This window comes from Trifolium pratense, linkage group LG2, assembly GCF_020283565.1.
Source record: "Trifolium pratense cultivar HEN17-A07 linkage group LG2, ARS_RC_1.1, whole genome shotgun sequence".
NCBI classification, from domain to species: domain Eukaryota; kingdom Viridiplantae; phylum Streptophyta; class Magnoliopsida; order Fabales; family Fabaceae; genus Trifolium; species Trifolium pratense.
In genome coordinates, this window is record NC_060060.1 from 56,540,683 (window position 1) to 56,611,933 (window position 71,251).

The 71,251-nt window shown below is 34.9% G+C and overlaps 7 protein-coding genes and 1 long non-coding RNA gene across 11 annotated transcripts in view; 3 read left to right on the top strand and 5 right to left on the bottom strand.

The window, feature by feature from the left end:
• The first annotated feature begins 16,075 nt into the window (after positions 1-16,075).
• LOC123903719 lies at positions 16,076-18,886 on the top strand. The gene is made up of 3 exons (XR_006808166.1): positions 16,076-17,158; positions 17,551-17,659; positions 18,385-18,886. It is a non-coding gene; the product is annotated as an uncharacterized LOC123903719 (long non-coding RNA).
• Positions 18,887-20,596: 1,710 nt separating this feature from the next.
• On the top strand, positions 20,597-27,460 carry LOC123908936. Of its 2 annotated transcripts, none has more exons than XM_045959680.1 (5): positions 20,597-20,947; positions 22,106-23,063; positions 23,578-23,744; positions 24,362-24,622; positions 27,079-27,460. In XM_045959680.1, the coding sequence occupies exons 1-4, from the start codon at positions 20,781-20,783 to the stop codon at positions 24,567-24,569; spliced, it is 1,500 nt and encodes a 499-aa protein (XP_045815636.1). In that variant the 5' UTR covers positions 20,597-20,780; the 3' UTR covers positions 24,570-24,622; positions 27,079-27,460. The 2 variants fall into 2 exon arrangements, with proteins under 2 accessions (XP_045815636.1, XP_045815635.1); XM_045959679.1 differs by lacking the exon at positions 27,079-27,460 and adding an exon at positions 25,305-25,852 and having other exon boundaries at positions 20,598-20,947.
• Positions 26,706-31,881, bottom strand: LOC123908937 (alcohol dehydrogenase-like 6). Of its 2 annotated transcripts, none has more exons than XM_045959682.1 (10): positions 31,670-31,881; positions 31,425-31,561; positions 30,944-30,981; positions 29,336-29,658; positions 28,726-28,808; positions 28,525-28,600; positions 28,360-28,421; positions 28,038-28,133; positions 27,482-27,643; positions 26,706-26,975 (listed from the first exon to the last, which is right to left on the bottom strand). In XM_045959682.1, exons 1-10 carry the CDS (start codon positions 31,704-31,706, stop codon positions 26,859-26,861), a joined length of 1,131 nt encoding a protein of 376 aa, XP_045815638.1. In that variant the 5' UTR covers positions 31,707-31,881; the 3' UTR covers positions 26,706-26,858. The 2 variants fall into 2 exon arrangements, with proteins under 2 accessions (XP_045815638.1, XP_045815639.1); XM_045959683.1 differs by having other exon boundaries at positions 31,425-31,555; positions 31,670-31,832.
• Positions 31,882-32,929: 1,048 nt separating this feature from the next.
• LOC123911230 (protein N-lysine methyltransferase METTL21A-like) lies at positions 32,930-36,263 on the bottom strand. The gene is made up of 5 exons (XM_045962602.1): positions 36,000-36,263; positions 35,143-35,285; positions 33,812-33,996; positions 33,285-33,398; positions 32,930-33,203 (listed from the first exon to the last, which is right to left on the bottom strand). The coding sequence occupies exons 1-5, from the start codon at positions 36,234-36,236 to the stop codon at positions 33,076-33,078; spliced, it is 807 nt and encodes a 268-aa protein (XP_045818558.1). The 5' UTR covers positions 36,237-36,263; the 3' UTR covers positions 32,930-33,075.
• Positions 36,264-40,799: 4,536 nt separating this feature from the next.
• Positions 40,800-45,769, top strand: LOC123906910 (centromere protein C-like). Its single transcript, XM_045956928.1, has 11 exons — positions 40,800-41,092; positions 42,055-42,266; positions 42,379-42,467; positions 42,554-42,650; positions 42,755-42,960; positions 43,110-44,389; positions 44,478-44,556; positions 44,697-44,785; positions 44,922-45,030; positions 45,117-45,224; positions 45,362-45,769. Exons 1-11 carry the CDS (start codon positions 40,964-40,966, stop codon positions 45,484-45,486), a joined length of 2,523 nt encoding a protein of 840 aa, XP_045812884.1. The 5' UTR covers positions 40,800-40,963; the 3' UTR covers positions 45,487-45,769.
• Positions 45,770-46,309: 540 nt separating this feature from the next.
• On the bottom strand, positions 46,310-50,168 carry LOC123906909 (receptor-like protein kinase HSL1). The gene is made up of 2 exons (XM_045956927.1): positions 47,316-50,168; positions 46,310-47,080 (listed from the first exon to the last, which is right to left on the bottom strand). Exons 1-2 carry the CDS (start codon positions 49,960-49,962, stop codon positions 46,671-46,673), a joined length of 3,057 nt encoding a protein of 1,018 aa, XP_045812883.1. The 5' UTR covers positions 49,963-50,168; the 3' UTR covers positions 46,310-46,670.
• A 3,717-nt stretch (positions 50,169-53,885) lies between these two features.
• LOC123905093 lies at positions 53,886-55,648 on the bottom strand. Its single transcript, XM_045954732.1, has 3 exons — positions 55,081-55,648; positions 54,849-54,934; positions 53,886-54,785 (listed from the first exon to the last, which is right to left on the bottom strand). The coding sequence occupies exons 1-3, from the start codon at positions 55,646-55,648 to the stop codon at positions 53,886-53,888; spliced, it is 1,554 nt and encodes a 517-aa protein (XP_045810688.1).
• A 14,505-nt stretch (positions 55,649-70,153) lies between these two features.
• LOC123910111 overlaps positions 70,154-71,251 on the bottom strand; it is a 3,770-nt gene continuing 2,672 nt past the window's right edge. For both annotated transcript variants that reach the window (XM_045961157.1, XM_045961158.1), the window contains exons 5-6: positions 70,808-70,890; positions 70,154-70,701 (exon numbers count right to left, since the gene is read on the bottom strand). In XM_045961157.1, coding sequence (XP_045817113.1) covers positions 70,425-70,701; positions 70,808-70,890 — 360 coding nt within the window. In that variant the 3' untranslated portion in view covers positions 70,154-70,424. The remainder of the gene's footprint in view (positions 70,702-70,807; positions 70,891-71,251) is intronic.

Sequence of the window (71,251 nt, forward strand, 5' to 3'; positions counted from 1 at the left end):
AACCGCTATTTTGCAATTGACAGTGCTAGAGGATATGATAATTGTTACAAATGTTGTTGGGCTAAATTGCAGTTCCGGTTGTGACTTGTGGTTACACTGTGACACTTAATACTATGGCATAATATAGTCGCAATTGAAATGCTGTTGCAAAGACTTTATATTGTGTCTACAGACTACAATTTAGAACTATGCTAGCAACATCGATGTTCTTATATTGAGATAATGTGTTGGATGTGTCCCTCGGTGTCCCTAAATTGAGCTTATGTCCCTCGGTGTCCCTAAATTGAGCTTATGTCCCTCGGTGTCCCTAAATTGAGCTTATGTCCCTCGGTGTCCCTAAATTGAGCTTATTTATGTCCCTCGGTGTCCCTAAATTGAGCTTATGTCCCTCGGTGTCCCTAAATTGAGCATATGTCCCTCGGTGTCGCTAAATTGAGCATATGTCCCTCGGTGTCGCTAAATTGAGCTTATGTCCCTCGGTGTCCCTAAATTGAGCTTACGTCCCTCGGTGTCCCTAAATTGAGCTTATGTCCCTCGGTGTCCCTAAATTGAGCTTATGTCCCTCGCTGTCCCTAAATTGAGGTTATGTCCCTCGATGTCCCTAAATTGAGCTTATGTCATTCGATGTCCCTAAATTGAGCTTATGTCCCTCGATGTCCCTAAATTGTGCTTATTTCACTCGTTGTCCCTAAATTGAGTTTATGTCCTTCAATGTCCCTAAATTGAACGTATGTCCTTCTTATGTCCCTCGGTGTCCCTTAATTGAGATTATGTCCCTCGGTGTCCCTTAATTGAGCTTATGTCCCTCGGTGTCCCTAAATTGAGCTTATGTCCCTCGGTGTGCCTAAATTCAGCTTATGTCCCTCGGTGTCCCTAAATTGAGCTTACGATGTCCCTCGGTGTCCCTAAATTGAGCTTATGTCCCTCGGTGTCCCTAAATTGAGCTTATGTCCCTCGGTGTCCCTAAATTGAGCTTATGTCCCTCGGTGTCCCTAAATTGAGCTTATGTCCCTCGGTGTACCTAAATTGAGCTTATGTCCCTCGGTGTCCCTAAATTGAGCTTATGTCCCTCGGTGTCCCTAAATTGAGCTTATGTCCCTCGGTGTCCCTAAATTGTGCTTATGTCCCTCGGTGGGCCTAAATTGAGCTTGTGTCCCTCGGTGTCCCTAAATTGAGCTTGTGTCCCTCGGTGTCCCTAAATTGAGCTTATGTTTCTCTATGTCCCTAAATTGAGCTTATGTCCCTCGGTGTGCCTAAATTCAGCTTATGTCCCTCGGTGCCCCTAAATTGAGCTTACGATGTCCATAAATTGAGCTTATGTCCCTCGGTGTCCCTAAATTGAGCTTATGTCCCTCGGTGTCGCTAAATTGAGCTTCTGTCCCTCGGTGTCCCTAAATTGAGCTTATGTCCCTCGATGTCCCTAAATTGAGTATGTCCCTCGTTGTCCCTAAATTGAGCTTTTGTCACTCGGTGTCCCTAAATTGAGCTTATGTCCCTCGATGTTCCTAAATTGAACTTATGACCCTCGCTGTCCCAAAATTGAGCTTATGTCCCTCGGTGTCCCTAAATTGAGCTTATGACCCTCGATGTCCCTAAATTGAGCTTATGTCCCTCGATGTCCCTAAATTGAGCTTATGTCCCTCGATGTCCCTAAATTGAGCTTATGACCCTCGATATCCCTAAAATGGGCTTATGTCCCTCGATGTCCCAAAATAGAGCTTATGTCCCTCGATGTCCCAACTCGGTGTCCCTAAATTGAGCTTATGTCCCTCGGTGTCCCTAAATTGAGCTTGTGTCCCTCAATGTCCCTAAATTGAGCTTATGTCCCTCAGTGTCCCTAAATTGAGCTTATGTCCCTCGATGTCCCAAAATAGAGCTTATGTCCCTCGATGTCCCAACTCGGTGTCCCTAAATTGAGCTTATGTCCCTCGTTGTCCCTAAATTGAACTTATGTCCCTCGGTGTCCCTAAATTGAACTTATGTCCCTCGATGTCCCTTAATTGAGATTATGTCCCTCGGTGTCCCTTAACTGAGCTTATGTCCCTTAGTCTCCCTAAATTGAGTTTATGCCCCTCGATGTCCGTAAATTGAGCTTATGTCCCTCGATGTTCCTAAATTGAGCTTATGTCCCTAGGTGTCCCTAAATTGAGCTTATGTCCCTCGGTGTACCTAAATTGAGCTTATGTCCCTCGGTGTCCCTAAATTGAGCTTATGTCCCTCGGTGTCCCTAAATTGAGCTTATGTCCCTCGGTGTCCCTAAATTGTGCTTATGTCCCTCGGTGGGCCTAAATTGAGCTTGTGTCCCTCGGTGTCCCTAAATTGAGCTTGTGTCCCTCGGTGTCCCTAAATTGAGCTTATGTTTCTCTATGTCCCTAAATTGAGCTTATGTCCCTCGGTGTGCCTAAATTCAGCTTATGTCCCTCGGTGCCCCTAAATTGAGCTTACGATGTCCATAAATTGAGCTTATGTCCCTCGGTGTCCCTAAATTGAGCTTATGTCCCTCGGTGTCGCTAAATTGAGCTTCTGTCCCTCGGTGTCCCTAAATTGAGCTTATGTCCCTCGATGTCCCTAAATTGAGTATGTCCCTCGTTGTCCCTAAATTGAGCTTTTGTCACTCGGTGTCCCTAAATTGAGCTTATGTCCCTCGATGTTCCTAAATTGAACTTATGACCCTCGCTGTCCCAAAATTGAGCTTATGTCCCTCGGTGTCCCTAAATTGAGCTTATGACCCTCGATGTCCCTAAATTGAGCTTATGTCCCTCGATGTACCTAAATTGAGCTTATGTCCCTCGATGTCCCTAAATTGAGCTTATGACCCTCGATATCCCTAAAATGGGCTTATGTCCCTCGATGTCCCAAAATAGAGCTTATGTCCCTCGATGTCCCAACTCGGTGTCCCTAAATTGAGCTTATGTCCCTCAGTGTCCCTAAATTGAGCTTATGTCCCTCGATGTCCCAAAATAGAGCTTATGTCCCTCGTTGTCCCTAAATTGAGCTTATGTCCCTCGGTGTCCCTAAATTGAACTTATGTCCCTCGATGTCCCTTAATTGAGATTATGTCCCTCGGTGTCCCTTAACTGAGCTTATGTCCCTTAGTCTCCCTAAATTGAGTTTATGCCCCTCGATGTCCGTAAATTGAGCTTATGTCCCTCGATGTTCCTAAATTGAGCTTATGTCCCTAGGTGTCCCTAAATTGAGCTTATGTCCCTCGGTGTCCCTTAATTGATCTTATGTCGCTCGGTGTCCCTAAATTTAGCTTATGTCCCTCGGTGTGCCTAAATTCAGCTTATGTCCCTCGGTGTCCCTAAATTCAGCTTATGTCCCTCGGTGTCCCTAAATTGAGCTTACGATGTCCCTAAATTGTGCTTATGTCCCTCGGTGTCCCTAAATTGAGCTTATGTCCCTCGGTGTCCCTAAATTGAGCTTTTGTCCCTCGTTGTCCCTAAATTGAGCTTTTGTCACTCGTTGTCCCTAAATTGAGCTTTTGTCACTCGGTGTCCCTAAATTGAGCTTATGTCGCTCGATGTTCCTAAATTGAGTTTATGACCCTCGCTGTCCCAAAATTGAGCTTATGTCCCTCGGTGTCCCTAAATTCATCTTATTACCCTCGCTGTCCCAAAATTGAGCTTATGTCCCTCGGTGTCCCTAAATTGAGCTTATGTCCCTCGGTGTCCCTAAATTGAGCTTATGTCCCTCGGTTTCCCTAAATTGATATTATGTCCCTCGGTGTCCCTAAATTGTGCTTATGTCCCTCGGTGGGCCTAAATTGAGCTTATGTCCCTCGGTGTCCCTAAATTGAGCTTATGTCCCTCGGTGTGCCTAAATTTAGCTTATGTCCCTCGGTGTACCTAAATTGAGCTTACGATGTCCCTAAATTGAGCTTATGTCCCTCGGTGTCCCTAAATTGAGCTTATTTATGTCCCTCGGTGTCCCTAAATTGAGCTTATTTATGTCCCTCGGTGTCCCTAAATTGAGCTTATGTCCCTCGGTGTCCCTAAATTGAGCTTATGTCCCTCGGTGTCCCTAAATTGAGCATATGTCCCTCGGTGTCGCTAAATTGAGCTTATGTCCCTCGGTGTCCCTAAATTGAGCTTACGTCCCAAGGTGTCCCTAAATTGAGCTTACGTCCCTCGGTGTCCCTAAATTGAGCTTATGTCCCTCGCTGTCCCTAAATTGAGCTTATGTCATTCGATGTCCCTAAATTGAGCTTATGTCCCTCGATGTCCCTAAATTGTGCTTATTTCACTCGTTGTCCCTTAATTGAGATTATGTCCCTCGGTGTCCCTTAATTGAGATTATGTCCCTCGGTGTCCCTTAATTAAGCTTATGTCCCTCGGTGTCCCTTAATTGAGCTTATGTCCCTCGATGTCCCTAAATTGAGTATGTCCCTCGTTGTCCCTAAATTGAGCTTTTGTCACTCGGTGTCCCTAAATTGAGCTTATGTCCCTCGATGTTCCTAAATTGAACTTTTGACCCTCGCTGTCCCAAAATTGAGCTTATGTCCCTCAGTGTCCCAAAATTGAGCTTATGACCCTCGATGTCCCTAAATTGAGCTTATGTCCTCGATGTCCCTAAATTGAGCTTATGTCCCTCGATGTCCCTAAATTGAGCTTATGACCCTCGATATCCCTAAAATGGGCTTATGTCCCTCGATGTCCCAAAATAGAGCTTATGTCCCTCGATGTCCCAACTCGGTGTCCCTAAATTGAGCTTATGTCCCTCGGTGTCCCTAAATTGAACTTGTGTCCCTCGATGTCCCTAAATTGAGCTTATGTCCCTCAGTGTCCCTAAATTGAGTTTATGTCCTTCGATGTCCCAAAATAGAGCTTATGTCCCTCGATGTCCCAACTCGGTGTCCCTAAATTGAGCTTATGTCCCTCGGTGTCCCTAAATTGAGCTTATGTCCCTCGGTGTCCCTAAATTGAACTTATGTCCCTCGATGTCCCTTAATTGAGATTATGTCCCTCGGTGTCCCTTAACTGAGCTTATGTCCCTTAGTCTCCCTAAATTGAGTTTATGCCCCTCGATGTCCGTAAATTGAGCTTATGTCCCTCGATGTTCCTAAATTGAGCTTATGTCCCTAGGTGTCCCTAAATTGAGCTTATGTCCCTCGGTGTCCCTTAATTGATCTTATGTCGCTCGGTGTCCCTAAATTTAGCTTATGTCTCTCGGTGTGCCTAAATTCAGCTTATGTCCCTCGGTGTCCCTAAATTGAGCTTACGATGTCCCTAAATTGAGCTTACGATGTCCCTAAATTGTGCTTATGTCCCTCGGTGTCCCTAAATTGAGCTTATGTCCCTCGGTGTCCCTAAATTGAGCTTATGTCCCTCGGTGTCCCTAAATTGAGCTTTTGTCCCTCGTTGTCCCTAAATTGAGCTTTTGTCACTCGGTGTCCCTAAATTGAGCTTATGTCGCTCGATGTTCCTAAATTGAGTTTATGACCCTCGCTGTCCCAAAATCGAGCTTATGTCCCTCGGTGTCCCGAAATTCATCTTATGACCCTCGCTGTCCCAAAATTGAGCTTATGTCCCTCGGTGTCCCTAAATTGAGCTTATGTCCCTCGGTGTCCCTAAATTGAGCTTATGTCCCTCGGTTTCCCTAAATTGATATTATGTCCCTCGGTGTCCCTAAATTGTGCTTATGTCCCTCGGTGGGCCTAAATTGAGCTTATGTCCCTCGGTGTCCCTAAATTGAGCTTATGTCCCTCGGTGTGCCTAAATTTAGCTTATGTCCCTCGGTGTACCTAAATTGAGCTTACGATGTCCCTAAATTGAGCTTATGTCCCTCGGTGTCCCTAAATTGAGCTTATGTCCCTCGATGTCCCTAAATTGAGCTTATGTCCCTCGTTGTCCCTAAATTGAGCTTTTGTCACTCGGTGTCCCTAAATTGAGCTTATATCCCTCGGTGTCCCTAAATTGAGCTTATGTCCCTCGCTGTCCCTAAATTGAGCTTATGTCATTCGATGTCCCTAAATTGAGCTTATGTCCCTCGATGTCCCTAAATTGTGCTTATTTCACTCGTTGTCCCTTAATTGAGATTATGTCCCTCGGTGTCCCTTAATTGAGATTATGTCCCTCGGTGTCCCTTAATTAAGCTTATGTCCCTCGGTGTCCCTTAATTGAGCTTATGTCCCTCGATGTCCCTAAATTGAGTATGTCCCTCGTTGTCCCTAAATTGAGCTTTTGTCACTCGGTGTCCCTAAATTGAGCTTATGTCCCTCGATGTTCCTAAATTGAACTTTTGACCCTCGCTGTCCCAAAATTGAGCTTATGTCCCTCAGTGTCCCAAAATTGAGCTTATGACCCTCGATGTCCCTAAATTGAGCTTATGTCCTCGATGTCCCTAAATTGAGCTTATGTCCCTCGATGTCCCTAAATTGAGCTTATGACCCTCGATATCCCTAAAATGGGCTTATGTCCCTCGATGTCCCAAAATAGAGCTTATGTCCCTCGATGTCCCAACTCGGTGTCCCTAAATTGAGCTTATGTCCCTCGGTGTCCCTAAATTGAACTTGTGTCCCTCGATGTCCCTAAATTGAGCTTATGTCCCTCAGTGTCCCTAAATTGAGTTTATGTCCTTCGATGTCCCAAAATAGAGCTTATGTCCCTCGATGTCCCAACTCGGTGTCCCTAAATTGAGCTTATGTCCCTCGGTGTCCCTAAATTGAGCTTATGTCCCTCGGTGTCCCTAAATTGAACTTATGTCCCTCGATGTCCCTTAATTGAGATTATGTCCCTCGGTGTCCCTTAACTGAGCTTATGTCCCTTAGTCTCCCTAAATTGAGTTTATGCCCCTCGATGTCCGTAAATTGAGCTTATGTCCCTCGATGTTCCTAAATTGAGCTTATGTCCCTAGGTGTCCCTAAATTGAGCTTATGTCCCTCGGTGTCCCTTAATTGATCTTATGTCGCTCGGTGTCCCTAAATTTAGCTTATGTCTCTCGGTGTGCCTAAATTCAGCTTATGTCCCTCGGTGTCCCTAAATTGAGCTTACGATGTCCCTAAATTGAGCTTACGATGTCCCTAAATTGTGCTTATGTCCCTCGGTGTCCCTAAATTGAGCTTATGTCCCTCGGTGTCCCTAAATTGAGCTTATGTCCCTCGGTGTCCCTAAATTGAGCTTTTGTCCCTCGTTGTCCCTAAATTGAGCTTTTGTCACTCGGTGTCCCTAAATTGAGCTTATGTCGCTCGATGTTCCTAAATTGAGTTTATGACCCTCGCTGTCCCAAAATCGAGCTTATGTCCCTCGGTGTCCCGAAATTCATCTTATGACCCTCGCTGTCCCAAAATTGAGCTTATGTCCCTCGGTGTCCCTAAATTGAGCTTATGTCCCTCGGTGTCCCTAAATTGAGCTTATGTCCCTCGGTTTCCCTAAATTGATATTATGTCCCTCGGTGTCCCTAAATTGTGCTTATGTCCCTCGGTGGGCCTAAATTGAGCTTATGTCCCTCGGTGTCCCTAAATTGAGCTTATGTCCCTCGGTGTGCCTAAATTTAGCTTATGTCCCTCGGTGTACCTAAATTGAGCTTACGATGTCCCTAAATTGAGCTTATGTCCCTCGGTGTCCCTAAATTGAGCTTATGTCCCTCGATGTCCCTAAATTGAGCTTATGTCCCTCGTTGTCCCTAAATTGAGCTTTTGTCACTCGGTGTCCCTAAATTGAGCTTATATCCCTCGGTGTCCCTAAATTGAGCTTATGTCCCTCGATGTCCCTAAATTGTGCTTATGTCCCCTGTTGTCCCTAAATTGAGTTTTTGTCCTTCGATGTCCCTAAATTGAACTTATGTCCCTCGATGTCCCTTAATTGAGATTATGTCCCTCGGTGTCCCTTAATTGAGCTTATGTCCCTCGGTGTCCCTAAATTGAGCTTATGTCCCTTGGTGTCCCTAAATTGAGCTCATGTCCCTCGGTGTCCCTAAATTGAGCTTATGTCCCTCGGTGTCCCTAAATTGAGCTTATGTCCCTCGGTTTCCCTAAATTGATCTTATGTCCCTCGGTGTCCCTAAATTGTACTTATGTCCCTCGGTGGGCCAAAATTGAGCTTATGTCCCTCGGTGTCCCTAAATTGAGCTTATGTTTCTCTATGTCCCTAAATTGAGCTTATGTCCCTCGGTGTGCCTAAATTCAGCTTATGTCCCTCGGTGTCCCTAAATTTAGCTTACGATGTCCCTAAATTTAGCTTACGATGTCCCTTGGTGTCCCTAAATTGAGCTTATGTCCCTTGGTGTCCCTAAATTGAGCTTATGTCCCTCGATGTCCCTAAATTGAGTTTATGTCCCTCGTTGTCCCTAAATTTAGCTTTTGTCCCTCGGTGTCCCTAAATTGAGCTTATGTCCCTCGATGTTCCTAAATTGAGCTTATGACCCTCGCTGTCCCAAAATTGAGCTTATGTCCCTCGGTGTCCCTAAATTGAGCTTATGTCCCTCGGTGTACCTAAATTGAGCTTATGTCCCTCGGTGTCCCTAAATTGAGCTTATGTCCCCCGGTGTCCCTAAATTGATCTTATGTCCCTCGGTGTCCCTAAATTGTGCTTATGTCCCTCGGTGGGCCTAAATTGAGCTTGTGTCCCTCGGTGTCCCTAAATTGAGCTTGTGTCCCTCGATGTCCCTAAATTGAGCTTGTGTCCCTCGGTGTCCCTAAATTGAGCTTATGTTTCTCTATGTCCTTAAATTGAGCTTATGTCCTTCGGTGTGCCTAAATTCAGCTTATGTCCCTCGGTGTCCCTAAATTGAGCTTACGATGTCCCTAAATTGAGCTTATATCCCTCGGTGTCCCTAAATTGAGCTTATGTCCCTCGATGTCCCTAAATTGTGCTTATGTCCCCTGTTGTCCCTAAATTGAGTTTTTGTCCTTCGATGTCCCTAAATTGAACTTATGTCCCTCGATGTCCCTTAATTGAGATTATGTCCCTCGGTGTCCCTTAATTGAGCTTATGTCCCTCGGTGTCCCTAAATTGAGCTTATGTCCCTTGGTGTCCCTAAATTGAGCTCATGTCCCTCGGTGTCCCTAAATTGAGCTTATGTCCCTCGGTGTCCCTAAATTGAGCTTATGTCCCTCGGTTTCCCTAAATTGATCTTATGTCCCTCGGTGTCCCTAAATTGTACTTATGTCCCTCGGTGGGCCAAAATTGAGCTTATGTCCCTCGGTGTCCCTAAATTGAGCTTATGTTTCTCTATGTCCCTAAATTGAGCTTATGTCCCTCGGTGTGCCTAAATTCAGCTTATGTCCCTCGGTGTCCCTAAATTGAGCTTACGATGTCCCTAAATTGAGCTTACGATGTCCCTTGGTGTCCCTAAATTGAGCTTATGTCCCTTGGTGTCCCTAAATTGAGCTTATGTCCCTCGATGTCCCTAAATTGAGTTTATGTCCCTCGTTGTCCCTTAATTTAGCTTTTGTCCCTCGGTGTCCCTAAATTGAGCTTATGTCCCTCGATGTTCCTAAATTGAGCTTATGACCCTCGCTGTCCCAAAATTGAGCTTATGTCCCTCGGTGTCCCTAAATTGAGCTTATGTCCCTCGGTGTACCTAAATTGAGCTTATGTCCCTCGGTGTCCCTAAATTGAGCTTATGTCCCCCGGTGTCCCTAAATTGATCTTATGTCCCTCGGTGTCCCTAAATTGTGCTTATGTCCCTCGGTGGGCCTAAATTGAGCTTGTGTCCCTCGGTGTCCCTAAATTGAGCTTGTGTCCCTCGATGTCCCTAAATTGAGCTTGTGTCCCTCGGTGTCCCTAAATTGAGCTTATGTTTCTCTATGTCCCTAAATTGAGCTTATGTCCTTCGGTGTGCCTAAATTCAGCTTATGTCCCTCGGTGTCCCTAAATTGAGCTTATGTCCCTCGGTGTCCCTAAATTGAGCTTATGTCCCTCGGTGTCCCTAAATTGAGCTTATGTCCCTCGGTGTCGCTAAATTGAGCTTCTGTCCCTCGGTGTCCCTAAATTGAGCTTATGTCCCTCGATGTCCCTAAATTGAGCTTTTGTCACTCGGTGTCCCTAAATTGAGCTTATGTCCCTCGATGTTCCTAAATTGAGCTTATGACCCTCGGTGTCCCAAAATTGAGCTTATGTCCCTCGGTGTCCCTAACTTGAGCTTATGACCCTCGATGTCCCTAAATTGAGCTTATGACCCTCGATGTCCCTAAATTGAGCTTAGGTCCCTCGATGTCCCTAAATTGAGCTTATGTCCCTCGGTGTGCCTAAATTCAGCTTATGTCCCTCGGTGTCCCTAAATTGAGCTTACGATGTCCCTAAATTGAGCTTACGATGTCCCTTGGTGTCCCTAAATTGAGCTTATGTCCCTCGGTGTCCCTAAATTGAGCTTATGTCCCTCGATGTCCCTAAATTGAGCTTATGTCCCTCGTTGTCCCTAAATTGAGCTTTTGTCATTCGGTGTCCCTAAATTGAGCTTATGTCCCTCGATGTTCCTAAATTGAGCTTATGACCCTCGCTGTCCCAAAATTGAGCTTATGTCCCTCGGTGTCCCTAAATTGATCTTATGACCCTCGCTGTCCCAAAATTGAGCTTATGTCCCTCGGTATCCCTAAATTGAGCTTATGTCCCTCGATGTCCCTAAACTGAACTTATGTCCCTCGATGTCCAAATTCAGTATATGACCCTCGATGTCCGTAAATTGAGCTTATGTCCCTCGGAGTCCCTAAATTGAGCTTATGTCCATCGGAGTCCCTAAATTGAGCTTATGTCCATCGGTGTCCCTAAATTGAGCTTATGTCCCTCGGTGTCCCTAAATTGAGCTTATGACCCTCGACGTCCCTAAATTGAGCTTATGTCCCTCGATGTCCCTAAATTGATTCCAAACCCGCTGATAACAGGTAAATCACTTCTATAACGGGAAATTGGGAAAATGGTTGAGTATATATAACGGGAAATTGGTTGAGTATTATATCCCTTGATTTTTTCATACTTGAAACACAAGTTGAGGTGACCCTTGATAATGATTTTTTCATAACGGTAAATTGGGAAGATGGTTGTGTGCCATGGTGCCTTTGATGCAAAATTGAGTGCAGGTCACTTGGTGTCCCTAAATTGAGCTTATGTCACTCGGTTTCCCTAAATTGATCTTATGTCCCTCGGTGTCCCTAAATTGTACTTATGTCCCTCGGTGGGCCAAAATTGATCTTTTGTCCCTCGGTGTCCCTAAATTGAGCTTATGTTTCTCTATGTCCCTAAATTGAGCTTATGTCCCTCGGTGTGCCTAAATTCAGCTTATGTCCCTCGGTGTCCCTAAATTGAGCTTACGATGTCCCTAAATTGAGCTTACGATGTCCCTTGGTGTCCCTAAATTGAGCTTATGTCCCTCGGTGTCCCTAAATTGAGCTTATGTCCCTCGATGTCCCTAAATTGAGCTTATGTCCCTCGTTGTCCCTAAATTGAGCTTTTGTCATTCAGTGTCCCTAAATTGAGCTTATGTCCCTCGATGTTCCTAAATTGAGCTTATGACCCTCGCTGTCCCAAAATTGAGCTTATGTCCCTCGGTGTCCCTAAATTGATCTTATGACCCTCGCTGTCCCAAAATTGAGCTTATGTCCCTCGGTATCCCTAAATTGAGCTTATGTCCCTCGATGTCCCTAAACTGAACTTATGTCCCTCGATGTCCAAATTCAGTATATGACCCTCGATGTCCGTAAATTGAGCTTATGTCCCTCGGAGTCCCTAAATTGAGCTTATGTCCATCGGAGTCCCTAAATTGAGCTTATGTTCATCGGTGTCCCTAAATTGAGCTTATGTCCCTCGGTGTCCCTAAATTGAGCTTATGACCCTCGACGTCCCTAAATTGAGCTTATGTCCCTCGATGTCCCTAAATTGATTCCAAACCCGCTGATAACAGGTAAATCACTTCTATAACGGGAAATTGGGAAAATGGTTGAGTATATATAACGGGAAATTGGTTGAGTATTATATCCCTTGATTTTTTCATACTTGAAACACAAGTTGAGGTGACCCTTGATAATGATTTTTTCATAACGGTAAATTGGGAAGATGGTTGTGTGCCATGGTGCCTTTGATGCAAAATTGAGTGCAGGTCACTTGATGTCCCTAAATTGAGTTTATGTCCGTCGATGTCCCGAAAACTGATGGTCTGAATGCAATTTCAATGTAAATGCTTCATAACTTCAAATGTAAGTTGAGAAGACACTTGGCGCCTTAGATGGAAAATTAAATAATGTCCCTCGATGGCCATAAACTGAATATATGTCGCTCGATGTCCCTAAATTGAATATATGCACCTCAATGTCCCTAAATTAAATTTTCATAATTCTGCTTTGTATTGTTGTCTATTATTAAGTTTTTGGGAACAATATATGGGAACAAGTGCTAGACTCAAGCTTTACAGTTGAAAATTGTGTTCATTAGTTACTTTAATGTTGGAAGTTAGCGCAGAGCTTGTGTTCTGTTTCAATCTGATGCAGGCAGAACCTGAACTGCTTCGGGTCTGATGCGGCTGGTGATTTGCAGAATGCTACAATGGCTGAGCCTGGTGCTGCGCAGTCATATTTGGCTTCTGTTAATTTTAAAATTCGACTCCTGGGTGATTCAAATGTAATATTGATGCATCCTTTGTGTCACATTTAAATAAAGTTGGGTTTGGAATATGTATCCGTGACAAACGCGGTCAATTTGTGATTTCAAAGAGAGAATGGATTGCCCTTCTTTGTGGAGTGGATGTGGGCGTACCTCTTGGTGAGTATATGTTCCCTAATTAATGGTATGTCCCTCGATGTCCCTAAATTGGGTTTATACCCTCGATGTTCCTATATTGAATTAATGTACTGGATGACCCTAAATTGAACTTATGTCCCTCGATGTCCCTAAATTGAACTTATGTCCCTCGATGTCCCTAAATTGAGCTTGTGTCCCTCGGTGTCCTTATAATTGATTGTCTAAATGCAATTTCAATGTGAATGCTTCATAACTTTACATGTAAGTGGAGAAGACCCTTGGAGCCTTTGATGCAAAATTGAATATATGTCCCTGATGTCTCTAAATTGAATAATGTACCTCAATGTCATTGTCCCCAAATTAGATGTTCATAATTCTGCAAAGTTTTGTTGTTTATTATGAAGTTTATGGGAACAAGTGCTGACCTGAGCTTTATAGTTGAAAATTGTGTCCATTAGTTACTTTAATTTTGGAATATAGCACAGGGATTGTGTTCTGTTTCAAATCTGAAGCAGGCAGAACCTGTGATTGCTTCAGGTCTGATACGATCTGAATGAAACACAAGTTGAGATGACCCTTGATAATGATTTTTGCATAACGGTTAATCGGGAAGATGGTTGTGTGCCTTGGTGCCTTCGATGCAAAATTGATTACATGTCACTTGATGTCCCTAAATTGAGTTTGTCCCTCGATGTTCCTAAATTGAATTTATGTTCCTCGATGTCCCTAAATTGAGTTTATGTCCCTCGATGTCCCTAAATTGATGTCCACTGATGTCCCGAAAACTGATGGTCTGAATGCAATTTCAATGTGAATGCTTTATAACTTAAATGTAAGTGGAGAATTCTTAAGACAAGTATTGCGACGCTGTATTTGGATGACTCTAACGAGATGAATTTTTTATGCAAAATGTGGTTTACAATATGAATTCATTTTATGGTCTAAATGCAATTTGAATTTGAACGTTTTATTCATAACTTGAAATGCAAGTCGAGATAACCCTTGATAATGATTTTTTCATAACGTTAAATTGGGAAGATGGTTGAGTATATGTCCCTCGATGTCCCTAAATTGAGTTTATGTCCCTCAATTGAGTTTATATCCCTTGACGGTCTGAATGCAATTGCACTGTAAATGCATCATTGCTTTAAATGTAACTGGAGAAGATCCTTGGCGCCTTAGATGCAAAGTTGAATATAGGTGGCTCGATGTCCCTAAATTAGGTGTTCATAATTCTGCTCTGTTTTGTTGTCTATTATGAAGTTTATGGGAACGTATGGTAACAAGTGCTAGACTCAAGCTTTATATAGAGATGCATGTGTCCTTGAAATCAACCTTGTTGATGACAAGGATGTTGTTCCGAATTCTTGATGTAATGCTAAAGGTTCGACTGTGGATTCTTCTCGAGTAGAGGTTTCAGTAGAAAAGGCTGAAACACAGCTTCATCCTTTAGAAAAAAATGCCATTAATGTGGGTTCGTTTCAACTTGAGCGTTCTATAGATAAAACTGAAACTAGACCACAGATATCACAAGACGATATTGAAACAAAGTTGGGTGATACGTTCTGTTCTGTTATTACAGGAATGAAACTAAGTTCCCTGGACGATAAAAATTCTGTATCCACTGAGTCTAGGAATCTTTTAGCTGGAAGTGATCTGGTAAATTTTGATACAACAGCTTTGATAGCTTTTGTATCAGGAATTAGTAATGGTGGAACAGAGAAACTTTTGGCTACTCCGGAAAGTGATCCGAGACAGCGGTTAAAGGGAAACTATGACTTTGTGATTGGTCAAGTGAGTTATTGATATTTTTTGCCTCCTGCTTTCTGTTTTTGACCTTTAGCATGTTTCTATTTGATGATGAAACATTCCAATTATTCAATTAACAGTCGTTAGCTTAAACATCAAAACTTTCAAAATATGAAGACTCGATGATCCAGTTTTGACTTTTGAAATGATTCTTAGTTTAGCATTTTGACTTTAGTGAAATGGTCATTGTCTTTGTCAATTCCAATTTTTTATTTATCAAACTCATCACCCCTTCATTCATATTTTGTTACCGAAGTTTATTAAATTGGCAATGATCATGAATTTACTCACATCTTACTCACATCTTCATTCATAGTGATTACTTGTCCTTCGTATTACTAACCTAAAGTTATATGGTGTTTTAGTTAACTATGCGAATTAAATATTTGCACTGTATGTAGTTTTTATAAACTTTTCTGGTTTTCATTGGTGTCAATTGAATAATTCAATATTTGTGCAATATTTGAATTGACAAAAGCTTTCTCCAATATTTGTGCTAGATTATGTCTGAACTTCAAAATCCAATCCATGTGGAATTTGGTAAAGTCCTGTGTGGAAAGCATGGCATAATTTGTGAGAGTGTTCTGTCAGAATTTAAGGAGTTGGTACTAATGTGTGGAGGGCCTAATGAGAAACTTAGAGCTAACAAGTTAATAAATTGTCTCAGGTGAGTTTAATGAGTTATTTTTTCTCTATTAACCACCGGAGTTGGTACTAATGTGTGGAGGGCCTAATGAGAAACTTAGAGCTAACAAGTTAATAAATTGTCTCAGGTGAGTTTAATGAGTTATTTTTTCTCTATTAACCACCTGGATTTATTCTGCAAATGAAAAATCAATTTTTTTTGACAGTGTTAGTATGTTAAACTTAGCACAAAGAATGATATTTCCTCAAAGATTGTAACTTCCGTAAACATATAAAAACAATGTATAATAGGAGAAAATAACATCCAATATGTACACATTTTACATTCCAAGTAGGAAATTTATCATGATAAGGAGAGCAGTGCTGTCAAATAGCGGCTATAGCGTGCGTAGTGGAATTTGAACAAATCACTATTGTTATGAGATATGCTATTTAGTACACAGTACATGTATTGTTAAATAGCGGCTATAGTATTGTAGCGTAGTGGAATTTGAGCAAACCACTATTTTCCGCGATCCACCACCTTTGACATCATTGTAGAAGAGAGGTCATGATTCATGAATAAACACTACTTACATTTGCAATAAACAGATGTTTTCTAAACTCTATAGTACAATACCATTTAGGGATTTTCTTAATTTAATCATGTCAAGGATAGAGACACCGGGCATGACATGGACACCGACATGTTGACACCGATAATAATTTGAGAAAATGACATAATTCAATGTAATTATAAGTGTCGGTGTCATGTCGGTGCCGGACACCGACGCATGTCCGACACCGGGACACGCCTAATCCAAGGAGTGTCTGTGCTTCATAGGTCTTGTGTGTTCACACATGACAACAAGTTTCGTAATTATATTTTTTTCAAAGTTGTCAACATTTTGAACTGACAATCTGGAGGATCACCACAGGGTTGTTCCTGATACTCCTTCAGAACGCGCATGATGGGCCTCCCAACAACTAGGAAGCTGGCATTAAAAAACAAGATTGTCTTTGGCACTGGTGACCATTATCATGCCCCAACTTTGGCAGCAAATATGGCATTCGTCAGAGCAGTTTCACAGACGGGGATGTCCCTCTCCAGTATTGAACATAGACCAAGGGCATTAACTGGTGATTAGTTACACGCATTCATGACAACAAATGTTAAAGCATTCACTCACATATTAGAATCTAATTTCAAATTTTCAATTGAATGTGTTACTGAAGTCCATTCATCAAAATTCAATTGCATAGGTTCTGCTTATTTTAATGGAGGTGTAATAACAAATTCTGGCAAGATGAAAGTTATTCTTAGTTGAACAACGCCATGTTTCTGATAAAGTACCAGGATCCTTGTACAAGTTGACTTTTTACTATTTATTTGTTGTTAATAAGTTGCCATAGTCCCAATGCAAGATATAGCTATATTAAAAAATTAGTTTGTCAATAGTTATATTTACTACCATGTAAATATAAGTAGTTGATGCCGTCTCTGAGACAGTTAACCCAGGGCCTCAAATATTCTACCTAAGTAGTTGATGCCAGAACAACTGAAACGGGTTTGCAAATTATGAACTTTTCATAATCTGTCAGTTTGCAACTGAAATATAATTTGCACTAATGCAATTGTAAACCCTTCTTCTGTCATGAAAATCAGGTTTTCAGTTTGAATTTACAGTTGGTGCTATCTACCACCAAGAGGCAATCCGTTAAGATTCTAACATTCCTCGGCTTCAACCTCTCATGTTTGATGGATACTGGTGATGTGATGCATAAGTACCTTCAGATCCAGTTGTGTTTGAACCTCTACTTGACCAATCAAGGACACTTTTTGAACATTGTTTTGTTCTGATGACTTTGGAAGAACTGACATGGCAATGGATGATTGATGATACTGCACCTGCAATTCATGATCATTTCCTGAAGAACCTGGAGCATGGCAGTTGGGTTTGGAATATGTATCTGTGACAAACATGGTCAATTTGTGCTTTCAAAGATAGAATGGATTGCCCTTCTTTGTCGAATGGATGCCGGCGTACCTCTTGGTGAGTATATGTTCCCTAATTGATGGTATGTCCTTCAATGTCCCTAAATTCAGTTTATGTCCCTCGATGTCCCCTAAAATTGATGTCTGAATGCAATTTCAATGTGAATGCTTATTCATAACTACAAATGTAAGTGGAGAAGACCCTTGGCGCTTTAAATGCAAAATTGAATATATGTCCCTCGATGTCCCTAAATTGAATATATGTACCTTAATGTCCTCAAATTAGATGTTCATAATTCTGCAAAGTTTTGTTGTCTATTATGAAGTTTATGGGAACAACGTATGGGAACAAGTGCTAGACCCGAGCTTTATAGTTGAAAATTGTGTTCATTAGTTACTTTAATGTTGGAATTTAGCACAAAGTTGTGTTCTGTTTTAAATCCGATGCAGGCAGAACCTGCGATTGCTTTAGGTATGATATGGGCTGGTGCTTTGCAGAATGCTACAGCAGCTGAGCCTGGTGCGGCACAGTCATATTCAGCCGCTGTTAATTGGTGAAGTAAACTCACACTCTCTCCAAAATCTTGTGTTAATCTTGATTATCTAACAATCTGCTAAATTGGTGAATCTTTATTATTCAAATCTAAGAAGGCTAATCTGTAAAGTAAGAAACTGTATAATTGCTAAAAGAATTCTTAAGACAAGTATTGCGATGATATATTTGGATGACTCTAACTAGATGAATTTTTTCAGAAAAATGTGGTTTACAATATGAAATTTTATTTTATGGTCTGAATACAATTTGAATATGAATAGTTTATTCATAACTTGATAATGATTTTTTCATAACGGTAAATTGGGAAAATGGTTGTGTGCCTTGGTGCCTTCGATTTAAAAAATGAGTACAGGTCACTCGATGTCCCTAAATTGAGTTTATGTCCGTTGATGTCCGGAAAATTGATGGTTTGAATGCAATTTCAATGTGAATGCTTCATAACTTCAAATGTAACTGGAGAAGACACTTTCCGCCTTAGATGCAACATTAAATATATGTCCCTCGATGGCCGTAAATTGAATATCTGTTGCTTGATGTCCCTAAATTGAATATACGTACCTCAATGTCCCTTAATTAAATTTTCCTAATTCTGCTTTGTATTGTTGTCTATTATGAAGTTTATGGGATCAAGTGATAGACTCAAGCTTTACAGTTGAAAATTGTGTTCATCAGTTACTTCAATGTTGGAATTTAGCACAGAGATTGTGTTCTGTTTATGTCTGATGCAGGTAGAATCTGAATTGCTTCGGGTCTGATGCGGGCTGGTGATTTGCAGAATGCTACAGCAGCTGAGCCTGGTGTTGCGTAGTCATATTCGACTTTTGTTAATTTTAAAATTCGACTCCTGGGTGATTCAAATGTAATATTGATGCATCCTTTGTGTCGCATTTAAATAAAGTTGGGTTTGGAATATGTATCCGTGACAAACATGGTCAATTTGTGCTATCAAAGACAGAATGGATTGCCCTTCTTTGTGGAGTGGATGCCGGCGTACCTCTTGGTGAGTATATGTTCCCTAATTGATGGTATGTCCTTCGATGTCCCTAAGTTGAGTTTATGTTCCTCCATGTCCCTAAAACGGATGGTCTGAATGCAATTTCAGTGTGAATGCTTATTCATAACTACAAATGTTCATAACTACAAATGTAAGTGGAGAAGACCTTTGGTGCCTTAGATGCAAAAATTGAATATATGTCCTCCATGTCCGTAAATTGAATATATGTTCCTCGATATCCCTATTGATGATCCGTATTCAATTTAAATGGGAGTGCATAATCTTGAGTATCCAACAATGTGCTAAATTGGTGAATGATGATTATCAAACCTATGAAGGCTAAATTGGAAAGTAATTCATTGTATAATGGCTAAAAGTTATTCTTAAGACAATTATTGAGATCATGTGTTTGGATGACTCTAACGAGATAAATATTTACGGAAAATGTTGTTTACAATATGAATTCTTATTTTATGGTCTAAATGCAATTTGTTTATGAACGTTTTATTCATAACTTGAAATGCAAGTCGAGATAACCCTTGATAATGATTTTTTCATAACGGTAAATTGGGAAGGTGTTTGAGTATATGTCCCTCGATGTCCCTAAATTGAGTTTATGTCCCTAAATTGAGTTTATCCCCTCGATGTCCCTATATTGAGTTTATGTACCACGATGTCCCTAAATTGAGTTTATATCCCTTGATGTCTCTAAAATTGATGGTCTAAATGCAATTGCAATGTGCCTCGATGTCCCTATATTTAATATATGTTCTTCGATGTCTGTAAATTAGATGTTCATAATTATGCTCTGTTTTGTTGTCTATTTTGAAGTTTATGGGAACGTATGGTAACAAGTGCTAGACTCAAACTTTATTGTCGAAAATTGTGTTCATCAGTTACTTTAATATTGGAATTTAGCCAAGGGATTGTGTTCTGTTTCAGGTCTGATGTAGGCAGAACCTGGGACTGTCTCGGGTCTGTTACGTGCTTATCTTTTGTAGAATGCTACAGCAGCTGAGTCTGGTGAGACACAGACATATTCGGCTGTTATTAATTGGAAAAGTATGACTTGGAAACCTTAAATATCACAATTTTGCATTCATTATTATATTGTTAATTCATAACTATAAATGCAATTTAAGATTTAAGATGACCCCTACCAGAGACTGCTCTTGCCTAAAATATTAGAAAGTGCAGTGAGACTAAATATTAGAAGGAACAAAAATTAATTAATAAGACCTAAATTATAATGGATAATTTGACCTTTTTTTCTTTATTATTATTTTTTTAGTATATTGAAAACAAATACTATAATACTCTAAAAAATTTGTTGAATATTACTCAATCATTTAATAATATGTCAATATAGTTTTTTAGAATTTTGTTTTTAGCTCCTAAAGATTTTTTCGCACTTTTTAATCCTTCAAGTATTTCTGCCATAATTTTTTTCCCTACTTTTCATTCAACTCATGCATATCATTCGAAATTTTAAAATTTTTTCTTCGGTCATGTTTAATACATTATATGAATCACTCTTGGAAAAGCTTATTTTTTTTTTTAATAAGAGATGAATTAAATATGAGTTTTTTAGTTTTTTTTTCACATAAAAATTCATAAATAATTCTTTTTATGTTAAAAAATTCAAAATTTTTAATGGAGATGTTTTTATAATACTATAAACATGAATACAAAAAACCATTCAAAAATTTGAAAATATACAAGAGTTTGATTAAAAGTATAGACCAAAAGTTGTGATAGAAAATTTTTCATGGACCAAAAAGTGCGAATAAAAAATCTTTAGGGACTAAAAATAAAATTCTGAAAAATTATAAAGACGAAAATTATATTTAACCCTTTGAAATGAGATGAAAAGCAATCAGCGGGTGTTGAACCCATGACTCACAGTTTAAAATGCGATGCACAACCACTAGACTAGAGCGCGAAATATGATACGTTTTGGAATCAAATGAAATACTATAAACAATTTAAAATTGTTAGTATATAGTACTATCTACTAGGGTTTTGTGAAATTCCGTTATTGAAACCAGAAATTGGAAATTGAAGAAGATGGGTATGCAATTAAAGAACAAAAGTTGAAAACTTTGAAGCAAAAAGAACCAATAAATAACAATGGAGAAAGTAGAAGTAGCAAAACAAAGATGCAGGTTTGTCATTGATGCCATTCACCAATTGCCATCTTCTTCAAACATCACTCACTCTTGCAAACGAACCCTCCTCAAATTGGCACATTCTGAGCTCACTTTTCTCTCTCGACCCTCTTCTTCTACCCCTCTAAGGTTTTTACTCACTTCACTCTTATCTCAAATTCATATAACCCTCACTTCCTTATTACTCCTATCTTAAGAAAATCATTAGTTGTGTTGTGTTGTGTTGTGTGTGTGTGTGTGTGTGTGTGTGTTTTTGTTTTGTTTTGTTTACAATAAGGAATAGAGGAACATTCCTCGGTTTAGGCGTGTCCCGTGTCTGACACGCATTATTTTATCAGATTATTATGTGTGACGTGTCAGTATCGTGTCCGATGTTCGTGTCCGTGTCCATGCGTCATAGGAGAGTATACTTGTTTATCCTAATTGTTAAGGTTAAAACTTTTTTACAGATGTATCTGATCACGTCTCATCATATGGATATTTGAGATGTTTTAGGAATTGACATAAGAAAGTGACAAAAGGTGAAATTTGATCGGATGCATATGTAAAAAATGTATATGTTTATACTATCGGTGGTATGTAGAAATTAATTTCTATTTTAAATCATGTTAGGATTGGTGGATATGGTTGTTATAATGATTTTGAGTTTTGGAATTATGGCAAAGTGTGATCAATTCGACTTGTGATTACCAACATTGGTTTTAGCTAACAAATATGAAGCTTAATTTTATGATCATATATAAGTTTGAAGGATCAATTTGATTTGAACTATTCAATTTTGACACTAATTTGAAATATTTGCCTACGTAAGGTAATGTCTAGAATTAAATGGCCACTGATTAACAATTTTAGAGATCTTTTTTGTCAAGTTGAAGGACCAACTTGCCAGGGTTCCACAATTTCAGAGACGAACTCGAGGATTTGCTCATTCTTCTTTGTTGAATTTGAACCCCTTGCTAAGAAATAACATTATCAGTTTAGAATATCATGCCATGTTTATTTTGTATAGTGGACTCCTATAAAGAAATTGCTCTATAATGAAGCATTTCCAAATTCCAAGTTACTATAACACTGTTTTATGACTTGATAGTTCTGTTGGATCTTAACTTTGATGTAGTGTCTTTTATTTTGTTATATTTACTTTTAAAGTGAAAATGGAAAGGTGCAGACATATTTGTCCTAATGTATTTTGAATCATTTTTTCACCTCTAGTTGATTAGAGGTAGGTAACTATTGATGCATTCTTCATTACTTCATAATTTATGAGAGTTTCTGTGATAATAACAGTGTCAACATCGGGCACCTGGAAGCAGTTATACATATTCTACAGCAGCCTTTCATAAGTGGAGTTTCAAGAGTTTGCAAATCAATCCCACTATCCCCTTCAGTTAGTCGTGAAGAGAGACACGGTTCTTCTCTTAAAGACATCCATGTCGATGTGGTATGTATCCTCAACGGGAAGCCTGTGTGGATTATAGTATCCGATAGGAATCCAAAGTACATTTCATGGAATACTTGTCATAAAAGTAAGGGTTTGAAGCTACGCATTCAACAAGTACTTGCTGCTGCCAAATCTAGCTTAACGTTACAACCTTCCTCAGTTATTATTTTCTTTGCTAATGGGATTGCAAGTCATGTTGATGACAAGCTTCGGGATGAGTTTGGGGCATCTGACATCCACTTGGAGTTTTCGGTTTTCAGTTCTAACATGTTGGAAGAAACAGAAGGTGACTGGATAAATGTTATCTCAAGATCATATAGAGATGCATGTGTCCTTGAAATCAACCTTGTTGATGACAAGGATGTTGTTCCGAATTCTGGATGTAATGTTGAAGGTTCGACTGTAGATTCTTCTCAAGTAGAGGTTTCAGTAGAAAAGGCTGAAACACGACTGCTTTCTTTGGAAGAAAATGCCATTAATGTGGGTTCGTTTCAACTTGAGCGTTCTATAGATAAAGCTGAAACTAGACCACAGCTATCACAAGAGGATATTGAAACAAAGTTGGGTGGTACGTTCTGTTCTGTTATTACAGGAATGAAACTAAGCTCCATGGACGATAAAAATTCTGAGTCGACTGAGTCTAGGAATCTTTTAGCTGGAAGTGATCTGGTAAATTTTGATACAACAGCTTTGATAGCTTTTGTATCAGGAATTAGTAATGGTGGAACAGAGAAACTTTTGGCTACTCCGGAAAGTGAACTGAGACAGCGGTTTAAGGGAAACTTTGACTTTGTGATTGGTCAAGTGAGTTATCGATATTTTTTGCCTCCTGCTTTCTGTTTTTGACCTTTTGCATGCTTCTATGTTGAAACATTCCAATCATTCAATTAACAACCATTAGCTTAAAACTTTCAAAATATGCAGACCCGATGATCCAGTTATGACTTTTGAAATGATTCTTAGTTTAGCATTTTCACTTAGTAAAATGGTACATTATCTTTGTGAATTCCAATTTTTTATTTACCAAACTCATCACCCTCCATTCATACTTTGTTACCAAAGTTTATTAAATTGGTGATGATCTTGAGTTTACTCACATGTTAATCCATAGTGAAAGGTACAAAAATTATATCATATTCGATAAATTCCAGTTACTGTATTGATTACTTGTCCTTCCGAATACTAACCTAAAGTTATATGTTGTTTTAGTTAACTATGTGAATTAAATATTTGCACTGTATTTAGTTTTTTATAAACTATTCTGGTTTTCATTGGTGTAAATTGAATTGACAAAAACCTTCTCCAATATTTGTGCTAGATAATGTCTGAACTTCAAAATCCAATCCACATGGAATTTGGTAAAGTCCTGTGTGGGAAGCATGGCATAATTTGTGAGAGTGTTCTTTCAGAATTTAAGGAGTTGGTTCTAATGTGTGGAGGGCCCAATGAGAAACTTAGAGCTAACAAGTTAATAAATTGTCTCAGGTGAGTTTAATGAGTTATTCTTTCTCAATTTGAACCACTTAAATTTATTCTGCAAAAGAAAAAGGCAATTTTTTTTACAGTGATAGTATGTAAACTTAGCACAAAGAATGATATTTCCTCAAAGATTGTAACTTCCGTAAACTTATAAAAACAATGTATAATAGGAGAATGACATCCAATATGGACACTTTACAGTCCAAGTAGACAATTTATCATGGTAAGGAGAGCAGTGTTGTCAAATAGCAGCTATATAGCGTAGTGGAATTTGAACAAATCACTATTGTTCTGTGATACGCTATTTAGTACAAAGTATTGTCAATAGCGACTGTTGTACTATAGCACAGCGGAATTTGAGCAAACCACTATTTCCCGTGATCCACAATTGACATCATTGTAGAAGAGAGGTCATGATTCATGAATAAACTCTAATTACATTTGCAATAAACAGATGTTTTCTAAACTCTATATTACAACAGCATTTAGGGATTTTCTTAACTTAATCTTGTATGTTCACACATGACATCAAGTTCTGCGATGTTTTTTTTCTTTCCAAAGTTGTCAACGCCTAAAATAATATTTGCAACATTTTGAACTGACAATCTGGAGGATCAACACAGGGTTGTTCCTGATACTCCTTCAGAACGCATGATGGGCCTCCCAACAACTAGGAAGCTGGCATTAAAAAACAAGATTGTCTTTGGCACTGGTGACCATTATCATGCCCCAACTTTGACAGCAAATATGGCATTCGTCAGAGCAGTTTCACAGACGGGGATGTCCCTCTCTAGTATTGAACATAGACCAAGGGCATTAACTGGAGATTAGTTACATGCATTCATGACAACAAGTGTTAAAGCATTCACTCACAAGAAACTCAGGTAATAGAATATTAGAATCTGATTTCAAATTTTCAATTGAATGTGTTACTGAAGTCCATTCATTAAAATTCAATTGCATAAAGATAAGATTGGCAACTGTTGAGGTTCTGCATATTTTAATGGAGGTGTAATAACATATTGTGGCGAGATGAAAGTTATTCCTAGTTGAACAATGCCATGTTTCTGATAATGTACCAGGATCCTTGTACAAGTTGACTTTTTAATATTTATTTGCTATTGATAAGTTGCCATAGTCCCAAATCCCAATGCAAGATAGCTATATTAAAAAATTAGTTTGTCAGTAGTTATATTTAATACGATGAAAATATAAGTAGATGTTACCCGAATTCGCGCAAGTGTGTCCACACCCCCCAAACTGACTTGACGAGGAATCCATTCTCGCAAACAAACACAACCGCTACACACACTTGGGTAGTTGATGCCATTTCTGAGACAGTTAACCTAGGGCCTCAAATATTTTGCACTAGAGATGAAGAGAAAAATATTATTTTAAGTTTCATATTCTACCTTAGTACTTCAAGTTTTACATAGCCAGAACAACATTGTGTCGGGTTTGCAAATTATGAACTTTTCATAATCTAGCAGTTTGCAACTGAAATATAATTTATAATATACACAGCACTAATGCAATTGTAAACCCTTCTTTTGTCATGAAAATCAGGTTTTCAGTTTGAATTTACAGCTGCTAGCCTTGATTATTATCAGATTATTAGATGATAAGCTATCTACCACCAAAGAGGCAATCCGTTAAGATTCTAACATTCCTCAGCTTCAACCTCTCATGTTTGATGGATACTGGTGCTGTGGTGCATGTACCTTCAGTTGTGTTTGAACCTCTACTTGACCAATCAAGGACACTTTGAGCACTATTTAGGACATGGCAATGGATGATTGATGATACCGCACCTGCAATTCATGATCCTTTTCTGAGGAACCTGGAGCCACCATTGAAGTTGCCGGTGGTGACGTGACTGTTCTTCCACCACGACCGGGTGGACCCTTCAGGAAGTTCTACCTTTCATGAGTGCAGAGTGCTTTTACTATCTCATCCTATGTTGTGATTATTACTCCCTTATTAGTTCAAGTGAAAACTGGGTGGAAGTTGTGTAATGTTTCTACTCTATGTAGAGATTCCTTTTTGACTCACAATCTAAATAAACTTTTATGAGGTGGCTATTAATGTTGCACTTGAATAAGGTTTTTTAAAAACATTATTTTTAAGCTAAATTTTATAGTGTTCACAAAAAGGACTATATCTTCTTTTTTTTGTTGGTATTCCTGCATGTTTTAAGAAAATATTATATTTTTTTATGTTTAGGCATGTTTTGTAAATTAGAAAGCACTTTGTTTCTTCATTAACAAAAAAAGAAGAGGGGAATGTGATCAAATTGGAGTTCAAGACATGGGAAACATTAACTCCGAGGCTGGCCTAGTGGTGTAGACTTGAAACCCCGGAGTATGTTGCTAGTGGACAGCAAGATTGGTCTTCTAGATTAGTCGATAATTTGGCCAGCTATTGAGTTTCCATAAAAATAGAAAACATGTGAAACACGCAGAAGTAATATATGGAAAACTTGCTTACAAAATTGTGCAAACTGTTGAAATTTAGCATATAAAAAAGGTTTAGTCCAACGAAAACTCAATTGATTTCTGGTTTATTTCTATGGAGAATATAAAAATGGTTTTCAGTCGGAGTTAAACACATCTATATATGTCTCATAAGTGTAGCTCAAATGATAGCTATCAGAGACATTATTGGAGTGGCCGGGGTTCGAACCCCGGATTTCACATTTAAATGTGTGAGAGTCTAGCCACTAGGCTACTTGACAAAAAAAAAACATCTATATACAAATGAGTAGTTTAGAATAATCAATACACAAAATGAACACACTAAATATGTTAATTTTTTTAGTCAGTATTATAAACAAAAAATCTTTTTTCAAATCCGTTGAATAACGAATATATATGATCTATAATATAGACTAGATGCATCAGTTGTTTCATGTGATTTTTTGTTTATAGACAGGAGAGACTATATGATAATTTCAAAAGAAGCTTGGAATGGAGTGATGAATATTGTACTTTTAGAATTGACAATTCTCATCCATGTACACCGTTAACCAGGCAAAATAGTTAATTTCTTCTACACACTCTAGGATCATAATTTCTTCAATAATTTTTCACTTTTCATGAAAGAAACAAGTAGCCAAAGGAATCATCTTGGCATATGGATAACACAACGAAGACACTTTCCTTCCTTCATGAGATTGAAAGCTTTGTTAATGTCATCAAATTGCAAATTGTGTGTTATGTAATCATCAATCTGGATTTCCTGCATATTTATTTATCATAACATTAGCACATAATTTTATGCCTAAGGAATATGTCACAACAACTAACAATTTTTTTTTTGAAAACTCGATATCTGACCCAAGGACCGACAATTTGAAGAACACCAATCCAGAGCTTTTTTTGCTTTGTATGACTGACCCAACACAAGAAGTGGCACTGAGAGGATTCAAACTTCAGACCTTGAGAGGAGCAAACTCCAAGGACCAAAGCCTTCACCACCAGGCCAATTATTATATTGAAAAATATCTGTAATAGACTTTTATATTGAAAAATATGATTAGGTGCCAAATGAATGTATGTATTTAAGACAGATCTGTGTCGAGAAACAGTGGGACACAAAATGTAGCAACCTCTTTCCAGGAATTGGTTAGACAAGTATAAGTTACAATAATTTGGTCAAACAGGCATTGTCATGTGTTAACATAAAGTAAAAGTTTAAATATTCATGCTCAGATAAAGAAGATATGATAAGCATTGTCATTTTACCTTGTTCACATACTTCTCTACTAACGAAGGAAGATCAGTTTTAGGTTTCCATCCTCCGAATAGAGATCCTTTTAATGTTCTTCCCGTCAGGAATAGTCCATAATGAGCTGACATCTCAGGCTTCACCTTCGGTACACCAAGTGTTACAGTCAAACCCCATCCCTATTAGGCACAGGAAAGATAAAATGAAATTCAAGTCAGACTATGTTTGGATAAACAACTTAATTAAGCGCTTATAGCATAAGCCTGCCTTTAATTATCATATTAGTGTTTTTGTATAACTTATAAGCTATTTCTATAACAAAAGATAAAATCAAGTCAAGTGGCTTTTATATATGTTATAAGTTGTTTTCATAAGCTATCCTGGAGAGCTTATGGACATAAGCTAAAAACAGCTTATGGACATGTCAATGGTTGTTTCCTTAAGCTCCCCCAAACAGTATCTTACAAGTGCTTATGACAATAGATAAGTTCACATAAGCCAATCTACATAGGTCCTGAGTATGATTTTAGATTTTCAATATCAAAAAACAACTTTAAGGATATAGAGTATTACATCACAGCATGATTGCAATGCGGTGGTTATCATATCAGTGTCACCTACACATTCAAAACAGAAATCTGCGCCACCATCAGTAATGCGCTTAATAACCTGAAAATTTCAGCACACAAATTGTGGTCATGTTATTTATAACTTATGTGAGTTTGTGTATGTCTTCATAGTTTACATGCTAAGATTAAGAATAAATTAACTTGTTTGGATTACACATATGCTATCTATGATCTAGCAGCATACTTTTGATAGTCATATATTACAACAATATAAGATTATTTGAAAATGTTAAATTGGATATCTTGTAATGAGATGAACAATCCACCTGCACGATAGGTTCTTTGTACGAATTCGGATCAACAACTTCCGTAATCCCAAAAGATTTAGCTGTGTGGTAGCAATCAACAAAACAATAGTAGATCAAGAGATTATGACAGGTTTGAAGGTTTAAAAATAAATTTAGAGTAATTTGAAGAATTTACTTTGTTACCGTTTTCACACTTCCGTGGATTGTTGTCAACACCAATTATTCTAGAAGCACCCCTTAGTTTGGCGCCTTGAGCAACCTATTCAACAGGAAAAGATTATATCATTCATCTGTTGAGAAGATTACGAGGACCTTAAGAGCACGATATGAATTCTCTTCGCGCTCTTGTCGTCCTCGTCAGAAGATTACTTGGATTGGACTTACAGAAAGGCCAACAGTTCCAAGACCAAATATAACCACTGTTGATCCTTTTGTCACATCAGCAACGTTCCATGCTGCACCTAGACCTAATGTTAATAATGTAATGAGTCACATAATCAGCAACAAAGATTTCATCAATGGCATTATAATTTCAACATTCTCCATCGAGAAAAATGCCCCAAAAGAAGTATTGTTTGGATACTTAATAATTTTATTCCAATTCTACTACCAAATTAATAAAATGTGCATCACTCTCAAGTTAATTATACTCTACTATACATTAATAACAGTTAGAACTTAGAATAGCAAATCTGGCTCTAAAGAAACAGATAAATTAACGGATAGGAACACAAATTGTTTGCTGTAGTTTTCTATTATGAATACTGCGGTCTAAATTACAATAACACTGATTAGCACCTAATGTTTAATAAGGATGATACTGAAAAATCGTTATACAATTTTCTTTATTTACAAATTTTCTTAATCTATTTGAAATAACCTACAGTGACGCTCAGCATGAGATTGAACGGAAGGACCGAAGGAGCTATATAGTTTCCTTGAACTTTATGTTTCCACACTCCTTATTAAATAAAAAATACTTGTAAAAATATACCTGCAGCAACACCACAGCTAAGAAGGCATATTTTCTCAAGAGGTACATGAGGACCGACTTTCACGGCACATCCAGAATGGACGACGGTATATTCACTAAAACTTGAAACACCACAATAATGATAAACAGGCTTCCCTTTTACTGTAAATCTCGTCTTTTGATCACTATGCATTAAACCCTTTCTTTCCAATCCCAAAACTTGACAAACATTACTTTTTCCTGATTTGCACGGCCTGCATGACATGCATTCTCCAATGAAAACTGTTAACACATGGTCCCCTTCTTTGAATTCAGTCACTCCTTGCCCTACACTCTCAACAACCCTGCAAAATCATTACTCAATATTCAATATCTATCTACTATGAAAAATTACTTTAGTTAAAGTCATGTCCTCGATGCTACAATCATGGTTCTAAATTGCAGTTGCGACTGTTAAGAATCATGGTATCCATAGAAAAGTGGAGAGAAAAGGTAGAAAACTTGTATTGATGATAATGAGTAGAATTACAATTATGAGAAATCTAGGTACAAATGACTTATTTATAGGCTAACCAACTAGACTAACTAACTAGTAACTAGTGCAACTAACTATATCTCTAATAGCCTCCCGCAAGCTGGAACGTGTTCACAACACTTCCGGCTTGGGATAACTAATATAAAAGTACATCAAAAATAAAGGAAAATACAATGATATTTGCCGGAATACATCGGCTAAAAGGACAACTCAAATATAACTAGTTGTGCTTAACCATCATAAGGAAGAAACACAACCCATCAAAGCCAACTAAGGGCAGATGCTTAACCACCATAGGCAGAAGCAACTCAACAAAGCCAATTAAGGCGCAAAGCTTAACCATCAAGAGCGCTCAATCACTCAAGATAGAAGCAAAATAGAATGTCAAAAGAGGTCCGATGTCTATAAAGTGAAGCATCAATACTCAAGTTGTGCTAAAGGTAATTAGCTCATCTAAGGACCAACAAATCAAGGAGAAAGCTCAAGTAGCATGGTTGATGGCTAGAGAGTAAAGCATCAATACCAATGTTGTGTTGAAGATGAGATAGCACATCAAAAACCAACTAACCACTCGACAAAGCAAACATATCAACGAGAGAGATCAAGTAGCATGGTTAATGGCTAGAGAGTAAAGCATCAATACCATTGTTAGAATTTGGGAGGCCTATACTCAACCACAAAAGCTAGCTTGAGAGTTAAGGTTTGCACTACCCTTATAAAGGCTATCTTTGCCATATCTCTAGCCAATGTGGGACTTCTAACAGCGACTACGCTGTGAACCTTGATATTGTAGCAAAATACAGGCAAATGCAGTCGATGTGGCCGCAATTACGATTACAGACGGCAATTTTAACATGGCTACAATGCATACGCAATGTTATCTAACATCAGTAATAGTCATATTTGTTAGTTAGGTCTCGATATTCGTGACAATATTCTGTTGTGCTGCCACTCTAACTAAACATTGGTGTCTCTATATTTGATCTAATTCTAAATTCATACTATAACTTTAACATGACGTTCTTCTAAGATCGTCAAATAAAATAACAAAAGGATTACTAATGACTCAATGTTTAACATTAGGTGAAGATTACCCAGATGCTTCATGGCCAAATATGCGAGGAAATATGGCCTGCATATAAAAACACCTTATGTTAGATGTTAGTTCCATATAATTTAGTATTTAGAATCAAAACAATGTCAAAAAAATAAATATTCATTAGCCTTTACAAATAGAGTTGAGATCTATCTGATTTATATTAATAAAATGGTAATTAATAATTTGTGAAGCACTAACAGACACGAACACGACAGTAACACTAAAATGTCAGCACCAGTAATAATTTGAGAAAATACAATAATTGAATGTAACCATATGTGTAAGTGTTGTATCGGTGTCGGACACACCTCTAAACCTGAAGTGTCGGTGCTACATAGTTAATCAACGATTATGTTAAACAAAATGTTACTGAATTACATCTCACAAAGGACTAATTCTGGTATGAGGATAGGACAATGTCTATATGCATAACTAATTGGAAATTGATGACATTACAAATAAGAAGACACACTTACATGAGATTCCCAAGCAGAAAGATCACTACGACAGAGAGAGGTGGAGACAACCTTAATCCTAATCTCCAATGGTTGAGGAGGACTAACTTCCACTTCCTCAATTACCAATGCCTCTCCAGCTCCCCATGCCACTGAAGCTGTTTGTTTGTTTCATAAACAAATGTACATAGTCATACATACATATCAAAACAGAAAGTAAAAACAATTTAAAAAAAAAAAGTCATAATAATGGTAACTGGACTCACCTTTGCAGGTTATGACTTGAGGGGTTGATGATGCCATTTTGGGTGGCTGTTGGCTGTTGCTGTCTCAGAAGATGAAGAAGAACTAGAAAGCAGCTAAAGTCAAGAGACACTTCAATTGTTGTTGTTGGTGGTGGTGGTGGTGATGTTGGTGGTAGGTGGAAGAATATATGACTCTCTTCCTTTTTCCTTTTCAATATAATCAAAAAATGAATTCTAAGTTTGATGTCTAAAATATCAAATCTTATTTAATGATTTTCTTTTTATAAAATTGAGAATCCAATTATATATTATTAAAATTAAAATAAGAAAATTAAATGAGATTATTTACTATATTTTCAACCTTGATCTCACTTATCTCGATTAATTTTTGCAGTTGTGTTTGGAAGATATCTTAGTTTATAAAAATTATTTAAAAAAAGACTAAATATAAATTTAACAACAAACTGCACTGCTAATCATTTTTTATCACAAAATTAATCCTCTCAAAAATAACATGCACCAGTAAGAGTAAAAAAAAAAGTTAGGAGAAATTACATGCAATTTTACAACTGCGACTACTTTTTTTATTTGACAATTACTCTCCAACTATATTCCCTTATTTTACTTTTGAGTGAAGCTGGTGGTGGTTGGTAGTGTAGTTGATTTTTTGGGTCAATGGAGAAGGGAAGGAAAACAAAATCATATTATTTGGGGTTGGGGGTTATAGCTTTGTCTAACATGCACCACTTGATTAAGTGGTGCATGGTACACAAGTCTTCCATATTTTTATAACGAATACGAATTTTAAAATTCATCGTTGGATAGAAAATTTATATCGTTTAGATCATTCATAAATTTTTAAAATTTTTTTGAAAATCATTTGATATGTTATTGAGACCCATCAAGATTAACGGTATTCAATAAAAATCCATAAAACGTTAATTTTGACGGGTCTCAATAACATATCAAATGATTTTCAATTTTTTTAAATTTTTTTATGGATGATCTATACGATATAAACTTTCAATCCAACGGTGGATTTTGTAAAATTCGTATTCGTTATAGCGTTTTTGATTGCACCATAGACTTTGCCATAAAATACATATTTTACTTCGTCTACAAGTACAATTTTAAATCAATTATGCTGTTGAGAAGTGCATTTTCTGACCCTGAAAAAAAAAGTGCATTTTCTGAGAAATTTTGCCAATGTTTTAAAAATTGCAGACATGATTTCATAGTTCAAAACACATACCAATTACTTTATCTTAATGTATTACAAACTAGCCTAAATCATAAGCATCTCATTCCATTCAAATATATCACAAACTATTGTATTGTAGTATTCATCAAACCAAACTCATTAAATAAAAAAACTTGGAAGCAAATAATAGTGCTATGTTACCATCATTACACAAAATTACTCTGAATCATTTCTTAACTAGTACATAAAGAACAACACGATTGCTGCGAAAATCAGGATGCCATAGTGTTTGATCCACACGGCCAATTGTGAAATCGTTCATTGCAGCTTCTAAGAAGTACTCGAGAATTGCATCTGAAATCAGAAAACATAATTTTTCACAACTATGATAAGGATTGGAGCCTAAAAATGAAGAAAAATGAATGCCCTCCATACCATTTCTAAGTTCTCCAGCCAAAAGAATTGTTGTGTTAGGTCCAGAGAGCTGACTAAGTGTCTCTAGAAGATCCACAACAGCGCCCTCACTATACACCACGTCAGATCCTAGTACTGAAAACAACAAATCGATTAAGTTTTCTGTACAAATCTTTGATAACAGGAAACAAGGTGCAATTTTGTCATTAAATGTGAAAACAGAAAATGGAAGTTCGAAAATGAACATTTCATATACATAACATTAGCAAGAGCCAAAATTCTAGCCAATAGACAACAAATTCATGATCTGGATTAAGATCGGTGTTGTCAAATAGCGGCGCTATAGCGTAACAGAATATAAACAAATTGCTATTGTTACGCAATATGTTATAACAATTGTGTAGCAAAATTTGAACATATTGCTATTTTTCCGCAATCCATGAGTGATAACACTGTCTAAGATGATGATAAAGACAGCAACACAAATGACTGCAACATGCCACAGTGAGTTCATTACTTGTTAGAAAGGGTTGAGGGAGGGTTATTACTGTAATCAGGTTTGGGGTCGATGAGTTCTTGATCAGGATCTTCTCCCCATGTGAGTTCAGTAGCTGTTATTGAACCGCGCAGAGAAATATGTTCCATATTGGTTTCGATGTTCTTTCTGAGTAACCTCAGCCTATCAGGTAGATCGGTAAGAATGACTTCACCGCCCAAAAGAGCTGCAATGCAACTAAGGAAGAAGAAAAAAAAAAGAATAGAGCATTATAGACTGATCGAGAACAAGCTAATAAAATTATTCTTCGCCATTTCTAGACAACTTAACACAACAACAGTTAGGTTTTGTTTGGATAAACTGTTTAACTAAGTGCTTATAGCATAAACACTTATCAAATAATTGCTTGCATATAAGCTACTTAAGCTATAAACTATTTTCGTATTTTATCTTTGAGAGTTTATATAAATAAGCTGAAAACAACTTATAGACGTGTCATAAGCTGTTTTAATAAGATCTCCCAAACAGTCTCACAATGCTCGATAGACAAAGTCAAATAAGTCAATCCAAACAGGCCCTTGAAGTAGTTTTCTAATAGGCGAGATGAACTAAACAACTTAATCATAAAAAACATTGCAAAATCTCTATGCTCCACTTTCCATGTTCATTACTCTAGGTAGATAAGATTAAAACCACCACTACAACCAAAGCCTTTTCTTATTTGGTGGAATTGACTAAGTTTATCAAACAACACCATATTTTTTTATATTAAAAAACTCTTTTCTCATTAGGTAGAGTTGATTAAATTGATCAAACGACACTAAAATATTATGCCATGAATCAAATCCAATGATAATTTAATTCTAAATCATTCTTACTGTTTTGACCTATATTAGTCCCAATGTTGTCAATGACTCAATCGCAGATCACAAATAAATAGTGGTCTGTTCAATTCCACTATGCTACAGTTCTATAGTACTGCTATAGCTATTTGACAACGCTTCATGCTAAATAGCTTATTACAGAACAATAACGATTTGTTCAAACTCGGTTATGCTAGAACACTCCTAAAACCACTTTTTGAAAATACTGTTATATTATTCCTTGGTCTCCCTCTACCTTCAACTATTTGATTATCCTCCATATGATCTATTGTTCTACTTAATAGTGCTTCAATAAATCTTCCCCACACATGCTCCAAACCACCTAAGACGATCTCATTCCAAATCCTATATTGTTTAGTGTTTACTATGAGAGCTAGTCCAATTTTCTCTCTAATGATTATCTTAGCTAAAAGCAAATTAAGAAAAAGTACCGAAAAGTAATAGCCTTTTAGTACAACAAACTAATCAACAATAACAATGAGATTGTGATTGTAATTACCCAACCAATCCGCAACCAGATCCCAATTCAACGACCTTCTTGCCTTGAAGAATAAGCATTCCTGAGTCAACAGAATGCTCTAGAAACTTCCCCAGTATAACTCCACTGTCCCACATCACTGATCCAGTTACTCCAGGCGTGCCCTTGAATCAAAAGTCCAAAAGGCCATAACTGTGAAGTTTGAACTGAATTTAACAATGGTATGTATGTATGATGGCAATTTAACTAGTAAAACTTAAAATTGCAAATTAAGCTCTAATACGGATTATCCACATGATTAAAATTCAAAACCATTAAAACACACACACACACAATCATACTATAACCCTCAACCATCATCACACACACACACAAAACACACAAACACAACCCCATAAACAGACACTGGACACGACATTGACACCGGTAATAATTTGTAAAAATAGAAAAGTTTAATATAATTACATGTGTCGGACACTAACACATGTTGGACACCAAAAACACATTCAATCTGAAGTGTCACCACGTACATACTCTAATGTTCAATCATCACACAAACACACAAGCAAACAAATGTATACATACTCTAATCCTCAATCATCATAACACACACTTACAAAATAACATACTCTAAAAACTCAATCATCATTACAAACATAACCAGCAGCAAAACAAAAACAGCAAATCAATGACCACTGCAAGTTTAAAACTTTAAGCAGAAAAATTCAGTTGTATAGTATTTCATGAAATGGGTCATCATATTTGTGCTAAAAAATCAAAAGGGTCATCAAATTAGAACTCAAACATACCATCATAATCATAAAAATCAAATATTTAACCAATAACTTCAATTCAGCAAGAGAAAGAGAGAGAGATACCAAGGAAGAAGGGGATTGAAGAATGGAGAGAGAGTGACCACAAGAGTCAAGGCGAAGTTGCAAGGAAGATTGAGAAACAAAAGCGTTGGGTTTGGAAAGTGTAGGTTGCTGAATACCCCAAAGAAGCATGGTCTCTTCCGCAGCTGATTCCTCCCCAGGAACAACCAACATCACCGAACCACCGTAAGAACCCAACTTCACCATTGCTGCCGATGCAAGCTCGTCTTGTTCCTCCATTCTCTACCTCACTCACTCACAGTTTCTGCTTCATTCGTCATTTGGGCTTTTAAACCTTTTCTATCAACCAGGGAATGGCTGATCACACCTCCCTTTTTTCTTACAAAGTTTCTTTTTTTACACCCATAAACATAGCAAGAAGCCCATTTCATATTTCGTCTATTTTACAGCGGAAAATATTTTCTTCCACCCCTACGAATAATTTTTTTTTTTTTAAATTTTACCCTTTTTATTATTTGACTTCACCCATACAAATTTTTTCAAAACCAAAAAAAAAAAAATTGGATAGTCAAAATTTCAAACCTAGATACCTTTTAAAAAAATAAATCCAATCTCTAGAAATTGCTACCAGACAACTTGGAGAAAGAATTTACCATGGAATTTACAAACAGGAATGCAATTATTCCAGCCGTGGCTAAAATTAAATTTTGCATGGAAAACTTATATTTTGCAATTAATCTTGTAATTATTATTTTCTTTTATTTCAATAATTATTTTTTAAAATATTAAAATAAATAAATCTATATATATAAATCTTAGATAGTTCTCCTACTACTCATCTCAACCTTAATCCACATCACCCACTTAATTCAATTAAATCACTTAATAATGTCACATCACTTCCGTATATTATATCATTCTCATCTCTATTTTTTTTTTTTGTTTTTATATTATATCAATCTCATAATAAATAAGTATGCTTCTCCAATTATCCAAAAATTGATGTCACATGATGTTACAGTTTTCTACATTATTATCAAATGATACCTCTCCAATTATCCAAAAATTGATGTCACAAGATATTACATTTTTCTACATTATTATCACATTCCTTAGTGACAATGAGGATGAGCATAGTTGGATTCTCTTTCAACATTTATCTCATTTAAATGTCAACCGTTTTAATAGAGACAACAAAGAGTATATAATTTGGTCACACAAAAAAATACGAAGAGTGTATACATTATTGACTTAATTACATTATAATTGTAGAGAAGATTGAAGGTTATGCAAAGAGTTATAGGTTATGGGATTGGAATGTATAACCATTATCATTATCATATTTCATTCAATTTTGATGGTTCATACTCATTCTCTATACATATAGGTATATATAAGTAGCATATCAGTTACTTCTTTATCCATGCATACATTTCTATTGAGTTTAGTTTTTAGTTAAAAAAAAATCACTCTTTCAAACCATGACTCCTATCTACACTCCTGTGTCCGCTATAGTAGCTGGAAAATCAAATCTAAAGTTGAAAGTTCGAATAGTACATGTGTGGAATGTAACAGACAAATACAAACCAACTGAGGTTACGTCTATGAATATGTTGTTTGTTGATGAAAAGGTGATGTACTATCTTGATATACTTCTCAAATTTTCACAAAATCTCTATCGATGTTTTTTTGGTTTCAAAGATAAAAAAATTTGATTGAAGAAGGATCAACATATAAGGTTGAAAATATATTGGTTGAAGGAAGTGATAAGTACATCACCTTTTTTTTATTTTTATTATTGTTTTATTGTTGTTGATGTTATTATTATAATTTTCATTTTCATAATACTTATTGTTACAATTTATACGAATGATTTTTCAACATTATAATATAAAATATCACATAACATCCGTGCATCGCACGGGTGTGGGACTAGTAATAATATAATTTGAAATAAATAAATAAATAAAATCAAAACCTAAATTCCCATTAAAAAAAATTCTAAATTCCCAAAGCAGGATCCATCTATGTCACTTAGCATTCAAATCTCTATTCTATAATCTTCCATGTCAAATACTCTTTCAAGTCCAAGTAATTCATCATTGACCATTGTCTTTCAAATCTCTATTCTATACTCTCTCATTTTCCATATGATGATTGTGTTGTGTGTATTGTGCAGTAGCAGTGTTAGTGTTTAAGTTTTTTGGGTTTGGGTGTTGTTACTGATAATTCTATTTTGGATACAATTAAAAAAAAAAAAAAAAAATCAAATTCAGCTTCCCCTCTAAATCTCTATCCTCATCCCCATCAAACAACTCCTATAGCAAAACGCACCAGCCATTAGGGATGATCGTATCCCAACCAATCCAAAAGTAAAACTGCAAATCGAACCAATTCAAACTGAAACCGTAAAAACCCGCATTTAGTTTTAACCGCACAGATCATTTTTCTTCTAAACCGCACAGTTTGGTTTGGTTTGCGGTTTTCATTTTAGAAAACCAAACCAAACCGCAATACTTAACTTAGCTCTATCAACTATTAGCAACCAACCCTAATTGAGTCCATAAAACAGTAGGCTGTCAAACCATATCATTTTACGCGATCATAACTATATTGTTGGTATTAAAAATAAGTTATTATGTATATGCATATTGTATCATGTAAACAATAAAATAAATTAAAATTGCCTACGTTTATTTTGTAACAAGTTGGAAATATTGTCATATTTTATATATCGTGATAAATTGCACAAACCGAACCAACTCTAACCGCATTTGTTTGGTTTGCTTTGGTTTGGATGACTTTTTAAAAACCAACTAAACCAAACCGAACCACATGCATTTTTATCTCACGGTTAAGATGACTTTTATGCTCAAATCCGAACCAAACCGCACCGCGAACACCCCTACCGGCCATCACAAAACCCCAAAAGAAACAATGGAAGCTATTTTGTAAATTTTACTTTTTTGTGTGCATTGCAAGTGATTTAGGATTTGGGAATGATGAAGAACCGTAAACCTGGTTATAGTAGAAAATTAAACAAGTTTCTAATTTGAAGTTAATATATATCATTTTATAAAATGATAATTATTGAATTAAATAAATTAGGAATGAGATGGATATTAAATTTAACCACATAGACACAACCACATCATTAGTAATAAGGTCACCTCATCAAAATTGACTTTGAAATAGAGTGGTGGACCAAAACTTGAAAAAGATACTAAGAAGCACGGAATAAAAAAGTTAGTTTTTAAAATAGAGAGATCAAAACTTCATTTTTTTTTAAAAATAAGGGGATAAAAATGCATTTAACTTTTAAGTTTTTTTTTTTTTATGAAAACCTTTTTGTTTATTCAACTCAAATTTACTGTAATTTTTTAAAGCACATTATCTTTTTGTTATAATCATGATACTTGTTGAGAGAGCAAATGAATTTGGAGGAAGGGAGACGATGAATTGTTTTATTTATTTCACAAAAGGAAAATATGATTTATTATTATTATTATTATTATTATTATTATTATTATTATTATTATTTTGACAATTTAGATATTAAATGAATAAAATTGAGCCATTAGATAAAATAAAAATAAATGGATAGAATTTGGTGTCAATATAAACTTTGGCATATGGTGTCAACGGATCTTAACTCTTATAATATAATGCAAACATGATGTGAATATGTCAACAGAGAAATGAACTTTAACATTATATTACTAATAATTTGTTTTATACTTTTCATGCGTCAATATTAAAAATCTTTGAATTTTTTTTAATTATATTAAAATAATATTATATTTTATAATTGGTTGATTTATTTTTAGCAAAAATACGAGTAACGAATACGAATACTTAGGTACCCCGGAAGTATAAGCACGAATACAAAAATTATTACCCACACAAGTATGAAAATAGGTACAAGTATTTTTTCAAACTGCAGATATACTCCTTCTAGCCTTATTTATAAGCAAAAGTTAACATTTTTTTTTGTCTCAAATATAAACAAAAGTTAACAAAAATTACTTTATTTAATGTTATTCTTTCAAAAGTACCCTTATTAATTATTCTACTTTTGACATAGTTGTAAAGTTCCAATGCAAATTTAATGCATCGTAAAGTTATTTAGGAATCATAATAAAAATTTCACATAAAATCAAGACAAAAAAATGACTTCTTAATAACTGTGTAAATGTGTGTAAAAAAAAGTGTGTAAATGAATATGTATTTATTTAAAAAAGAGGCCGAAAACAATATGCATGAGTATTATAATGAGTTTAAAGACTACGCACTGTCTGTAAATTAATTTTATCTTGTCAACCAATAAGAATGAAACATTCTTTCACATCATATTAAGAAAGTGAGGTTTAGTTGGGTGATGTGGCGAAAAACGGGGTTGGTATTAGTTAACAGTGTAAAATTATTGAGAGCTTCTACGGTACATTAGATCAAATAATTAATAAATTGACGATTATTTTATGAATCAAAACATTATTTGTCGATTATTGTATTTCATAAATGTTAATTTCATAAGAAAAAACACGAGTTCAATGTTTTATAAGCATTATGCTAATTTTTTACATTTTTTCATAAAAAAATTTAATAATAACTATTATGAGTGATAAAAAATTCAAAAAAATATAAAATTTTATTTTTTTAGAATTTTGATAAAGTATTTAGTTATTATAATATTTTAAATAATAGAAAAATAATTTATTTCGAAAAAATATTCACCTAGTAATTTATTGATCTATTGTATCGACACATTGAAATTTGATAGATATAGCATATAATTTTCCAAAATTATTTTACATATTTTTTATTCTCTATTGACTATTATCCATATTTAAAATCAAAAGTCCTCACTACTCCCTCCCCCACACAAAAACTAATTACCGTTACATAAATTAAAAAAAAATAAAAAATTGCAAGAAAATGTGTGCGATTGTTCACTGAAAAACCCCAACAGCATCGTCTTCCTTCCCCGTCGTTTGTTTATTGCTCCGATGCAGAACGAAACTGAACGTTGCTGTAAACTTCAAGATCCTCTCGCAGGCCAATCTCTCTTTCCGTCTACACTTTCACTTCCATCCTTCGACGATTTTCACAACATCGACAACCATCTCAGATCCATCGTAACTCCTCTCTATCTCTCTCTCTCTCTCTCTCTCAGCTCCTTTTTCAATTTCATTCCTCACCTTCACTTACAGTTCACTTTTAGGGTTTCTAGTTACACAAGTTTCTACTTCATTTTGCTTTTATTATTATTAATTGATTATTAGGGTACTGGAAATTGGATTTCATTTTAGTTTGATTATTATTATTGTTAGGGTAATGGAAGTGGTTATTAGTTACAACAACAAATTCGAGTTGATTTTAGTTTTGCTATTAGTATTATTAGGGTGGGTAATGGGAATTTGTTAGTTATTGCAACAAATTGGAGTTCATTTTAGGTTTGCATTTAGTATTAGGGTAATGACAATAATTGTTAGTTATTATTACAAAAAATGGAGTTCATTTTAGTTTTTCAATTTAGTCCCCTATGGTTCAAAATTTGGTCCTTTATGTTGCACTAAGTTAGTTTTTAAGTCAAATTTCCGTTTAAATTGTACATGTGGCTAATAGAATTGCATATGTGGATAACTTAGTAGGGGGTGCCACATGAAAGTTTTAGACGGAATTAACTCAAAATTTGAAGAAAAGGATATACTTATCCTGACATCAGTAACATAAGAGACCGACTTGAAACTTTTTAAACGTAGAAGGACAACTTGAAACCTAAACTAAAAGTAAGGGACCAAACATGCAATTAAGCCTTAATTTTTTTGTTTTGTTTTTCCATTCCTTCCCTACATGCAATTAACACTAAAAGTGGGTACCTCTCATTTTCGGGTTTTGAACCTTGGTTTGCATTTTGTGGGAGTCTAGCCCCATTCAGCGATACCAAATCCTGATGGTGAAATGGTTGTTAGTTATTACAAGAAAAAATTGGACATCATTTTAGTTTTCAAGCATTAGTATTAAATAATGTAGTATTAATTAAAGTAGTAAACTATAATGTTAATAATTGTGATATGTGTGAGTTATGTTTGTACAGGCCTTGCGAAATCCTACTAAACTTGTAGAGCAGGCCAAGTCCATGTTAGAGGACAATTTATGTTTCCACACAGAAAATTCAACTTCAACACAAGATGTGGAGAATGAAGATGGTTTTCCTGCTGAAGAAGATGAAGAATTACCTCGAAAACGGAGACCAGGTTTAGGCCTCAATCGTGCACGTCCACGTTTCTCGCTTAAGCCCACCAAAAAGTAAAGCTTATTTAATGTTTATGATGATTTTTTACTAGTATGAATGATGATTGTTTTTATTTTTATTTTTTTAAGCTGTGTAAATGTTTCTCACGTGTTCAATAATTGACAGGCCCTCTGTTGAGGATTTGCTACCGATTCTTGACATGAAAAAGCTGAATGATCCTGAGGAATTCTTCGCGGCCCATGAGCAGGTGGCAAGTAAGTGATGGTTTATTTCTTTTCCTGATTGCACCATGTATTCATTTTTTGGGCTTGTTGTTAACTTCTGAATTTTGATTCGATAGATGCAAGAAGAGAAATAGAAAAGCAGATGGGTATTGTGTCATCTCAGTCAAATAAACCGCGGGAACGTCGACCAGGACTTCCTGGGTTTAATAGAAGGTACCAGTCACAAGTACTTATTCGACAATCAGTCTCCATTGTGTTTATGTTGTTTTTCATTCTCTTTTGGTTGTTTGATGTGTTATTGATGTTATATTGGTCAGGCCAGTTAGATACAAACATAGGGTTTCAACAGAAGCTTTGGACAATAATGATGATGTCCTATCCTCCCAAGAGGCATTTGGATCTGACATTGTTGATCCTGTTGGTGATTCCCAAGAGGCATTTGGATCTGACATTGTTGATCCTGTTGGTGATAACACTGACAAAGGCGAAGCTTCTCTTGCATCATTGTATTATGAAGTAAATGGTGAGTGAATTCTACTCTATTAAATATGGCCAGACTGGATTGTCCCTCTGTGGATCTTATTCTTGTACAATTGTTTTTTCTTTTGATATTAGTGCCTTGTTTTTGTCACTCTTATTTTTCATACTGCTAACGATTTTTTATTGTGGCAGGTTCATCAGCTACTGAAATCAATGACATTTTGCAAGGATTGCTTACTTGTGATTCTGAAGAACTAGAGGGGGATGGAGCAATAAATCTTTTGCAGGAGAAGTTACAGGTGAAACCCATTTTTATGGAGAAATTATCTGTTCCAGACTTCCCAGATATCCAACCGGTTGATCTGAAATCTTTGCGAGAGAATTTGCCGAAGCCAAGAAAGGCTTTATCCAACATAGATAATTTGTTGAAAGGAATGAATATTAAGACACCTCTTAGACAGGATGCAGGATACGCTGAGAAGCAGTTAGGTTCACCCACACCACCAAGAAGTCCATTGGCTTCGTTGTCATCATTGCAAAAGTACATTTCACGGTCAAATCCATCTTCAGATCCATTTCCATTTTCAGCTGATGAATTTGATCATATACCTACAAGAAATTATTCCTCAACTAACATGATAAACCAGGAAGACAATATTCTTAGTCCTAGTAAGCCGTCAGATGAGCTGAGTCCACCTATAATCAAAGATGTTATTGCTGCCGGTGAGATAAATACAATTCTGGAGACTACTGACAATTCAAAGGCAGACAATTCTAGGGAGTCATCAGTTAAAGTTAATGCATCCATAGTTGAAGATATTGTTGCAGTTAGCGAGAGAAGTTTGAGTGACGATCCTGACAGAAACTGCCCCAGTACTCCTCAAAAGTCCATGATTGATAATTCAATGGAACCTGGGTTTAATGCTGCTGGTGAGACAAATACAATTCTGGAGACTACTGAAAATTCCAAGGAAGACAATTCTAGGAAGTCATTAGATAAAGTCAATGCACCCATAAATGAAGATATTGTTGCAGTTAGCGAGAGAAGTTTGAGTGACGATCCTGACAGAAACTGCACCAGTACTCCTCAAAAGTCCATGATTGATAATTCAATGGAACCTGGGTTTAATGCTGCTGGAGAGACAAATACAATTCTGGAGACTACTGAAAATTCCAAGGAAGACAATTCTAGGAAGTCATTAGATAAAGTCAATGCACCCATAAATGAAGATATTGTTGCAGTTAGCGAGAGAAGTTTGAGTGACGATCCTGACAGAAACTGCACCAGTACTCATCAGAAGTCAATGGTTGATAATTCAAGGGAACCTGGGTTTAATGCTAATGTTGACTCGAATGAACTTCATGTTGATATGGATGTGGATATTGGAGACAGTGATATAGGACAAAGTATGGATGACATGGTAGGAAGTCAAAATGTTGAGCCAAATGAACCTCATCAATTTGAGGACAAAGTATGTTACCTCTGACCATTTTAGTTTAATAATCTTAAGTTGTTGATGGTTTAGCTCTGAAATCTGAATGAAATTTGTATTATGATAGATGCTGGCAGAAAATATGCAGGAATCGACATCTTCTGTACCAACAAATGATGCAAATTTCGACTCAGTGGTTCCACTAGGTATGTATATATGCACAACATTTTATAAGAAAAGACCTTACTCTAAGTTTATTTATCAAAAAGCTCAATGTTATCTTGTCCATGCGGTTGGCCTTTGGTGTTACCTTTGATGGCACTAACTCACTCGTGATATGCATTAGCTGATCAATCAAATCCAGTTGCGAATCAAGCCAATTCTATGGACAAAAGGTCTAGAAGATCAGATGATGGGCCAGAACAGTGTTTACAGGTTCCTAGTTTTTTTTTTTTTTCTCAAAAAAATCTCAATCTTTAAACTAGATTCTGTAGAATTGAAACTATAATCTATCTTTATGTTATATATCTTAAGAAAAGTCTTCATTCTAATGAGTAATGACATGTAACAGGAAAAGAGAGATGGTTCTGTGGCACCTGCTAATAGGCAAAAGAGAGTTAAATCATGTGCCCAAAAAGAGCCCAATGGTAAGAGACTTCGGCAGAGGAAGAGCCTTGCAGGTTTGTACTTCCCAATTTATCTCATTCATCAATTTTCTGGAATTCCGTTTGTTGTCAAGTAATAAATTCTTACTCTATCTTACTAGATGCTGGTACATCATGGGAGTCTGGTGTAAGGAGAAGCACCAGGTTCAGGACAAAGCCCTTGGAATATTGGAAAGGGGAAAGAATGGTGTATGGCCGTGTACATGAGAGTGAGTACAATCATAGTACTTTGTTATATTTAGAAATTTGGCCTAATCTTTTATTTGTTGATAGGGGATGTGTCATTACACTAGATCTTTAGCTAAACCATTATTACGTGTAAACAACTACTCTTTTATTTGTGCAGGTTTGTCTACTGTCATCGGGGTGAAGCGCATGTCCCCAGGAACTGATGGGAAACCGAAAATGAAGACGAAATCATTTGTATCTGATGAATACAAAGAACTTTTTGAGATAGCTTCTCAATATTGAAAATGAAAAAAGAGCTTTCAGTTTTCGTTTAACTTGAATTAAGTAACTTGACTAAATTTTCGGTAGTAATTAATGTAGTAAACTGAATTGTGATTATGTGGTTGTCTAGTTATCTCCAAGTTTGTAAAAGTCAAAACAGTTTCGCTAAAAGCGTTGTTGTGCATAAATGAAGACACACATATTGACTAGGAGTGAGCTTGCCATATATGGTTGGACTTTTTTGGCTGAGTTCTCTGATTGTACATGAATTTATCGTAAATTAATGAGGTTGATGATTCTCTTATATTTAATCTTACACAACTTTGTCTCCCTAAGTTAAATATTTTTTTTTATAAAAAAATTAAAAGAAAAGTCACACATATAGTATATAGTATTTATTAATGCATCATATCTACATCATTAGAGAAGATGGAACACCACATATATTTTCAACATAACAAACTGAATTCAGCTGGCGCCACCCATCATTGACCATTGAATTTGAGAAAAAAAATGGCATGTTCTTCTACTCAACTAACCTCCTAACAACACGTTATTTCCCTTTTCATCTACCACACTCAAACCACTGCCTCAAATTGCTGCTGGATTCATTAATTCATCATTCCAATATGTACTAGGATTATCATTAACATAGAATTTGGCAGACATTATCATAAGTATATGTTTTAGTGCATATTAAAACTAGTATAAATATATGTATGATTTGGTTCCACTAATAATATAATATTTGTACTCCAAGAAAAAATAAAAATCATTCCATTATCATGAATATGCTCCATAGTTGCTAGTAAAACATGCCATTCATGGAAGAAAAAGAGAAAAGTGTAGAACTATATTATATTGATGAAGGCAAAATAGTATAAATGATTACATCAAGCTTTTATATAGTGTTTGATTTTAAAACTGTTCTTAGAACCGGACAAATTGGGGTCAAGGAATTGGACTAAAACTGAAAGTCTTGTCCTTCACTAAACTACATGACAACTTTTTGTACGAATTACAAGTTGTCTAAAATATCAAAATAACTTTTTGGTATTTTAGTTGCAAATCAAACAGATCCTAGTAACAAACTCACTCCTACTTTATACATTACTATATCTCTAATAGCACAAATTCTACACTTTTAAACTGGCTTTTAACAAAGAGTTATGCCCAAGCACAAATTCTAAGAACTAGACCAATTGTCACATATCATCAACATCCAACCTAGTGTCACTTTTTGAATTCTTAAGAAGAGGATCAGCATCATAGTTGTGACCAACTTTCTTCTCTCTATAAGCTAATGGTTCTGCTAAGCTAAGCAATATCTGCACAACTTCTTTCATGGAAGGCCTACTGGAAGGCAATGTTGCAGTACACATGACACCAAGTTTGAAAACTGTGCACATTTCATCCAAGTAACTAGCTTCCATCACATCTTTGTCTAGCAATTCTTCTACATTGATTCCTAACAAAGTTTGACGCCATGCCCATTCCGAAAGAGACGAGTATTGATCTCCATAGTTAGCTTCTTTACCAGTTGTTAGTTCCAGTAGGACAACTCCAAAGCTAAACACGTCAATCTTTTCAGTGACTCTAGTTGTTTGAACATATTCTGCGATTCAAGTATGAAACAACCCTTTTAAGTATAAACTTATATGCCTATAGAAAATTAGATACATAATTTAGGCCAGTTTGGTTTCAAAAAATGTGTTTTATTTTCACTTTTTTTTACAAAAATGTCATCTTATTTTCACTTTGTTTCCTATTTATCAACTTAAGCAAAAACTAAGCAAGTATGAATATCAATCAGATCCAAATTAAGCAAAAAATATTGTTAAGTCATTCACCTGGAGCAATGTAGCCGAATGAGCCAATCACAGATGACATTGTGTTAAGTTCATCTGGCTTGACTAAAATCCTAGCAAGTCCAAAATCAGCAACTTTTGCATTGAATTGAGCATCCAAAAGTATGTTGCTTGTTTTAACATCTCTATGAATAATAGGTGGTGAGCAATCATGATGCATGTAGCTCAAACCTTGAGCAGCTCCATTAGCTATTTTCAACCTCTTTGGCCAATCAAGAACAACATGTGGCTGTACTAAACCCGAGAAAGTTGATGACGATGACTTACTCTTCGTGCGCAGCCACTTATCTAGACTATGTTTTTCAAGATACTCATAGACAAGAAGCATAGAATCGTCATTAGAGATACAACACAACAGTCTCACAATGTTGTTATGACGAATATTGCTCAATATTTTAACTTCAGCGCAAAACGAACTCCTGAGTTTGTCGTCTAACTTTTTGTTATTCCATATCTTTTTCACAGCAACATAGCCTAAACCATCGACATCAACTCGATATACCGTGCCATATCCACCACTTCCAATAATATTTTGTTCTGTCATTGATGAGACAATGCTTGTTTCATCGAAACTGAGCCTCTGAAAGGAAATAAGCTTCCATGAATTATCCAAATCATGCTTTCTTTTCTTGAAAGCTTTGATAATCAAGAAACTGGCCAGAAAAGCCAATAAAATTGCCACTACCACAAGGCCTATAATCAAGCCAATTGACCATGATGATCCTTTGTTTTCACTTTGAATACCAGAATTGCACAAAGTGATGTTTAGTATTGGTGTATCAGCACAAAGACCAGAATTAGCCAAAAAACTTGTAGCAAACACTGAATTTTGAAATTCACCTGGAATCCTTCCAGTCAAATGATTAGATGACAGATTGAGATTGGTGAGCCTAGGAAGTTGAGATGGAACTTTGCCTGAAAATTCATTTTCAGACAAATCAAGTTGACTTAGGACAGGTAATTTTCCAATTGCATCAGGAATTTGACCAGAAAGTTGGTTTTGGCTCAAATCAAGAGTTACTAAGGACTTCCATGATACTATATCTGATGGAAGTGGACCATTGAGCTGATTTTGATCAAGCAAAAGAGTTGTTAATTTTGGAAGAGATGTTAACTCTTGTGGAATACTTCCATTTAAGAAGTTGTTACTTGCATCAAAGACTACCACATTAGTCCATGAAGATACTCCAGATGGAATTCTACCAGAAAATTGATTGTTACTTATCGCGAACCATGAAATGTTCGAAGACAAATTTTCTGGAATCACACCATTGAATTTATTAGTATTTACCATGAAGTATGATAAATTGAATGATGTCCAAAGACCACTAGGAATAATACCAGAGAATTCATTTTTGTAAATTTTCAATTCCAACAAGCTACTACAATTTCCTAGTGATTTTGGTAACTCTCCACTAAGACTATTTTCATAAGCTGTCAGGTTAAGTAACTCGCCATAATAGCATAAATTCTCAGGTAACTTTCCAACAAGACTGTTAGATGAAACATGAAAGGTTTTGAGCTTTGAACTGCGACCGAGTTTAGGAGGAATTGTACCTGATAAATTGTTCGAAAACACACGAAAATCAGTAAGAGACGGAACAAGACCTAAACTTTCTGGTATGACACCTGATAAACTATTCATAGACAAACTCAACCATGTTAAGTTTTGAAGCTTTCCTAAATCTTCTGGTATTTTCCCTACAAGATTGTTGATTGCAAGATCAAGTTTAGTCAAATTCAATGATTCAACTAAACTAGGTATCTCTCCAGAGAGATTATTCCTGTTAAGAAAAAGTATACTCAAATTCTTCAACAAGAACAAACCACTAGGAATTTCACCAGTTAAACCATTATCTGACATATCCAATCTCACCAAAGAAACCATATCTCCAATTCTTTCAGGCATTTCACCAAACAAGTTACAGCTATAAACATTAAAAACCTTCAATTTTTCCAACTTGGTCAAACTCAATGGCAATTTCCATGAAGGAAACATAGTATTATAAGACAAATCCAAATACTCAAGATTCAACAATTCACCAATCTCATCAGAAACAGTATCATTCAATAAACAAAATTGAATTCTAAATTCTTTCAATTCCTTCAACTTTCCAATCCCATCAGGAACACCACCATGAAAATTTGTTGAACTAAGGTTAAGATATTGCAAACTAGGACTCAAATTTCCAATATCATTAGGAATTTTACCATCAAAATTGTTCAAAGAAAGGTCTAAAGAAACAAGCTTTGAACAATTATAAAAAAGTGTTGGAAAATCACCAGGGATAAAATTGGAACTGAAATCAACATGTGTTAGGTTTTTGAGTTCATTACAAATAAAGGGTGGTATTGTTTTTGTGATGTTCATATGTGAAAGAGTGATTCCAGTAACAAAATCATCATTTGTGCAAATGATTTCATTCCAAAAACAATGATTGGAATTTGATGTCCAATGGTTAAGGAAAGAAGGGTTTTGAAAGTATTGTTTAATATTTAATAGGACTTTATGTTCTTGATTATATTGATTAGAATGAGATTGAGAATTTGTATGGTTTAATAAGATGAACAATAAAGTCAGAACAAAGTGAAATGTATGATGTTTCATGTATGATGATGATGTTGTCATCTATGTGTGTTGGTTTTTTTTGGTTTGATAATGTGTGCATGTGAATGAGTTCATGTGTGTGCAAAGTTCAATGACAAGATAGGAAGATGATGAGAAATTGTTAGCTTGCTTTGAAACTTAGGATAATATATATATGTTACATATATTTCAGTATTTCTATTGAATAGGTCAAAGATAAACTTTATAGTATAGTGAAATGATTAGTTAGTCTTTAGTGTGTTACAAGAGTTTCTTATGTATAAGCAATTGTGCCGTTGACACAAATGACACAAGTGGTTAGATTTTATGTTCACACTAATACTCCGTCCGATCATTTTTATAAGAAACACTTAGGGCAAAAAATTTGGTCCTTTTTATAAGAAACTTTGACCAATTTTCAAATGTTTTAAATGTTCAATTTCACTTATGCCCTTATTTATTATAAGAGAAAATTTAAAAATAAGTAAATTAGTTGAATAAAGAGTAATTAAATAAGAGTATATATGGAATAAATTTAAATTTATAAGGGTATTAAATGAAAATAATTATGTTAAATGTGATTCCTTGGTCTATGTGATTTTTTCAAATTGTTCCTTATAAAAAGGACCGGAGGGAGTATAATTTAAGATGCTAGTCAAATTTTTTTTTTGTGGAGTCTAAAATTGAATAATTTGTATGTTTTTTTGACTAAGAATAATTTGTATGTTACTCGTAAATTACCAGGAAATTTGTAGGGAGCTTGCTAATTATTATTATTTTTTGTTTATGATTTTTACCACCAATATACCAATGTTAGTTCTGGCAATCGGTTTCAACCCCTTCTCGATCGCAATTATGGAGGATCGAACCGTAATCATCCCTACCAAGTTCAGCATCAATCAATACTAAACAAACTAACGATTAGTTTCTAAGAGTCTGTTTGTTTCATAGATTACAAATTTATTCTAAAGAATAAAACTTTCGGAATATTTTGTTTCAATGTTTGTTTTGATCCCTCCCCTTTCATAAATTATGTCTAGGAACTTCTTATTGTTGGGAATACAATTTACACACGACTTCCTCACATTTTATTCCCATTCCCATGTTAAAATGTGAGAATCTTACATTCCCATAGAAATAAGAGATAACTAGTAACCACCCATAAACTCCCCGCTCCTCATTATTTTTAACTCATTTATTTTTATTTTTAAAATTTTAATTGAATTTATTTTAAAAGTATTAAAAAGAAATTTATTTATTTACCAAACATGTTGGTTGAAATAATATTCATGGATCCAAAATTTTTACTAAGTGGGTCAAGATCATAACTTAAAAAAATACTTCCCCGTCTTTAAATATAAGCAAAAATGAGTCAAACAAATATGATGTATTTGGTTAAAAATTTAGATCAAATACATTTACTTTTGTTGACCAATTTTTGCTTATATAACTTGTTACTTATATCAATGTACTAATTATATATATATATGGGGAGAGATCAAATTACATCGGTGTAACATTTGAGTAATGTTACACCGCTCAATAACGCTTTAACGAATACAAATTTTACAAAATTCACTGCTGGATTGAAAGCTTATATCGTATAGATCATCCATATTAATTTTTACAAAAATCTAAAATCGTTTGGTATGTTATTGAGACCAATCATGATTAATGGTTTATGCGTTTTTATTGAATACCGTTTATCTTGATCGATCTCAATAACATATCAAACGATTTTAGATTTTTATAAATTCTAACATATATGATCTATATGATATAAACTTTCAATCAAACAGTGGATTTTGTAAAATTTGTATTCATTAAAGCGTTATTGAGCGGTGTAACATTACTCAAATGTTACACCGGTGTAATTTTATATATATATATATATATATATATATATATATATATTAGTAATTGGACAGATCTTCACTAAAATGATAATTAATATCTCTCTGTAACTCAAAATTTAGTGGAGTTTGATTATGTTGAAAGCTAACTCGATTGTGGTCATTTCGGTACCAGTTTGGTGAATTATGGATCCAAATGGAATTCTCTGCGAAGTTTTGAAGTTGTGACTCGAAAGCAGATTTTGTGCAGAATTTTGGGGGACATACCTTGACTAAAACGATAATTAATATCTCTTTGTAACTCCAAATTTAGCGAGGTTTGATTCTGTGGAAAGATAACTCGATTACGGTCATTTCGGTATACGTTTGGTGAATTATTGATCCAAATTGAGTTGTGTGCGAAAATAATGACAACTTTCTACAATTTTAAGACATTAAATACACAAACTTCATAAAAAATTTCCGTATTAAAATGTTTAACTAGTACCCGAAATTCACCGTTTTAGCATTTTCCATAAAATATTATTCCTTAATCTTCATATGCAGCAAGATGTAGCCATCCATATTAGATATCTGTCTATAATCTATAATAATAACTAGAAAGGTAAATAACAAACTGAGTTTGTATCTCTTGGTGGAGGACTTTTTTGGGTGGAGGATTGAGATAAAGAACCGTGAATTGTGCACAAAAAGCCAATCAAAATGATGAATTTGGTCAACTTTGACTATTGATTTTTAGACTAACGAAATAATATACTTATTTTGACGCACAATTTTGATTATAAATTAACAATAATATAAATAGTAAACACAATGTGTTTAATTATATTTAAAGAATGATCAATAAAAAAATAAAAATGTCACAATTTATTAGTCATTGTGTGTGTTAATCTTTCGGCCCTAAGGGATGGGAGTATAGTAAGAGGTGACATTTTGTAACCTACTGATTTTCAGATGCGCCTTACAAATTTATCAAAATATTTATATTCGTTATTTAAGTAGCGGACTCCTCACAAAACACCCTATCAGCACCCTACCTTTATAACGTTCGCTACTTAAGTAGCGGGCGACATTTTTCAAAATTTTCCATTTTTAAATAGCGGAAGGGTAAAACGGAAAAGTTGCAGGACGCGCGAATAACCGGTAGGGCGGTAAAAGTAATTCTCCTATAATAATTTGGAGTTTAACTTTAAGATAAGTAATATTTGGTAAAAAATTGTTCTCCTTAGACATTGTATTCAAGTTTTATGAATGATAAAGTTCATTAACCACTTGAGTTCAATATCTTGGTTAATTAATCATATTTTAAAATATTATTAACCACAATTTTTAAGTGTTCAAATATAGTACCCCACCCTGTTGGGAAAAACCGGCATAGAGAAAATAAAAGTACGCAATCAACAACACAAGAATATAACGTGGAAACTCCAAATCGGAGAAAAAACCACGGTCGTTGTCAAAGCCGACAACCAGAGAATAAACACTATGTGAAAATTGTTACAACACATAGACTTCACTCTCAATCACCCCATGCCCCAATACACCCACACTCTCCAAAGTAAATATTTGAACTACATCTCAAATACTCTTAAACAAGAGCATAAGAGAAAAGCAAAAAGACACAAATATAAACTTAAAGTGTTTACAAGTGTTACTGCTTGGTGTAATTATAAACAAAGAACTTAGAGCATCATTATCCAAGAACTCACTATCCATTCTTTAAATGGGTCCCACTTATTCTTTTATATTATTTTACATTTCCCAATTACATAAACAACTCAACTACATTTTCTAAATATCCATACAACCCACTAAAAACTCTAAAATGGGTCCCACATGACCCCATTATATCTCATATTTATATTTTACATTAATATTTGAATAATGTATCATTTAATCAAAATAATTCCAATAATATATAAAAATACATTAAAAAGAAGACGGGGATATATTTAAAATGAATCCAAGTAAATTAAAAATATATTAAAATATATTAAATAACACAATACATAACACTAATAATTTATAAGGAAATACAATAAAACAAATTCATAAACTTTAAAATAAATTACTAGCACAAAATACATGAAAAATATAGATTTAAAACAATTTTCAATTATGGTTATTTTCAGGCCCAAAACGTTCCCATATATGTTCTACCAAGTCTTGTTGAAGGTGACGATGAATTTGCTTATCACGAACATGAAATCTTCTACGTAAGAAATCTTGAAAATCAATATTAGAAGCATCAGGTACTGCAGTTGCGTCGCCTAAATGATCATAAGAATAATCAAAATTGCCACCATATGTAGCGCGTTCATCTTCAACAATCATGTTGTGCAATATAATGCACGTATCTATTATACGCTTTAGTGCATCCAAATGCCAAGATCGAGCCGGGCTGCGTATGATTGCAAATCGAGATTGAAGAACTCCAAATGCCCGTTCAATATCCTTTCTTGCACCTTCTTGGTGTTGGGCAAACAATTTTCTCTTATCCCCTTGTGGCATTGGGATGCTTTTCACAAATGTGGCCCATTCAGGATAAATGCCATCTGATAGATAATAACCCATGTTGTATTCAGTATGATTAACAGTAAAATTTACCTCAGGAGCTTGCCCTTGGAGAACATCATTGAAGACATGAGATTGGTTTAGTACATTGATGTCATTGTTTGAACCCGCTACTCCAAAAAATGCGTGCCAAATCCATAAATCTTGTGAAGCCACTGCTTCGAGCATAACAGTGGGTTTACCATGATCACCTCGAACATATTGTCCTTTCAAAGCAACAGGACAATTTTTCCATTCCCAATGCATACAGTCAATGCTCCCTAACATACCAGGAAAGTCGCGTGCCTCTCCCATCTGTAGAAGGCGTTCAACGTCTTCAGTAGTTGGCCTTCGCAGGTATTGTGCCCCAAATATGCTAATCACACCCCTTGTAAACTTATCAACACATTTTAGTGTTGTTGTTTCACCAATTCTTAAATAGTCATCCACACTATTGTCCTTTCAAAGCAACAGGACAATTTTTCCATTCCCAATGCATACAGTCAATGCTCCCTAACATACCAGGAAAGCCGCGTGCCTCTCCCATCTGTAGAAGGCGTTCAACGTCTTCAGTAGTTGGCCTTCGCAGGTATTGTGCCCCAAATATGCTAATCACACCCCTTGTAAACTTATCAACACATTTTAGTGTTGTTGTTTCACCAATTCTTAAATAGTCATCCACACTATTGTCCTTTCAAAGCAACAGGACAATTTTTCCATTCCCAATGCATACAGTCAATGCTCCCTAACATACCAGGAAAGCCGCGTGCCTCTCCCATCTGTAGAAGGCGTTCAACGTCTTCAGTAGTTGGCCTTCGCAGGTATTGTGCCCCAAATATGCTAATCACACCCCTTATAAACTTATCAACACATTTTAGTGTTGTTGTTTCACCAATTCTTAAATAGTCATCCACACTATCAGCAGATCCTCCATAAGCCAACATACAAATAACAGCAGTGCATTTTTGTAGCGGTGAAAGACTTGATCTACCTGTTGCGTCAACTGTCATCCGAAAATACTCATCATGTTGACCAAGAGCTTCAACAATACGAAGGAACACATGTTTATGCATTCGATACCTTCGACGGAACTGCTCATCTGTGTATACCGGAGTTTCCGAAAAGTAATCATTGAATAATCGATTATGTCCCTCTTCACGATTCCTCTCTATATTCCTTCTTTGACGCCTCGGCCTGCTAGAGCTTGCAACTCCTTCTTGCGCTTGAATTTCAAAGTAAAGTCTCACAAGTTCTTCATCGATGTCATCATTCATATAATCCATGAACATTTTTGCAATGTGGGAAGGATCGGAAGGATCCATGTGAAGAGAAATTTAATATTGAAGAGAAGTTTTGTATAGAAGAATTTTTTAAAAAAAAAAGTTTTTTTTTTGGAACCATATCATTCAAAAAAAAAAGTTAAAATTTAGGATAGATGTGAATGAAAAATTATGATAAAATTTGGTCTATTTATTCTAGAAAAATAAAATATGACCGTTGCAATTTAATGTAAAAAAGGAGTTGTTAAATGCATTTTCAATGCACATTACCGTTGTGAAAATTCAATGCATTTTTAATGATTAAAAAAAAGAAAAACTATGGCAAAAAGAAAGTAGAAGCGTTACTACTAGTATGAATGTGTCTGCAACAAGGAATGGAACTGAAGGCTAAATATCCAAAGCACTCTGACATGTGCCTCTTGGCAAATGTGTAGACACGACCGATAATGATGCTCTTAGGTCCATTATATAGCTTTGATTTCCTCCTTGCTTCACAATTCTAAGCGATGTGGGACTTTCAATAGCTATTTTTTAACCTCCTTCTTTTTCTTCATTAGCAATGTGAGACTTACATTGCAATCAATCCCAACAATCTCCACCTTGATTGTAATGGTCTTCAATCTTCATTGTCTACACCGACAATCATAATTCTCATTGTCTATACCGACAAATTAAATTATCATACTCCACCATAAAGAGTATACTCCACTTGGAACTAAACCATCCCAAGAATTTTATTCACTTGAAACTAAACCATCCCAAGATTTTGCTTCACTTGGAACCAAGCCATCCCAAGAATTTCATCTCGAAACCTCGCTGACAATTTATGGTGCAACTTCCATGTTGGCTTTCTCTGGAAGTTCATCAGCCATCGAGATAACCGCGTACCTTGCATCAATGCCAACCAATGCCCGCACGCTATCATCACACACCTTGCATCCATGTCAACCGATGCCCATGTGTCACTTGAACAACTTCAAACATCTGTGAAACCACCTCAGGCCATTGTTAGGCTCCAACAATTCCAGTTTAGTTACATCACCTAGTAAACCTTGTTTCACTAGTCCAACTAAACTCAAGTCACTAACAAGTACTCACCCGAAGATCCACAACTTAACCAAAACATGAGAATCACCACTAGTAACAGATGCATAACCAATAATAGTAGAACTATCTAACAAGTAATCTACCTACTATCTATGCATCAAAGTTCAAGAAAATACCTCGCACTGTGTTAAAAGAAACTCACCCATACCTTGAACCTTACAAGCTTTCCGTCACCAAGATGAACAACTCCACCTTCAACTAGCTCTAGGGATTCAAAAGTATTTCTTCTTCAAACACATGTGATATAGGAGCTTCCAAAGTCCATGACTCAACACTCCACCGATTCTCAACTTCCACTAGCACCTTCGCATCCTCATAATAAGTTGTTGTTTCAGACGTAACCCAAGTACTCTTAGCACCGCCTCTCCAGACTGATGTTGAGTATTATTACCACCGCCTCTCCAGGCTGACCTTGTGTAACCCTGATTGCATCAACACATCCTTGACTTGATTTTCTACAAGCCAAACATCAATTTTCTCTAGCCTAAACTTCACAGCGGAACTCCCTCTCCCTGAATCAAACCAAGAGCTCTGATACCAATTGTTGGGAAAGACCGGCATAGAGAAAATAAAAGAACACAATCAACAACACAAGAATATAACGTGGAAACTCCAAATCGGAGAAAAAACCACGGTCGTTGTCAAAACCGACAACCAGAGAATAAACACTATGTGAAAATTGTTACAACACATAGACTTCACTCTAAATCACCCCATGCCCCAATACACCCACACTCTCCAAAGTAAATATTTGAACTACATCTCAAATACTCTTAAACAAGAGCATAAGAGAAAAGCAAAAAGACACAAATATAAACTTAAAGTGTTTACAAGTGTTACTGCTTGGTGTAATTATAAACAAAGAACTTAGGTTCATTATATAGCTTTGATTTCCTCCTTGCTTCACAATTCTAAGCGATGTGGGACTTTCAATAGCTATTTTTTAACCTCCTTCTTTTTCTTCATTAGCAATGTGGGACTTACATTGCAATCAATCCCAACACACCCGTCCTAAAAATTTGATTCTTTTAATAAACCAAGGTACAATTAATAATATTTCACCATTTATCCCCTTACAAAAATAAAAGCAATCATTAAATAAATTTTTCTCTTTCTTAATAAAGTAGGGATAAAAATCACTTAACCTATCAATATTTATTATTTCTTAATCTATAAAACTCTAAAATGACCAAAAATTTGGAACAGATGGATTACATGATATTCATTAATCATAAAAAATGTTCAAATGCAAATGATATTCATTAACCACAATGTGTTCAAAGGAGCTACACCTGTAATCGCTCCGGTCACTATTATAAGTAAATTTGACTTTTTTGATATAATAGAAAAATGATGTATGTGATGTATTTGGTTTCACATTCATCATTTTTCCATTATAGCAAAAAAATCAAATTCACTTATAATAGTGACCGAAAAGAGTATTTAAAAAAATTCACATTTGTGATTAATCATTTTCATTAGATACTCATTCCTTACCAAATTATAAGTCACTTTACATTACCGATAAAATATTTAATGCTATTTTTCATGTTATACCCATAACTATTTATTACTCTCTTCTTTCAATTCTTTAATTTACTATAAATTACCCGTGCATGCACGGGTTAGTTTTTACTTATAAAAATATAAATATTAGATTAAAATGTATATTTTTTTAATAATAAAATTAAGTGTACATTTTTTTTTACTGAAAATTTACGTGTACATTTGGCAACCCTATTTTTAAAGGTGTATATAATATATATTTTTTTGTGTTAATTTCTAGTTCTTATGAGAAATAATTGTTTCACCAAAGAACTAAAAGTGTATATTAAATTCTATACGCCATGACCAAGGATCAAATTTTGGACCAAATCTATATATTATTTACCTTTAAAAATAGGTATTGCGTAAGTTGTACAGGGAAGATAGATGGAGATGGCTGCCAAATGCTTCAGGCCTTTTCAGTGTCAAATCTACCTATATTTTTCTGCAGTCCCGGTTGGATTCGAGTTATTTAGATTCAGATTTAGTTTATGATTTGCACAAACTGTGGAAGAATGATGTTCCGTCAAAAGTAGGAGTATTTGGCTGGCGCTTGCTTCTTGAGAAGCTTCCGACTCGCGCCGCTTTAGCATCTAAAGGTATTTTATCCAATCCACATGATTTACCTTGCGTCTTCTGTTTTCAAGAAGTGGAAGATTGCAACCATGTTTTCTTTAGTTGCTCTAAAATCTTCGAAGTCTGGAAGCAAGTCTTTTTGTGGTTGGGTTTTGATTACAACCAACAAGAGGGCGGATGTAAACATTTCTTGAGGTTTGGATCATTAGTGAAAACGAAGAAGGGAATGAAAGTTCGGCATTTGATTTAGTTGGTCACATCTTGGTGCATTTGGCGCATGCGGAATAATATATTGTTTAGAGGAGAGAAGGCGGACTACTCAACTTTGGTAGATTCTATTAAATTCATTTTGTGGCTTTGGTTTAGTGGTAGAGTAGGTCGCAACGCAGATTATTTGTACTATAACTGGTGTATTAATCCTCTCTATTGTCTTCAAAGTATATGAGAAGTTATCTATATTTGATTTTGTAAGGGTTTGAGTACCCCTTGTACTCCTTATTAATACAAATCTTTGCTTATCAAAAAAAAAAATTTGGACCAAATCTTGAAATTTTATTTCTCTACGTTCAAAATTAAAGTTTTGAAATTTTAAAACTTATAAATAATTTATATTAAACATTCATTAATATACTTGTATAATTTTCATCCACGTAGTCTTATGAATATACCTTAATTGGTAAATTTTGACATTATTAGGGTGACCACACTAGATTCTTCATTTCTCTACATTGAGTCTAACCACTAATATAACCTAGAGGACCTTCATTCGTGTATAAAAATTCGGATGTTCCACCCATCATAAATATATCTAATAGAAATTTTGATATATTTTTTTTTAATTAGACAATATAATATATAATGCTTCATTCAAGTATTCTATTATTTATTTAAAACTTTATTCGATTTAATGTAAGATTCAAATTCAAAATTTATATTAAACATTCATTCATATACTTGTAAAATTTTCATCTCCGTGGTCCTATGAATATAGCTCAGTTGGTAAATTTTGGCATTATTAAGGGGACCGAACTTCAAACCCTATAGTCTACATTTCTCTACATTGAGTTGAGCCACTAATATAACCTAGAGAATCTTCATCCCGTGTATAAAAATTTGGATGCTCCACCAATCATAAATATATCAAAAATAATGATATATTATTAATAGAATTTTTTTTGTAATTAATTAGAGGCCACTTCTAACATGAAAGAGTGAGACAAGTGGTGCACGGTGCACCACTTGTCAATATCTCGATAACGAAAATAAATTTTATAAAATTCACCGTTGGATTGAAACTTTATATCATATAGATCATTCATATAAATTTTTAGAAAAATTAAACATCATTTGATGTGTTATTGAGACCGACCAAAATTAACGGTATTAAGTAAAAATTCATAAACCGTTAATCTTGACGAGTCTCAATAACATATCAAATGATGTTCAATTTTTCTAAAAATTTATATGAATGATCTATATTGACAAGTGGTGCACCATGCACCACTTGTCTCACTCTTTCATTTTAGCCGAAGCCTTAATTAGATATAACATATAATGCTTTCATTCAATTATTCTTATATTTAAAATTTTATTCAATTTAATGTAAGATTGAAATTCGGAATTTATATTAAACATTCATTCATATACTTGTAAAATTTTCATCCTCGTGATCCTATGAATATAGCTCAGTTGGTAAACTTATAGGGAGGTTGTAGAGTTTATAAAATTACAATATTTTTTGTTAGAATGCTTGTGAGACTTTTATTTAACCTCCAAACACATTATTTAGAATTAATAGAGTGTGACTTTTATTTGCTAGAATATCATTCATAAGGTGAATAAGTGGCGTGTCCAAAGTTTGAATCTGGACTTCTGCATATAAAATGCGACGTATGTTATCAACTGAATTAAACTCACGGAACAAATTAAAATTATGTTAATTTATCATTTATATTAAGCATTCATTCATTTACTTGTAAATTTTTTATCCCCGTCGTCATATGAGTGTAACTCAACTGGCGAGTTTAGCCACAAACTTCAAACCTCAGATTCAACACTTCTCCGCATTTTAAAGTGTATGAGTCTATCCACTAATATAACCTAGAGAACCTTCTTAATTATATCCCCGTGTATAAAAATTCGAATGTTCTATCCATCTTAAAAAAAATTAGCGGAGTTAATCTTTTGTATGTTCAGTAAGGATTAAACTTATTTGATTTATTTAAATATATAATACTTAATGAATAATGATATTGAACATTCATTCATTTACTTGTAAAATTTTCAACCCGCGTGGTCCCATAAGTATAACTCAATTGGTGGAAGAGACATTATTAGGGAGATCGAAATTTGAACTCCATAATTTGAAATTTATAAATATTTCAGATTTTATTTTATTTATTAAATATATTTAATAATATTTAAAGAAAAAAAACTATCACTGTACCTTGTATATAATATGTTATTTATAAAATCAACATTTTTCTGGAACAGATGGATTACATGATATTCATTAATCGTAAAAATTGTTCAAATGCATATGATATTCATTAACCACAATGTGTTTAAAAGAGCTACAGTACATATGCAATCACTCCGGTCATTATTATAAGTAAATTTTACTTTTTTGATATAATAGAAAAACGATGTATGTGATGTATTTGGTTTCACATTCATCATTTTTTCATTATACCAAAAAAATCAAATTCACTTGTAATAGTGATTGAAAAGAGTATTTAAAAAAATTCACATTTGTGATTAATCATTTTCATTAGATACTCATTCCTTACCAAATTATAAGTCGCTTTACATTACCGATAAAATATTTAATGCTATTTTTCCTATTATATCCTTAACTATTTATTACTCTCTTCTTTCAATTTTTTAATTTATTTTTTTTCATACCATAAATGAAGGACAATTTTATAAATCGGTTCATAATTTCTTTTTTCCATACAATATTAATTTCATTTCTTTTTTTGAACATAAAAAAAAAGTGTTAAAGTGACTTATATTTGGATACAGAATGAATTGTTATTACAGTATTAAATGTGACACCTCCTTAAATTCATCAATCATTCATTCATTGAATGCACTAATTAATCGTATCTTTGAACTGCATTAATAAAATTGTAGTCAAACAACTGATCGTTAGTTGGTTTAGTGATAATTGACATTGAATTTGGTAGGAAAAACCACGGTTCGATCCCTATAACTGCGATTGAGAGGAGGTCGAAACCACTTGATGCCAGAACTAACCCCGAACCAAATTAAACTGATAGTGCAAGCAATACAAAATAAAAAATTGTAGTCAAATATCCTCACACAATGGTAGTAGAAACTAATCATTTCAAACCTTTGAGATGTATTTCATGGTTGATTCTCTCAAATTATAAATAAATTTACATACTATATGCATACAAACCCGAACCACTACAGACATAAGTAAGTGATTCAAATAATTTACCACTCACTCTTAGACTATATCACCTTCTTGGTTTCTTCAATTAATACTCCCTCCGGTCCTTTTTATAAGGAACACTTAGGGCAAAAAATTTGGTCCTTTTTATAAGAAATTTTGACCAATTTTCAAATGTTTTAAATGTTCAATTCCACTTATGCCCTTATTTATTATGAGAGAGAATTTAAAAATAAATAAATTAGTTGAATAAAGAGTAATTAAATAAGGGTATATATGGAATAAATTTAAATTTATAAGAGTATTAAATGAAAATAATTATGTTAAATGTGATTCCTTGGTCTGTGTGATTTTTTCAAATTGTTCCTTATAAAAAGGACCGGAGGGAGTATTATGCTACAAATTATGTCATGTACTTACGATTAATTTTTTTTATAATGAGCTGTGAATCGAACTCAGTACTTATATTATACTATTTAAATCTTTCATCACTAGACTAAATTTAGTAGTTTACTTACGGTTAACTTTGCTTATTAATTTTTGTTTTTTTACTAATTTGCTTATTAAATTTGTTTGCTATATTCATACGTACACTAGCAAAATATTGATTCAAAACCATGGGTAGCATGTCACATCAAATATCATAAAATTATTATTACTGTTGTTGTTAATTAATCGTTATCAGCATAGATAGTATGATATTCTAGATGATATATATTCTTTAGTTGTTTCCAATTGGCGTTTAGATTGCTTGACGAAATGTTGATTTCTAAGAATAGAATGGGATGTAATCAAAGCTTCAACTAACTAACATGGAAAGAGTAAACTAAATAATGACGTCACACTCATAAATCTTTTATATTATAAGCTTGTATACACAAGCAAACTCTAAACCCTAATTTGTTTTCCCTGTTTTCCTCCATTTTATCTTGCAATTTTTATTAAAAAATAATACAATTTTGTCTTGACTAGGATTTGAACCCGCAACCATTCAATGCAAGACAGTATTTTCAACCATTATGGCAAGTATACAAATTGTGATTAAAATTATGTGCAATAATTGATAAGCACCATCAATTTTAAAAGTATATCATATCAAAATTATTGTTGACTATATTATTCATCACGAAATATTTTTATGTCTTTCCTGATCAATGATTTTTTTTCTACCGGATCATAAATTTAGAGAATAATTATCATGTGAGATTTGGAAAGTTATTATCACGTGTAATTTGAAAAGTTATTATCAAACTCAATTCTACTAAATCAATTTTTTTTGCAATACAACCAAACACAACCATAGTCATGTCACTAATCACATTCATTATTTTGTTTTTAATATTGCAAATTTAATATTAACCGATGATCAATTGATATAATATGCACTAGCAGACCAATTGTGATTTAAATTATGTCCACAAAGTGTTAAGCTCCATCAACTTTCATAGGAAATATTTCATACGACAATTAAGCACCATCAATTTTCATTGCACAATTTAAACAATTAAAAACCGATAATCTTTTATATTATAAGCTTGCTAACATAAGCTGACCCTAAACCAAATTTTTTTCACCTCATTTTCTCTTTCTTTTTATTGCAGCTTTATATTAAAAATATACAGATTTGTCATCGAACCTGCATCTCTTACTTATAATAAAACCTTTCAACCGCTAAAACATGTGCTTCAATTATGAAAGAATTTATGAATCCTAATATGTTAACCCTGTTTTCAATAAATTTGAACGGCGGAATTAATCATAATTTTTATTTATTTATGGATGTCTACTTAAGTTTATGTTCTTGATTACGTCTTTAATTTTTTTTTAACCTTTAATTATCATCAATTTTTTAACCTTTAGTTATCAGCAATTTTTTTTAATAAGTAAACAAAACGATGGGGTTCAAAAATTATTTAAAAAATATATAAAATATAAAATAAGCATATAAACAAATATAGAATAATTAGTCCATGAAATTCTCTATACTACTCTTATTGAAAATGCTCTTAGAATTTTTGTATTTTATTTTTTATTGTTACATATTACACCTAATTAGACCCATGCACCGCATGGGTCAAAGTTCTAGTGAGATAGAGTATTAATGTTCTAGATAACCTCAAACCCAATCTAGGTTTTTTAGATAGCAGTTGTAGCTAATCCAAGAAGAAGGTTGACTTGGAGTTTTATTGCGGAAAATATGCGAAAAAGGTTTAACAGGTGGAGTAATCCGAATTTATTTATCGGTGGTAGAGTCATCTTTTAAATTCGCTGTTATCCAATTTATCTTTATATTTTTTCTCTTTCTTCGAGGTACCTGTTTGCATTTTAAAAGAGTTAGTAAGCACCAAATGAATTTTTTGTGGGGAGGTAGTTTGGAGAATAGGAAGATTTGTTGGGATGGTTGAGATACTATATGTCTTTCTAAAGATAAAGGAGCTATAGACATTAAAAATCTCGAACTATTCAATGAAGCTTTACTTTGCAAGTTGTAACACCCTAATCTGAATACTCGTATTATTCTAGTTTTATAAGAGGATTGTTTTAAAATTTTCGCAGCGGATAAAAATAAAACTATTGATTAATAGTTAAGGATGGAAATAGAGGAATATTATGAATTAGGGTATTATTATTCCCAAATTACATTGCTATAAATTTAATTAGTATACATGTGCATTAGATGAAGATCTTTTACTAGTGACTTATACATTTTTATGTCTTAACCTGGACAATATAAATAAAATTGAAATACTATACACCCTCCCCATGTGTCCAAATCAGAGCGCACGCAACACCTGAGAAACTGAGCTCCCAAGTGCTCAGTCAAATAACAAATAACAAATAACAGGGTGAGTTTATGTAATGAGCAAAAAAATAGGAAATATACAACAAGGTATAAACATGATTATATCACATTAATAATTCATACAACATTTATACCATTTAATCAACACCTCAATTTACACATCACTAATCAATTAATTAAATCAATCATGCAACATTAGTTACTTGGAATATCGGAAATATATTACTAAATATCCAACTCACCATTACACATCATTTAGCACATGATGACAGCCAATTATATGGCATTTTTAGTAGTAGATTAGTATAGTATTTTTAGTAAATAAAGACCAAAAGGAAGGAAATATCAGGAAAAGTGAAGACACAAGGACCGAAAGCAAAAAAAATGGAAAAAGCAGCAAAAAAGGGCAAAAATGGAATAAAGAAAGCGCACCATCGTACCCACGATGAATTGAGAAAGAGAGATCGAGAGAAATTTGATGAAGGAAGGAAGAGAGAGAGTGTGAGAGAAGCTGATTTGTGAGAAAAGAGAGTCACGTTATTGACTTACCATAGTTTCTTAATCCTACTCCTTCATTTAAATCTAATGGTCATAAATCATTCTCATATTCTCATATAACTTTACCATTCTCATAATATACATCCTCTCTCTCTCTCTCTCTATATATATATATATAATATAAATAAAATAAATAAATATATATTATATGGGTATGGGGCGGGGTGGGTACTAAGGTACCTGTACCCGCACACCGTTCATTTTTGCGGGTAATTACCCATACCCGTCCCCGTACCCAAAATACGAGTTTTTACCTTATCCATTGTGGGTATTTTTTGCGGATACCCATTAGGTATGAGTCCAATTGTCATCCCTATCTATTCTCTTCTCACTTTGCCCTTTTCTAGTGAAACTTGCCAAATGAATTTTTCACCCTAATTCATGACTACTAACATCCTTATATAGTCTTACTAAATGGATTAAGTTTCACTCATTCTTAATAAGCCTAATAACTAATTCTCTACTCATGAAAGTATTACTATGCAATTACTTCATTTAAACCTCCCACTAAATACTTATACACCATTATCTTAATAATTACATTACCCCAAAGTTACTACTAACTTCATTAAACAACCTCACACACCCAAAATAACTATAATACCCTTCATTCTAAAATTATCAAAATGCCTTTAGTCCTACAATGACAAAAATACCCCTCTCATCTAAAAATCTACTAAATCTCAATCAAACACATCAAACAAGCAATTAAACAAATATAATAAATAGATAATCCTAGCAAAAATCAGGGTGTTACACAAGTGGAAATGGAGAGGGTTGTCTGATGCAAGCTCGTTGTGGTGCAAGATGCTTGTTCATAGATACGGGTCTATGGTTACAAATTTTTTGAGCCCTGTTAGTATAGAAGGGAGAGGACAGTCCTTATGATGGCAGAATATTGTTTCTGAGGTTCAAAATCGTTAAAAATAATTTTCAACCACAGAAGAGATTACTAGATTGAGTCGCGGGTGAATACGGTTTCTTTAAGACGTTCGCGGCACTGCCCAAAATTGTGCAAGGTAGACGATCAACCACGAAGTCTCCGGGATAAAACAGTCTGATTCTACTGATACCGATAACTACTGCACTATAGATATCGGACAAGAATTATACCATCAATTAAATCAGTGCGCTATGGTTTTAAATTCATTCTAATATGGTGCTGTGACCATTCTAATATGGTACCAAAACCATTCTTATATGGTAATTAACTAAGACCATCCAATAAGAAACATGGTACTATGACCATTCTTAAATTTGAAGGAACTAGGGATCACTCTTAAAACAAATTCAAACTTGTACTACACATATAAGGAGTAAACCTCATTCCTTTCCAAATAATTAGAAACAAAACATAATGCAAATCTTCTTAATTTGCATAACAAAAGAAAATGACTAATGGATCTAGTTCATTCATTCAATCTTTAACATGATAAAATTCCACACTAATATTATTCTCCTCTCCTCAATTGAAGTTGAGAAACACTAGGTACACTTAATAGCATGTAGCGTACATAACTAACCACAATACTATTTCTATAGTGATCTATAATGATAATAAAATATTGAAAACCTTGTGAATTCTTCACAATATCAACATACCTGTGAAAATCATGTCTGCAAAGTTTCTGATTTCCCTTCAAAATTTCCATGTCACGGCAGAACAATTTGACTCAATGTGATTTAATTCTTTCTTTGTTTCAATAAGTGACTTGGTATATGCAAGTGCCTTTTAAGCAACCTCTTGCACTTGACAACATTGAATTGTTTGGGAAACAGAACATGGTAGAGGTATGTGGATACTATAGCGAGCAGTTACATTTAGTGTGGAGATGAGAAAGTTCTATATTACACCAATTGACTTGGCGGCTAGGTCTTTTTTCGGTGTTATTATCTTTTGAAGGAAACTAACTAAGACTTCTTAATAGAAACACATGTTTGACTTTTTCTACTACTCTTCCTATTATTATTTTTATACTCAAAATACACATTAGTATATAATACATACTAATAAGCTCGAAGTACCCAATATGAGACTTAAACATTTTATTTTTAATTCACACATAATGTGCTATTTGTTCCAACATGGGATATGTTGAAAATAGGGGGAGATCAAGTCGGACGACGGTTGGTTTCGATCTAATGTAAGAAATGTGTTGGGTAGAGGGAATGTTATTCGATTTTGGCATGATAAATGGTTAGGACCGATTTTCTTTAATGCATTGCTTCCGCCTTTGTACAAAAAATCGTTACGGCAAGAATTTGTGATAGAAGATGTTGGTTTTTGCTTCAATGGTAGCTGGAAGTGGAACCTTGTAGTTGTATGGAATGACCCGCTTTCGCCAACCGAAACGGTTGAAGAAACCAAGTTATTGGCTGACATCAGTCCCATGTTGGACATTTCGGACAGCAATGGATTCCCTATAAGTCCGAGATATTTTATGTGCAATCGACATATAAGTTCCTTCTTAACCATGTTGATTCTATGGTAATATGGTGAATATGCTGAATCAACTTTGGGTGAATGATGTTCCATCTAAAGTTAGTAATTTTCGGTGGAGGTTATTATTCCAGGGATTCCCAACTCATATGGCCATGGTAAGAAAATGTATTATTAATAATCTCCGTGAATATTGTTGTGCTTTTTGCTTTAGAGAAGAGGAAGACATTAACCATTTATTTTTTACTTGCACTTTCTCTACACAAGTGTGGATGAAAATATTTAAATGGTTGAATGTGGAATTTATGCTCTTTGAGGAAGGATGAATTCATTTTAACAACTTTGGAGAACTATTGAAGAGAATGAAATATGAAAAAACTCGCCACTTAATTTGGCTAGCTACCATGTGAAGTCTATGGGGCGCACATAATAATATCATGTTTAAAGGTGAAACAATTAATTTATCATCCGTTGTGGAACAAATAATTAATATTTCCTTATTTTAGTTGTTAGGGCGTCTAGGAAATATTTCATCTTTTGTGTTCTTTGATTGGTGTAATGACTCAGTATGCCTTTAAAGCATATAATGGTATTTTGAATCAAGTATATTTTGTGGTCTTATAATTCAATTTTGTTTATAAAAAAATAACTTATTGCTACCACAAAATTAAATTTCAATAATAAAATACTTATTGCCTTAAAATATGGTGCCAACTAATTTGAAAGTAAAAATTAAGGGTAAAAAATACTAGTTATTTTTTATTATCCACGATAATTTTATTATTTTTGATTTCTGTAACTAGCGTCTCAAAAATACTAGTTAACATTTTCCAAACTTAAATAATTGAAATATTTAAAGTATTGAAGTTCAAATTTATAAAATCTAACAATCTCAATGACTGCAATACCTTAATGAAGTTGTAATGTCGTAGACTGATGGTAACGAATCGAACTTAAAACTTAGTATATATGTTTACACACATTTTGGAATTATTTATGCAATCTTCATCATATTCATCCTCATTTTTTTCTTATTCGAGTATTTGCAGCAGTTGCTCAACACAAAAACTAATGATATATTCCCATCCTCCCTACTTGCAGAGTAACCATGCCATAATCAGCAGCACTGTCATTAAAATTTGCTGCATCCAAATGTCAACTAATAAAGGCCGCACCAACCGTCAAGCTATCTTTTATTGTGCAGCAATTTTTTTTGACAATTTCAATTGTACATCCAATCCAATGGCTGAACATGCATCTACAAAATATTAATACCACTTTGTAAAAAATATTAGATATACTTTTCATATATACATTTAGAAAATTTTAATACTGATAATTCTTAATAAAAGAAATTCGAATTTAATCCATCATAATATCTTACAAAAATTCGGCTAAGTATATAATCTATACATAGCCGAACCGAACTAACTTACAAACTACCTGGGGTTGAATAGAATACACGAGGTCTTAGATTTGATCCTCATCGTAAACAAAAAAAAAAAAAAACCCTTACAAACTAGCTAGCTTTACGGTACAACTTGTTGAATTAACTGGTGGTGTCTAATTTTAAAACATTGATCTATTTAAAAACAAGTAATTTATGTTTCTCTATTGTAGTACCTAAAATACTCACTTTAGAGTAAATCATTTGTCTCTTGTAACCAGAACACACATTCAAGTCAAGTATCCTTATAGATGCTGGAATGAAATCTAACTATGCCAATGATTCTGCTAAACTACCATTTGATATATATGCTATAAGATGTTCCATAAACATTACATAACAACCTTACAAATTGGTGATTAAACCAACACCATACTATTGGGAAACACAAATATAAGGTGTTCGATAAGTAATATAACCACAGTGATAACACAAGTGCGCATGTTTTCATCCAATTCTCCAGCTTTGATAAAACACCGACATGCATCCAAACACATACTAAGAATGACAAGGTTTTTTCTGGCTATTATGTTAAAACAGGTAAATTTACATTACAACCATCGATAATGATTTCGAACGACACAATGCCTCTAGGGGCTCATGAGAAGAGGTGTAGAGAGAACACAATTTACAAACTATATGCTTCAAAAACATGGCAAGATAAACAAAATTGGCATATTAGGGATTCAATGATCACATACAAAATTGTATCTTATAAGTTATATCTAGTTGTATAGTAATGTTCTAATTCTTCATTTTCTTCTCTTTTACAGCCTTCTTCCTAAATGTTTCTTGCAACGAAAACATTTTAGACATCTTAACTACAATTCAATACTTTGTCTAAATAAGTCAAGCATTTTGTACTAAAACTACAAAGACAATGACTGAAATATGCGATCTACCATCAATCACATTATCAATCAATCATTCATCGTCATCTGAACTAGCATATGCCAGACCTAGTAATCCGCCGGCAGAGTTAACAACCTTAGGCTTAGCTTCTCCTTCATGCGACCCTGACGTAAGGTGTTCCTCTATTTTCTTTGTTCCAGTCAAAGATTGCTCATTGTCTTTCAAATTACCACGATCAGACTCATGATTCGTAATAGAAGCATCACTAGGAGCATGTGTTGGCTTATTGCTTTCAGATCTTGGTCGCTTCGGTTTAATCTCAACAACTTTTTTCAACAGATCTTGCTGCCTGCATTGCAACAATAATGATATTATGATGAATAAATAGCACTGAAGCCAGGTAACAAGATAAAAATGCGTGGAGGGGTATGTTGAACTGAAAGAAGAAGATCAACCTGATCCCACTCTTTGGCTTTGGCTCAACACGTAACGGTAAGGGTACTGATGCTGGTGAAGAATCTGCTAAACTTGCCGCTCTGTATCCATTGGTAAAGGAAACAAAATAATACATAGGACTAAATGTGTTTAATTACACCACAACTTTTCAAGTTTAGTCCTTACATAAATTTAGTTTAATTTTAGTCTTTTTTTTTTTCTTTCCTTTTATAGGAACTAAATGGAGAGAGTAAAAACACTTATTTTTTGTAAAAATAAATTAGGGACTAAAATTGACTAAAACTTTATGCAAGGACTAAACTTAAAAGATCACAATTTCATAGGGACGAAAAACTTATTTAGCCCAAATAAATATATATATACAACTTCCAGCAGAAACAATTTTATAAGATAAATAAACTGAAACACTATCTTTAAACACAACTTCCATGAAATATGAAAAA

Excerpts from the sequence above, each read along its gene's own strand:
- LOC123911230 (XM_045962602.1), bottom strand. The coding sequence starts at position 36,236 with ATGGAGGAACAAGACGAGCTTGCATCGGCAGCAATGGTGAAGTTGGGT. Across the intron at positions 33,399-33,811 it reads CGACCCCAAACCTGATTACA|TACTAGGATCTGACGTGGTG; the intron begins GTAATAACCCTC and ends TGTTGTTTTCAG. Across the intron at positions 33,204-33,284 it reads GGCTGGAGAACTTAGAAATG|ATGCAATTCTCGAGTACTTC; the intron begins GTATGGAGGGCA and ends TTCTGATTTCAG.
- LOC123908936 (XM_045959680.1), top strand. The coding sequence starts at position 20,781 with ATGGAGAAAGTAGAAGTAGCAAAACAAAGATGCAGGTTTGTCATTGAT. Across the intron at positions 20,948-22,105 it reads TCTTCTTCTACCCCTCTAAG|TGTCAACATCGGGCACCTGG; the intron begins GTTTTTACTCAC and ends TGATAATAACAG. Across the intron at positions 23,064-23,577 it reads TTGACTTTGTGATTGGTCAA|ATAATGTCTGAACTTCAAAA; the intron begins GTGAGTTATCGA and ends TATTTGTGCTAG.
- LOC123906910 (XM_045956928.1), top strand. The coding sequence starts at position 40,964 with ATGCAGAACGAAACTGAACGTTGCTGTAAACTTCAAGATCCTCTCGCA. Across the intron at positions 44,557-44,696 it reads CGACTCAGTGGTTCCACTAG|CTGATCAATCAAATCCAGTT; the intron begins GTATGTATATAT and ends GATATGCATTAG. Across the intron at positions 44,786-44,921 it reads GGCCAGAACAGTGTTTACAG|GAAAAGAGAGATGGTTCTGT; the intron begins GTTCCTAGTTTT and ends GACATGTAACAG.
- LOC123908937 (XM_045959682.1), bottom strand. The coding sequence starts at position 31,706 with ATGGCATCATCAACCCCTCAAGTCATAACCTGCAAAG. Across the intron at positions 31,562-31,669 it reads TCAAGTCATAACCTGCAAAG|CTTCAGTGGCATGGGGAGCT; the intron begins GTGAGTCCAGTT and ends ACAAACAAACAG. Across the intron at positions 28,422-28,524 it reads TCCACGGAAGTGTGAAAACG|CTAAATCTTTTGGGATTACG; the intron begins GTAACAAAGTAA and ends GCTACCACACAG.
- LOC123905093 (XM_045954732.1), bottom strand. The coding sequence starts at position 55,648 with ATGGATCCTTCCGATCCTTCCCACATTGCAAAAATGTTCATGGATTAT. Across the intron at positions 54,935-55,080 it reads AGAGGCACGCGGCTTTCCTG|CATATTTGGGGCACAATACC; the intron begins GTATGTTAGGGA and ends GGGTGTGATTAG. Across the intron at positions 54,786-54,848 it reads AGAGGCACGCGGCTTTCCTG|GACAATAGTGTGGATGACTA; the intron begins GTATGTTAGGGA and ends TTGCTTTGAAAG.
- LOC123906909 (XM_045956927.1), bottom strand. The coding sequence starts at position 49,962 with ATGACAACATCATCATCATACATGAAACATCATACATTTCACTTTGTT. Across the intron at positions 47,081-47,315 it reads ATTCGGCTACATTGCTCCAG|AATATGTTCAAACAACTAGA; the intron begins GTGAATGACTTA and ends CTTGAATCGCAG.